Source organism: Durio zibethinus, chromosome 1 (assembly GCF_047325235.1).
Source record: "Durio zibethinus cultivar Kanyao isolate XHJ-2024 chromosome 1, ASM4732523v1, whole genome shotgun sequence".
Classification (NCBI taxonomy): Eukaryota; Viridiplantae; Streptophyta; class Magnoliopsida; order Malvales; family Malvaceae; genus Durio; species Durio zibethinus.
This window is the reverse complement of record NC_143162.1, coordinates 20,393,032-20,465,120: the sequence shown is the minus strand read 5'-3', so window position 1 is coordinate 20,465,120 and position 72,089 is coordinate 20,393,032.

The window sequence follows — 72,089 nt, the reverse complement described above, 5'->3', positions numbered from 1 at the left end:
AGCACACAGAGGGGGACCAGATCGATCCCCGGCTTGCGCATCCCGCCCCTCTGGCCGGTTGAGTGCCCGAACGCTCGTTTCGTGGGTTGACTTAGGCATACGAAGTTCATTCCCAGTCTAAGCATATTAAGTTCATTCCTAGTCGAAGATCGGACCGGACTGAGGGTTGTGGCAGCACATGCTGGGCTCGGGCGTGTGTTGGTGTCGCATTTTTTTTCACCGGGGCACCATCGCTGGAGCATCGTCGGAGAACCTGACTGACGACATTGGGGTTCCGACGATCGGGGGGGCCGGGGGGTGTGCGCACATGATGTGCGATGGGTGCTAGGACTTGGCCCTTATATTGGCCCCCTATCCCTCACAAACCTCGAGAACTCTCACCCCCTTAAAGAGCATTTGAGATTTTACAGGTTTGCTGCCAGTAGCCATTAAAGTGTCTGAAATGGGGACACTTTTTTCAAATGGTCACAAAATCTTGTACACTTCGAGTTTTTTGCTAAATTTTTTTGTGCATGCCAACAAAAATACAAGGATCACGTCTATCAAGTTTTGGGCCAAAACTTATTTCAAAAATATTTAAAAAATGTTTCAAAAATTGTGAAAAATAGAAAACGAGTCATCTTGCCATGAAACTTTACGTGAAGGCTTAAGGGACCATTGTATGAATTTACAAGCCATAAAAATGGCATTGGCATGCAGAAATATGAAGATGTGCCTTAACCCACCTACCACACTATCGATCCACGGCTTGCGCATCCCATCTCTCTGATCGGTGTAGTGCCCGCACGCTTGTTTCGTGGGTTGACTTAGGCATACAGAGTTCATTCCCAGTCTAAGCATACGGAGTTCATTCCCAGTCTAAGATCAGATCAGACCCAGGGTTGTGGCAGCACATGCTGGGCTCAGGCATGTGCTGGTGCTGTATTTTACTTCATCGGGGCACCATCGTCGGAGCATCACTGGAGAACCTGACCGGTGGCATTGGGGTTCCGACGACCGGGGGGCAGTGGGGGGTGGGCGCTCATGATGTGCGATGGGTGCTGGTAATTGGCCCTTATATTGGCCCCCTATCCCTCATCAAACCTTGAGAACTCACACCCCCTTAAAGAGCATTTGAGATTTTATAGGTTTACTGCCAGTAGCAATTAAAGTGTCTGAAATGGGGACACTTTTTTCAAATGGTCACAAAATCTCGTACACTTCAAGTTTTTAGCTGAATTTTTTTGTGCATGCCAAGTAATATCGATCCCCAGCTTGCACATCCCGCCCCTCTGGCCGGCGGAGCCCCCGCACGCTCATTTCATGGATTGACTTAGGCATACGGAGTTCATTCCCAGTCTAAGCATACGGAGTTCATTCCCAGTCTAAGATCGGACCAGACCGAGGGTTGCGGCAGCACATGCTGGGCTCGGGCATGTGCTGGTGCCACATTTTTCTTCGTCGAGGCACCATCGTCGGAGCATTGCTGGAGAACCTGACCGGCGGCATTGGGGTTCCGGCGATCGGGGGGCCGGGGGGACTGCGCACATGATGTGCAATGGGTGCTGGTACTTGGCCCTTATATTGGCCCCTTATCCCTCATCAAACCTCGAGAACTCACACCCCCTTAAAGAGCATTTGAGATTTTACAGGTTTGCTTCCAGTAGCCATTAAAGTGTCTGAAATGGGGACACTTTATTCAGATGGTCACAAAATCTTGTACACTTTGAGTTTTTAGCTGATTTTTTTTGTGCATGCCAAAAAAAATACAAGGATCACGTCTACCAAGTTTGGGGCCAAAAATCTTTCAAAAAAAATTTGAAAAAATCCCAAACCGTAAAAATTTCAAAAATTGTGAAAAATAGAAAACAAGTCATCTTGCCATGAAACTTCACGTGAAGGCTTAAAGGACCATTGTATGAATTTACAAGCCATAAAAATGGCATTGGCATGCAGAAATATGAAGATGTGCCTAGACCCACCTACCACCCTATCGATCCACGGCTTGCACATCCCGTTTCTCTGACCGACGTAGTGCCCTCCCGCCAACCCGCCCGCTCGTTTCATCGGTTGGCTTAGGCATACGGAGTTCATTCCCAGTCTAAGATCAGACCGGACCGAGGGTTGCGATAGCACATGCTGGGCTCGGGCATGTGCTGGTGCTGCATTTTTCTTCACCGGGGCACCATTGTCGGAGCATCGTCGGAGAACCTGACCGGCGGCATTTATGGTTCCGAGGATCGGGGTGGCCGGGGGGGGCATGCGCGCTTGATGTGCGATGGGTGCTGGTACCTGGCCCTTATATTGGCCCCCTATCCCCCATCAAACCTTGAGAACTCACACCCCCTTAAAGAGCATACGAGATTTTACAGGTTTACTGCCAGTAGCCATTAAAGTGTCTGAAATGGGGACACTTTATTCAGATGGTCACAAAATCTTGTACACTTCGAGTTTTTAGCTGATTTGTTTTGTGCATGCCAAAAAAAATACAAGGATCACGTCTACCAAGTTTGGGGCCAAAACTCCTTCAAAAAAAATTTGAAAAAATCCCAAACCGCAAAAAGTTTCAAAATTTGTGAAAAATGGAAAATGAGTCGTCTTGCCATGAAACTTCACGTGAAGGCTTAAGGGACCATTTTATGAATTTACAAGCCGTAAAAAATGGCATTGGTATGCAAAAATATGAAGATGTGCCTAGACCCACCTACCACCCTATCGATCCACGGCTTGCTTATCCCGTCTCTCTGGCCGGCGTAGTGCCCTCCCACCAGCCCGCCCGCTCGTTTCGTCGGTTGGCTTAGGCATACGGAGTTCATTCCCAGTCTAAGATTGGACCAGACCGAGGGTTATGGCAGCACATGCTCGACTCAGGCTTCTGCTGGTGTCACATTTTACTTCATCGGGGCACCATCGTCGAAGAACCTGTACGACGGCATTGAGGTTCTGGCGATGGGTGCTGGTACTTGGCCCTTATATTGGCCCCCTATCCCTCATCAAACCTCCAGAACTCACACCCCCTTAAAGAGCATTTGAGATTTTATAGGTTTGCTGCCAGTAGCCATTAAAGTGTCTGAAATGGGGACACTTTTTTCAAATGGTCACAAAATCTTGTACACTTCGAGTTTTTAGCTGAATCTTTTTGTGCATGCCAACAAAAATACAAGAATCATGTCTACAAGTTCGGGGCCAAAACTCCTTCCAAAAAAATTTTAAAAAATCCAGAACAGTAAAAAGTTTTAAAAATCGTGAAAAATAGAAAACGAGTCATCTTGCCATGAAACTTCACGTGAAGGCTTAAGGGACCATTGTATGAATTTACAAGCCATAAAAATGGCATTGGTATGCAGAAATATGAAGATGTGCCTAAACCCACCTACCACCCTATCGATCCACGGCTTGCGCATCCCATCTCTCTGGCCGTCATAGTGCCCGCCCGCCCGCTCGTTTCATCGGTTGGCTTAGGCATACGAAGTTCATTACCAGACTAAGATTGGATCGGATCGAGGGTTGCGGCAACAGGATCGACAGCACGTAGAGGGGGACCCGATCGATCCCCGACTTGCACATCCCGCCCCTATGGCCGGCTAAGCGCCCACACGCTCGTTTCGTGGGTTGACTCAGGCATACGGAGGTCATTCCTAGTCTAAGCATACGGAGTTAATTCCCAATCTAAGGTCGAATCGGACTGAGGGTTGCGACAGCACATGCTGGGCTCGGGCATGTCCTGGTGTCACATTTTTCTTTATCGGGGCACCATCGCCGGAGCATCGCTGGAGAACCTGACCAACGGCATTAGGGTTCCGACGATCGGGGGGGCCTGGGGGGGTGTGCGCGCATGATGTGCGATGGGTGCTGGTACTTGGCCCTTATATTGGCCCCCTATCCCTCATCAAACCTCAAGAACTCACACCCCCTTAAAGAGCATTTGAGATTTTACAGGTTTACGGCCAGTAGCCATTAAAGTGTCTGAAATGGGGACACTTTTTTCAAATGGTCACAAAATCTTGTACACTTCGAGTTTTTAGCTGACTTTTTTTGTGCATGCCAACAAAAATACAAGGATCACGTCTACCAAGTTTGGGGTCAAAAATCCTTTCGAAAAAATTTTAAAAAATCTCGAATCGCAAAAAGTTTCGAAAATCATGAAAATAGAAAACGAGTCGTCTTGCCATGAAAGTTCACGTGAAGGCTTAAGGGACCATTGCATGAATTTACAAGCCATAAAAATGGCATTGGCATGCAGAAATATGAAGATATGCCTAAATCCACCTACCACCCTTTCGATCCACGACTTTCGCATCCCGTCTCTCTGGCCGACGTAGTGCCCGCCCGTCCAACCGTCCGCTCATTTCGTCGGTTGGCTTAGGCATACGGAGTTCATTCCCAGTCTAAGATCAGACCAGACTGAGGGTTGCAGTAGCAGGATCAGCAGCACGCAGATGGGGACCCGATCGATCCCCGGCTTGCGCATCCCGCCCCTCTGGCCGGCTAAGCGCTCGTACGCTCGTTTCGTGGGTTGACTCAGGCATGCGGAGTTCATTCCCAGTCTGAGATCGATCTGGACCAAGGGTTCCGATAGCACATGCTGGGCTCGGACATGTCCTGGTGCCACATTTTTCTTCACGTGGGCACCATCGCCGGAGCATCGCTGGAGAACTTGACCGACGGCATTAGGGTTCTGACGATCAGGAGGGCTTGGGGGGTGTGGCACATGATGTGCGATGGGTGCTGGTAGTTGGCCCTTATATTGGCCCCCTGTCCCTCATTAAACCTCAAGAACTCACACCCCCTTAAAGAGCATTTGAGATTTTACAGGTTTGTGGCCAGTAGCCATTAAAGTGTCTGAAATGAGGACACTTTTTTCAAATGGTCACAAAATCTTGTACACTTCGAGTTTTTAGCTGACTTTTTTTGTGCATGCCTACAAAAATACAAGGATCATGTCTACCAAGTTTGGGGTCAAAAATCCTTTCAAAAAAATTTTAAAAAATCTCGAACCGCAAAAAGTTTTGAAAATCATGAAAAATAGAAAATGAGTCGTCTTGCCATGAAAGTTCACGTGAAGGCTTAAGGGACCATTGTATGAATTTACGAGCCATAACAATGGCATTGGCACGTAGAAATATGAAGATATGCCTAAATCCACCTACCACCCTATCGATCCATGGCTTGTGCATCCCGTCTCTCTGGCCGGCGTAGTGCCCGCCAATTTCGTCGGTTGGCTAAGGCATACGGAGTTCAATCCCAGTCTAAGATTAGACCGAATTGAGAGTTGTGGTAGGAGGATCAGCAGCACACAGAGGGGGACCCGTTCGATCCCCGGCATTCGTATCCCGCCCCTCTGGCTAGCTGAGGGCCCGCACGTTCGTTTCGTGGGTTGACTTAGGCATACGAAGCTCATTCCCAGTCTAAGCATACGGAGTTCATTCCCAATCTAAGATCGGATCGGACCAAGGGTTGCGGCAGCACATGCTGGGCTCGGGCATGTGCTGGTGCTATATTTTTCTTCGTCGGGTCATCATCATTGGAGAACCTGATCAATGACATTGGGGTTTCGGCGATCAGGGGGGTCGGGGGGGGTTTGCGGACATGATGTGCGATGGGTGCTGGTACTTGGCATTTATTATGGCCCCCTATCACTCATCAAACCTCGAGAACTCACACCCCCTTCAAGAGCATTTGAGATTTTATAGGTTTGCTGCCAGTAGCCATTAAAGAGTCTGAAATGGGGACACTTTTTTCAAATGGTCACAAAATCTTGTACGCTTCGAGTTTTTAGCTGAATTTTTTTGTGCTTGCCAAAAAAATACAGGTATCACATCAACCAAGTTTGGTTCCAAAACTCCTTTCGAAAAAATTTAAAAAAATCCTGAATTGCAAAAAGTTTCAAAAATCGTTGAAAATAGAAAATGAGTCGTCTTGCCATGAAACTTAATGTGAAGGCTTAAGGGACCATTGTATGAATTTACAAGCCATAAAAATGGCATTGGCATGCAGAAATATGAAGATGTGCCTAAACCCACCTACCACCCTATCGATCCACGGCTTGCGCATCCCGTCTCTCTGGCCGGTGTAGTGCCCGCCTGCCCACTCGTTTTGTCGGTTGGCTTAGGCATACGGAGTTCATTCCCAGTCTAAGATCAGACTGGACCAAGGGTTGCAACAGCAGGATCGGCAGCACGCAGTGGGGGACCCGGTCGATCCCCGGCTTGCGCATCCTGCCCCTCTGGCCGACTGAGCGCCCACACGTTCGTTTCATGGGTTGACTTAGGCATACGGAGCTCATTCCCAGTCTAAGCATATGGAGTTCATTCCCAGTCTAAGATCAGATCGGACCAAGGGTTGCGGCAGCACATGCTGGGCTCAGGCATGTGCTGGTGCCGCATTTCTCTTCGCTGGGTCATCATCGTTGGAGAACCTGACCCGCAGTATTGGGGTTCCGATGATCGGGGGGTCGGGGGGTGTCTGCGCACATGATGTGCGATGGGTGCTGGTACTTGTCCCTTATATTGGCCCCCTATCGCTCATCAAACCTCGAGAACTCACACCCCCTTAAAGAGCATTTGAGATTTTACAGGTTTGCTGCCAGTAGCCATTAATGTGTCTAAAATGGGGATACTTTTTTCAAACGGTCACAAAATCTTGTACACATTGGGTTTTTAGCTGAATTGTTTTGGGCATGCTAACAAAAATACAAGGATCACGTCTACCAAGTTTGGGGCCAGAACTCCTTTCGAAAAAATTTCAAAAAATCCCTAACAACAAAAAGTTTCAAAAATCGTGAAAAATAGAAAATGAGTCGTCTTGCCATGAAACTTCACGTGAAGGCTTAAGGGACCATTGTATGAATTTACAAGCCATAAAAATGGCGTTGCATGCAGAAATATGAAGTTGTTCTTAAACCCACCTACCACCCTATCGATCGACAGCTTACGCATCCCGTCTCTCTGACCGGTATAGTGCCAGCCCGTTCGTTTCGTCGGTTGGCTTAGGCATACATAATTCACTCCCAGTCTAAGATCAGACCAGATCGAGGGTTACAGTAGTAGGATCGATAGCACGCAGCGAGGGACCCAGTCGATCCCCGGCTTGCGCATCCCGCCACTCTGGCCGGCTGAGTGCCCGCACACTCGTTTCGTGGGTTGACTTAGGCATATAGAATTCATTCCCAATCTAAGCATACGGAGTTCATTCCCAGTCTAAGATCAAAAAGGACTGAGGGTTGCAATAGCACAAGCTGTGCTCGGGCATGTGCTTGTGCCGTATTTTTCTTCAGCGGGGCACCATCGCCGGAGCATCGTCGGAGAACTTGATCGATGGCATTGGGGTTCCAGTGATCGGAGCGGCCGGGGGGGTGTGCGCACATGATGTGCGATGGGTGCTGGTTCTTGGCCTTTATATTGGCCCCCTATCCCTCATCAAACCTCGAGAATTCACACACCCTTAAAGAGCATTTGAGATTTTATAGGTTTGCCGCCAGTAGCCATTAAAGTGTCTGAAATGGGGACACTTTTTTCAAATGGTCAAAAAATCTTGTACACTTCGAGTTTTTAGCTTAATTTTTTTGTGCATGCCAACAAAAATACAAGGATCACGTCTACCAAGTTTGGGGAACAAAACTCCTTCCCAAAAAATTTTAAAAAATCCTGAACCTAAAAAGTTTTGAAAATCATGAAAAATAGAAAACGGGTCGTCTTGCCATGAAACTTCACATGAAGGCTTAAGGGACCATTGTATGAATTTACAAGCCATAAAAATGGCATCGGCACACAGAAATATGAAGATGTGCCTAAACCCACCTACCACCCTATCGATCCACGGCTTGCGCATCCTGTCTCTCTGGCCGACGTAGTGCCCGCCCGCCAGCCCGTCTGTTCATTTCGTCGGTTGGCTTAGGCATACGGAGTTCATTCTCAGTCTAAGAAAGAACCGGACTGAGGGTTGCGATAGCAGGATCGGTAGCACGCAGAAGGGGACCCGATCGATCCCCGGCATGCGTATCTCACCACTCTGGCCGACTGAGCGCCCGGATGCTCATTTCGTGGGTTAACTTAGGCATACAGAGTTCATTCCCAATCCATGCAAATGGAGTTCATTCCCAGTCTAAGATCGGACCGGACCGAGGGTTGCGACAGCACATGCTGGGCTCGGGCATGTGTTGGTGCCGTATTTTTCTTCATCGGGCACCATCGTCGGAGAATCGTCGGAGAACCTGACTGGCGGCATTGGGGTTTCGACGATCGGGGGGGCCGGGGGGTGTGCATATATGATGTGCGATGGGTGCTGGTACTTGGCCCTTATATAGGCACCCTATCCCTCATCAGACCTCGAGAACTGACACCGCCTTAAAGAGCATTTGAGATTTTACAGGTTTGTTGCCAGTATCAATTAAAGTGTCTGAAATTGGGACACTTTTTTCAAATGGTCACAAAATCTTGTACACTTCGAGTTTTTAGCTGAATGTTTTTGTGCATGCCAACAAAAATACAAGGATCACGTCTACCAAGTTTGGGGCCAAAACTCTTTCCAAAAAAATTTTAAAAAATCCCGAACCGTAAAAAGTTTTGAAAATCATGAAAAATAGAAAACGAGTCGTCTTGCCATGAAACTTCACGTGAAGGCTTAAGGGACCATTGTATGAATTTACAAGCCATAAAAATGGCATTGGCACACAGAAATATGAAGATGTGCTTAAACCCACCTACCACCCTATTGATCCACGGCTTGCGCATCCCGTCTCTCTGGCTGGTGTAGTGCCCGTCCGCTCGCTTGTTTCGTTGGTTGGCTTAGGTATATGGAGTTCATTCCCAGTCTAAGATCAGACCAGATTGAGGGTTGTGGCAGCAGGATCGCCAGCATGCAGAGGGGGACCCGACCGATCCGCAGCTTGCGCATCCCGCCCCTCTGGCCGGCTGAGCGCCCGCACGCTCATTTCGTGGGTTGACTTAGGCATACGGAGTTCATTCCCAGTCTAAGCATACGGAGTTCGTTGCCAGTCTAAGATCGGACCAGACCAAGGGTTGTGGCAGCACAGGCTAGGCTCAGCCATGTGCTGGTGACGCATTTTCTTCGTCGGGGCACCATCGCCGGAGCATCACCGGAGAACCTGACCGATGGCATCGGGGTTCCGGCGATCGGGGGGGCCGAGGGGGTGTGCGCACATGATGTGCGATGGGTGCTGGTACTTGGCCCTTATAATGGCCCCCTATCCCACATCAAATCTTGAGAACTCACCCCCCCTTAAAGAGCATTTGAGATTTTACAGGTTTGCTGTCAGTAGCAATTAAAGTGTCTGAAATTGGGACACTTTTTTTAAATGGTCACAAAATCTTGTACACTTCGAGTTTTTAGCTGAATTTTTTTGTGTATGCCAAAAAAAATACACGGATCACATCGACCAAGTTTGGGGATAAAACTCCTTCTGAAAAAAATTTAAAAAATCCCGAACCGTAAAAAGTTTCAAAAATCATGAAAAATAGAAATTGAGTCGTCTTGCCATGAAACTTCACGTGAAGGTGTAAGGGACCATTGTATGAATTTACAAGCCATAAAAATGGCATTAGCACGCAGAAATATAAGGATGTGCCTAAACCCACCTACCACCCTATTGATCCACGGCTTGCGCATCCCGTCTCTCTGGCCGACGTAGTGCCCGCCCGCCCGCCCGCCTGCTCGTTTCGTCGATTGGCTTAGGCATACGGAGTTCATTCCTAGTCTAAGATCAGATCAAACCAAGGGTTACGGCGACAGGATCGATAGCATGCAGAAGGGGACCCGGTCGATCCCCGACTTGCGCATCCCGCCCCTTTGGCCGAGTGAGCACCCGCACACTCATTTCGTGGGTTGACTTAGGCATACGGAGTTCATTGCCAGTCTAAGCATACAGAGTTCATTCCCAGTCTAAGATCATACCGGACCGAGGGTTACGGAGCATCGTCGGAGAACCTGACCGGCGACATTGGGTTTCCGGGGAGTGGGGGGGCCGAGGGGGGGTATGCGCACATGATGTACGATGGGTACTGGTACTTGGCCATTATATTGGGCCCCTATCCCTCATAAAAAATTAGGAACTCACACCCCCTTAAAGAACATTTTAGATTTTACAGGTTTGCTTCCGGTAGCCATTAAAGTTTTTGAAATGGGGACACTTTTTTCAAAAGGTCACAAAATCTTGTACACTCTAAGTTTTTAGCTGAATTTTTTTTCCATGCCAAAAAAAATACAAGGATCACGTCTACCAAGTTTGGGGCAAAACACCTTCCGAAAAAATTTTAAAAAATCCTGAATCGTAAAAAGTTTCAAAAATCATGAAAAATAGAAATTGAGTCGTCTTGCCATGAAACTTCATGTGAAGGCTTAAGGGACCATTGTATGAATTTACAAGCCATAAAAATGGCATTAGCACATAGAAATATGAAGATGTGCCTAAACCCACCTACCACCCTATTGATCCACGGCTTGCGCATCCCGCTCTCTGGCCGACGTAGTGCCCGCCCGCCCGCCCGCTCGCCCACTAACTCGCTTCGTCGGTTGGCTTACGCATACGGAGTTCATTCCCAGTCTAAGATCGGATCAGACCAAGGGTTACGGTGGCAGGATCGACAGCAAGCAGAAGGGGACCCGACCGATCCCCGACTTGCGCATCCCGCCCCTCTGGCCGACTGAGCGCCTGCACACTCGTTTCGTGGGTTAACTTAGGCATACGGAGTTCATTCCTAGGCTAATCATATAGAGTTCATTCCCAGTCTAAAATCAGACCGGACCAAGGGTTGTGGTTGCACATGCTGGGCTCGGGCATCTGCTGGTGCCATATTTTTCTTCGCCGGGGCACCATCACCGGAGCATCACCGGAGATCCTAATAGGCGACATTGGGGTTCCGACGATCGGGGGGGCCGAGGGGGGTGTGCGCACATGATGTTCGATGGGTGCTGGTACTTGGCCCTTATATTGGCCCCCTATCCCTCATCAAACCTCGAGAACTCACACCCCCTTAAAAAGCATTTGAGATTACTGGTTTGTTGCCAGTAGCCACTAAAGTGTCTAAAATGGGGACACTTTTTTCAAATGGTCACAAAATTTGGTACACTTCAAGTTTTTAGCTGAATTTTTTTGTGCATGCCAACAAAAATACAAGCATCCCGTCTACCAAGTTTGGGGAAAAACTCCTTCCAAAAAAATTTTAAAAAATCCTGAACCGTATAAAGTTTTGAAAATCATGAAAAATAGAAAACGAGTCGTCTTGCCATGAAACTTCACGTGATGGCTTAAAGACCATTGTATGAATTTACAAGCCATAAAAGTGGCATTGGCACATAGAAATATGAAGATGTGCCTAAACCCACCTACCACCCTATCGATCCACGGCTTGTGCATCCCATTTTTCTGGCCAGCATAGTGCCCGCCCGCCCACCCGCTCGTTTCATCGGTTGGCTTAGGCATACGGAGTTCATTCCCAGTCTAAGATCAGGCCGGACCAAGGGTTGCGGCAGCAGGATTGGCAACATGCAGAGGGGGACCCGACCGATCCCTGGCATGCGTACCTCGCCCCTCTAGCTGGCTGAGCGCCTGCACGCTCATTTCGTGGGTTGACTTAGGCATACAGAGTTCATTCCCAGTCTAAGCATACAGAGTTCATTCCAAGTCTAAGATCGGACCGGACCGAGGGTTACGGCAGCACAAGCTAGGCTCGGGCATGTGCTGGTGACACATTTTTCTTCACCGGGGCACCATCGCCAGAGCATCACAGGAGAACCTGACCGGCGGCATTGGGGTTCCGACGATCGGGGGGGCCGGGGGGTGTGCGCATATGATGTGCGATGGGTGCTGGTACTTGGCCCTTATATTGGCCCCCTATCCCGCATCAAACCTTAAGAACTCACACCCCCTTAAAGAGCATTTGAGATTTTACAGGTTTGCTGCCAGTAGCCATTAAAGTGTATGAAATAGGGACACTTTTTTCAAATGGTCACAAAATCTTGTACACTTTGAGTTTTTTGCTGAATTTTTTTGTGCATGCGAACAAAAATACAAGGATCACGTCTACCAAGTTTGGGGCCACAACAACTTTCGAAAAAATTTTAAAAAATCTTGAACCGTAAAAAGTTTCAAAAATCATGAAAAATAGAAAACGAGTCATCTTGCCATGAAACATCACGTGAAGGCTTAAGGGACCATTGTATGAATTTACAAGCCATAAAAATGGCAGTAGCACGCAGAAATATGAAGATGTGCCTAAACCCACCTACCACCCTATCAATCCACGGCTTGCGCATCCCGTCTCTCTGGCAAACGTAGTGCCCGTCCGCCCGCTCGCCCTCTCATTTCATCGGTTGGCTTACGGATACGGAGTTCATTCCCAGTCTAAGATCAGACTGGACCAAGGGTTACGATGGCAGGATCGACAGTACGCAGAAAGGGACCTGATCGATCCCCGGCTTGTGCATCTCGCCCCTCTGGCCTACTGAGCGCCCGTACACTCGTTTCGTGGGTTGACTTAGGCATACGGAGTTCATTCCCAATCTAAGCATACGGAGTTCATTCCTAGTCTAAGATCAGATCGTACCGAGGGTTGCAACAGCATATGCTGGGCTCGGGCATGTGCTGGTGCCGCATTTTTCTTCGTCGGGGCACCATCACCGGAGCATCGCTGGAGATCCTGACCGGTGACATTGGGGTTCCGGCGATCGGGGGGGTCGAGGGTGGGTGTGCGCACTTGATGTGCAATGGGTACTGGTACTTGGCCATTATATTGGCCCCCTATCCCTCATCAAAAATTGAGAACTCACACCCCCTTAAAGAGCATTTGAGATTTTACAGGTTTGCTTCCAGTAGCCATTAAAGTTTCTGAAATGGGGACACTTTTTTTAGGTGGCCACAGAATCTTGTACACTTCGAGTTTTTAGCTGAATTTTTTTGTCCATGCCAACAAAAATACAAGGATCACGTCTACCAAGTTTAGGAACAAAACTACTTCTGAAAAAATTTTAAAAAATCCTGAATCGCAAAAAGTTTCAAAAATCATGAAAAATAGAAAACGAGTCGTCTTACCATGAAACATCACGTGAAGGCTTAAGGGACCATTGTATGAATTTACAAGCCATAAAAATGGCATTGGCACTCAAAAATATGAAGATGTCCTAAACCCACCTACCACCCTATCGATCCACGGCTTGCGCATCCCGTCTCTTTGGCCGACGCAGTGCCCAACCGCCCGCCCGCTCATTTCGTCGGTTGGCTTAGGCATACGGAGTTCATTCCCAATCTAGGATCGGACCGAACTAAGGGTTACGGTAGTAGGATCGACAGCATGTAGAGAGGGACACGATCGATCCCTGGCTTGCGCATCCCGCCCCTCTGGTCGACTAAACGCCCGCATGCTTGTTTCGTTTGTTGACTTAGGCATACGGAGTTCATTCACAGTATAAGATCAGACCGGATCGAGGGTTGCGGCAGCACATACTAGGCTCGGGCATGTGCTGGTGCTGCATTTTTCTTCGTCGGGGCACCATCGTCGGAGAACCTGACCGGTGGCATTGGCGTTCCGGTGATCGGGGGGGTGTGTGCACATGATGTGTGATGGGTGCTGGTACTTGGCCCTTATATTGGCCCCCTATCCCTCATCAAACCTCGAGAACTCACACCCCCTGAAAGAGCATTTGAGATTTTACAGGTTTGCTACCAGTAGCCATTAAAGTGTCTGAAATGGGGACACTTTTTTCAAATGGTCACAAAATCTTGAACACTTTGAGTCTTTAGCTGAATTTTTTTTTGCATGCCAACAATAATACAAGGATCCCATCTACCAAGTTTGGGACCAAAACTCCTTCCGAAAAAATTTTAAAATATCCTGAACCGTAAAAAGTTTTGAAAATCGTGAAAAATAGAAAACGAGTAGTCTTACCATGAAACTTCACGTGAAGGCTTGAGGGACCATTGTTTGAATATACAAGCCATAAAAATGGCATTGGCACGCAGAAATATGAAGATGTGCCTAAACCCACCTACCACCCTATCGATCCACGGCTTGCGCATCCCGTCTCTCTGGCCGGCGTAGTGCCCGCCCGCTCGTTTCGTCGGTTGGCTTAGGCATACGGAGTTCATTCCCAGTCTAAGATCGCACCGGACTGAGGGTTGCGGCAGTAGGATCGACAGCACACAGAGGGAGACCCAACTGATCCCTAGCTTACGCATCCCTCCCCTCTGGCCGGCTGAGCACCCGCATGCTTGTTTTGTGGGTTGACTTAGGGATACGGAGTTCATTCCCAGTGTAGGCATATGGAGTTCATTCCCAGTCTAAGATCGGACCGGATCGAGGGTTGCGGTAGCACATGCTGGGCAGTCTAAGATCAGACCAGACCAAGGGTTGTGGCAGCACATGCTGGGCTCAGGCAAGTGCTGGTGCCACATTTTTCTTCGTCGGGGCACCATCGTCGGAGAACCTGACCTGCGGCACTCGGGTTCTGCGTGATCGGGGGTGCCGGGGGGGTGCGCACACATGATGTGTGATGGTTGCTGGTACTTGGCCCTTATATTGGCCCTCTATCCCTCATCAAACCTCGAGAACTCACACCCCCTTAAAGAGCATTTCAGATTTTATAGGTTTGCTGCCAGTAGCCATTAAAGTGTCTGAAATGGGGACACTTTTTTCAAATGGTAACAAAATCTTGTACACTGTGAGTTTTTAGCTGAATTTTTTTGTGCATGCCAACAAAAATACAAGGATCACATCAGCTAAGTTTGGGGCCAAAACTCCTTCCGAAAAAATTTTAAAAAATCTCAAACCGCAAAAAGTTTCAAAAATTGTGGAAAATAGAAAATGAGTCGTCTTGCCATCAAACTTCACGTGAAGGCTTAAGGGACCATTGTATTAATTTAGAAGCCATAAAAATGGCATTGGCACGTAGAAATATGATGATGTGCCTAAACCCACCTACCACCCTATCGATCCACGGCTTGCGCATCCTATCTCTCTGGCCGGTGAAGTACCCACCCGTCCGTCCGCCCGCTCATTTCGTCGGTTGGCTTAGGCTTACGAAATTCATTCCCAGTCTAAGATCAGACCGAACTGAGGGTTGCGACAGTAGGATTGGCAGCATGCAGAGGGGAACCCGTCTAACACATGCCAAAAAAAATCTTGTACACTTTGAGTTTTTAGCTGAATTTTTTTGTGCATGCCAAAAAAAATACAAGGATCCCGTCTAACAAGTTTGGGGCCAAAAATATTTCTGAAAAAATTTTAAAAAATCCCTAACCGTAAAAAGTTTTGAAAATCATGAAAAATAGAAAACGAGTCGTCTTGCCATGAAACTTCACGTCAAGGCTTAAGGGACCATTGTTTGAATTTACAAGCCATAAAAATGGCATTGCATGCAGAATTATGAAGATGTGCCTAAACCCACCTACCACCCTATCGATCCACGGCTTGCGCATCCCGTCTCTCTGGCCGGCGTAGTGCCCGCCCGCCTGCCCACCCGTTCATTTCGTCGGTTGGCTTCGGCATACGGAGTTCATTCCCAGTATAAGATCGTACTGGACCAAGGGTTGTAGTAGCAGGATCGGCAGCACACAGAGGGGGACTCGGCCGATCCCCATCTTACGCATCCCGCCCCTCTATCGGCTGAGTGCCCGCACGCTCGTTTTGTGGGTTGACTTAGGCACACGGAGTTCATTCCCAGTCTAAGGATATGGAGTTCATTCCCAGTCTAAGATCAAACCAGACCGAGGGTTCCGGTAGCACATGCTGGGCTCGGGCATGTGCTGGTGCTGCATTTCTCTTCGTCGGGGCACCATCACGAGAGAACCTAACCGACGGCTTTGGGGTTTCGGCTATCAGGGGTACCGGGGGGTGTCCGCACATGATGTGCGATGGGTGCTGGTACTTGGTGCTTATATTGGGCCCCTATCCCTCATCAAACCTTGAGAACTCACACCCCCTTAAAGAGCATTTCAGATTTTACAGGTTTACTGCCAGTAGCCATTAAAGTGTCTAAAATGGGGACACTTTTTTCAAATGGTCACAAAATCTTGTACACTGTGAATTTTTAGCTGAATTTTTTTGTACATGCCAAAAAAAATACAAGGATCACGTCAACCATGTTTGGGGCCAAAAATCCTTCCAAAAATTTTTTTAAAAATCTCGAACCGCAAAAAGTTTCAAAAATCATGGAAAATAAAAAACGAGTCGTCTTGCCATGAAATTTCACGTGAAGGCTTAAGAGACCATTGTATGAATTTAGAAGCCATAAAAATGGCATTGGCACATAGAAATATGATGATGTGCCTAAACCCACCTACCACCCTATCGATCCACGGCTTGCGCATCCCATCTCTCTGGTCGGCGTAGTGCCCGTCGGCCCGCTCATTTGGTCGGTTGGCTTAGGCATACAGAGTTCATTCCTAGTTTAAGATCGGATCAGACCGAGGGTTACGATAGCAGTATCAACAGCATGTAGAGGGGGACCCAGCCGATCCCCGGTGTCATGAGCCACCCTTGTATAGGGCCATGACCGGGACTTAGGTTGCCATGAGCCACCCATGTATAGGGCCATGGCCGGGTAGATCCCTTGTGCTAGGAAAAGTGTCCCCATTTCAAACATTGTAACGGTTACTGGTAGCATAGCTCTAAAAGTTCTAAGGCTCTTTATGGGGGGTGAGCCGACAGCGTAGTGTTGGGCTGTCTCACGGGGTGCTATGCGAGCTTAGGCCACCCACCAAGGGCTGCCCCCCTGGCCCTGGTGATGGTGGGAGGTCCCGATGTATGATTCCCATTTATAATAAAATTCACCCCGATTGAATGCCCAATTGTTGCCTCGATGTGTTTCTTTCTTTCTCGATGTGAATGTGCCTTGTTGTTTGTGTATGCTTGAGATTGACCTCGATATATTGTGCCTTATTGTGAATGCTTGAGACTAACCATGGTTTATGGTTATTTGTTCAGATATCGATCTATTGAAGGCTGACTTGGGTGGAAGTGTCCATTCAAGTGCCACACGGGCTAGTACTTGTTGAGAGAAAGCTTAGTCCGTGACACGTGGTATTAGAGCACGGTTGAGAAGTGCTAGAAAAATGGATGAGATGGCCACAAGTGGTGGATCGGATTATCAATAGAGAATTGAAGAACTTGAGGCCGCGGTGGCCGTAATGAAAACTCATATGGTGACGAAAGACCGAGTGAGGGAGATCGAGACAACCCAGCGGGAGTTGTCCGATACTCTCCACAATGTGAGCGAAGAGGCTAGAGATGCCTTGAACATTCTCTAAAAGGAGTTTGAGGAGCTCAGGGCCCAGGTGAGCATCCTACAATGGTTGTGGCCAGATCGGGTTCGAGCTCGATGGACAGGGGATAAAGGCCCAAGGTGTCGGAGCCTCGATGCTATGAGAGGGCAAGGGATGCTAAGGAACTTGAAAATTTCTTGTTTGACATGGAACAATACTTTCGAGCTGTACGCACAAGTTCAGAGGAAGACAAGGTGACAATGGCATCGATGTACCTCATATGGGATGCCAAGCTGTGGTGGCGCTCCAAGTTTGTCGATGATGAGTGCCTGATTAAGACTTGGACGAATCTGAAGCGAAAACTGAAAAACCAACTTTTTTTGGAGAATGTGGAGTATATGGCTTGAAGGAGACTTCGAGAGTTGGTGCAAACCGAAATGGTGCGAGAGTTCATAAGGAACTTTTTTACCTTGATGCTGGATATTCGGGACATGTCCAAAAAGGACAATATGTTCTACTTTCTTGAGGGCCTCAAGCCTTGGGCGAGGACAGAACTACAAAGGTAGAAAGTGCAAGATGTGGCCACGGCCATGGCTGCAGCGGAACGTCTTCATGATTACAATGATGGCTTCTTAAAATGGAAAAATCCTCCATCAACGGGCAGTAGCTTTAACTTTAGGAGTGGGGGAAAGATGACTAGGTTGGACCGACCCTTCGGTGGGGGATCAGACAGGAGGTCCTTGGGTCGAGATAGCACCCAACCCAAGACAAACAACATAGGGATTTTCAAGCCTAGGCAACCGCTAGCTTGCTTTCTTTGCAAGGGGCCGTATCGAGTGGCTGAATGCCCGCATCGAGGAGCCCTTAATGCCTCAAGGACCTCATCTCAAGAGTCCAAAAAAGTGCTAGAGAGCGTTGAAGAAGTTGAAGAGGAGCCAGCCAGGATGGGCTCAATAAGGTTCCTCAGTGCCCTCCGCACCCAATTGAACACTATAAAGAAAGAGCAAAGTAGAGGCTTGATGTATGTGAACTTGATGATCAATGGGAAAGCCACCAAGGCCATGGTGGATACGGGTGCAACCGACAGTTTCATCACACCGGAAGAAGCAAAAAGGTGTGGTCTACAGATTAGTAAAGACTACCGATGAATGAAGGCGGTCAATTCGCTAGCCTTTGCGATCAGTGGAAGCTCCAAAAGTGTGACAACCCGATTGGGGCCATGGGAAGGGAAGGTAGACTTCACAGTCTCCCCTATGGATGACTTTGATGTCATTATCAGATTGGACTTCACGACGTTGGCTCAGGTGATCCCTATCCCCGCTGCTAGCTGCTTGTTGTTTTTAGGGGAACACCCATGTGTGGTGCCAGCCAATATCTTGCCAAAGAGTGAGAAGAAAATGATTTCGGCTTTGCAATTCAAGAAAGGGGTAAAGAGAGGGGAACCCTCTTTTGTGGCCATGCCGATCTATAAAGAAGGGTCGAAAGTAGAACCAATACCCGATGGCATGAAAAGAATGTTGGAAGAATTCGAAGATGTGATGCCAGAGATGTTGCCCAAGGTTCTACCCCCTTGACGAATAGTGGACCACAAAATTGAGCTCCTCCCAGGAGCAAAACCCCCTGCTAGAGCTCCCTATCGCATGGCCCCACCAGAGTTGGTCGAGCTGAGAAAACAGTTAGATGAGCTTCTATAAGCCAAGTTCATCCGACCATTAAAGGCTCCTTTCGGAGCGCCAGTATTATTCCAGAAGAAGCATGATGGGAGTTTGCGCTTATGTGTTGACTACAGGGCCCTGAACAAAGTCATCGTAAGAAACAAATATCCTATCCCGCTTATAGCAGACTTATTTGATCAATTGAGCCGGGCCAAGTACTTCTCCAAACTGGACCTGAGATTTGGATACCATCAGGTCAGAATCGTTGAGGGAGATGAGCCAAAAACCACTTGTGTAACACGGTATGGCGCATTTGAATTTCTTGTTATGCCCTTTGGACTAACCAATGCTCCTGCTACATTTTGTACATTGATGAATCAGGTGTTCCATGATTACTTGACAAATTTGTAGTCATTTATTTAGACGATATAGTAGTGTACAGCTCCACCTTGGAAGAACATCAAGAACACCTACGCCGGGTATTTAAAAGGCTACAGAACCACCGGTTATATGTAAAAAGGGAGAAATGTGCATTTGCTCAGACCCAAATCCACTTCTTCGATCACATTGTCGAACGTGGCCACATTCGAATGGACATGGAAAAGGTTAGGGCCATCAAGGAGTGGACAACACCAAAGAATGTTAGTGAACTCCACTCATTTTTGGGACTAGCCAACTATTATAGAAGGTTTGTAGAAGGGTACTCTCACAAGACCATGACCCTCACGGAGTTATTAAAGAAGGAGCATTAATGGTGTTGGACCAACGAGTGCCAAGAGGCCTTTGAGAGATTGAAAGATGCTATTATGAAAGATCCCATCTTAGCTCTCCCCAATATTAAAAAGCTTTTTGAAGTTCAGATGGATGCATCATATTTTGCTATTGGAGGTGTGCTTTTACAACAACATCACCCGATAGCATTTGAAAGTAAAATGCTAAGCGAAGTGGAGAGAAAATATATGGCCAAGGAAAAAGAGCTCCTGGCGGTGGTTCATTGCTTGAGGGCTTGGCGACATTACTTGTTGGGTTCACACTTTGTCGTAAAGACGGACAATGCAGCCGTTAGCCACTTTCTCACCCAACCAAGGCTTACGACGAAACAAGCTAGGTGGCAGGAATTTTTAGCGGAGTTCGACTTTCACCTTGAGCATACCGCTGGAAAAACCAATCAAGTGGCAGATGCATTGAGCAGGCGACCAGAGTTAGTGGCCCTCAGAAGAATAGCCCCAATGGCAACTGGTAGAGCCACTACGGACATTCATAAGTTGATTGGAGATCATCTAAGGAAAGACCCATAAGCCTGTGCCATCTTGAAGCTAGTGGAAGAAGGGAAGTCCAAATACTTCTGGCAAGAAAATGGTGTCTTTTGGACCAAGGGGCCTCGAGTGTTTGTGTCGAGAGCAGGAGGACTGAGACAGATGCTGATGAGGGAATGCCATGACACCCCATGGGCAGGACACCTAGGTTGGCAATGCACTTTAGCGTTACTGAAACAAGGATACTATTGGCCCCACATGCGACAAGATGTGATGGACTACACGAAGACTTACCTCATTTACCAACAAGACAAAGTCGAAAAGAGAAAACCTGCGGGCATGCTGGAACCATTACCGGTACCCACCAAACCGTGGGAAAGCATTTCCCTCGATTTCATTTCAAGCCTACCCAAGGTTGGGGATCTTGGAACTATCTTGGTGGTAATTGACCGGTTCTCCAAGTATGCCACATTCATCCCCGCTCATAAGTATTGTATAGCAGAAGACACAGCTCGACTATTGTTCAAACATGGGGTCAAATATTGAGGCCTCTCTCAAAACATCGTCAGTGATAGAGATCCGAGATTCACAAGGTCCTTTTGGAGGGAACTTTTCAAGATTTTGGGGTCCCAACTCAACATCTCTTTGAGCTACCATCCTCAGACAGATGGCCAAATGGAACGTTTCAATGGGTTGTTGGAGGAATATTTGAGGCACTTTGTCCAAGCCAACCAAAAGGACTGGCCTTCATTGTTGGACGTTGCTCAACTCTACTTTAATTCCAACAAGAGCTCTTCCACTAACAAGAGCCCATTTGAGGTGGTCACCAGACAACTACCAAGGCTACCTCATACTTCCTTGGAACAATATGGAGGAAAGAATCTGAGAGCTTTCAACTTCAGCAAGGAGTGGAAACAAAACACAGAGATTGCACAAGCTTACCTGGAGAAGGCATCAAAACGGATGAAAAAATGGGCAGACAAGAATCGCAGAGCTCAGCAATTCCAAGTTGGTGATTTGGTTCTGGTTTGACTAGTTCTAAAACAAACCAGGTTCTTAAGAAAGAGAGATCGTAGACTGGTGCACAAATATAAAGGTCTAGTAAGGGTCATTTCCAAGGTGGGGAACGCTTCTTACAAAATCGACCCACCGAAGTGGATAAAGGTGCACCCAGTATTTCATGTAAGCAACCTGAAGCCTTTTCATACAGATCCTATAGATATTAGTCGAAGGGAGCCAACCAGAGCTACCATCACCATGAAGCCACCCTCAGAGCGTCGAGTCGAAGAGATCTTAGCTGACAGGGAAACCAAGATATCTCGAAGACTAGTTCAAGAATACTTAGTGAAGTGGGAGGGCTTAGGACTAGAAGAAACCAGCTGGGAGAGAGAACATGACCTCCAGAGATTTCAAAAGAAGATTAAAGAATTTCAAGCCAGCAAGACGACGAGGACATCGATAGAATAGGTAGGGGAGGATGTCAAGAGCCACCCTTGTATAGGGCCATGACCGAGACTTAGGTTGCCATGAGCCACCCATGTATAGGGCCATGGCCGGGTAGATCCCTTGTGCTAGGAAAAGTGTCCCCATTTTAAACATTGTAACGGTTACTGGTAGCATAGCTCTAAAAGTTCTAAGGCTCTTTAGGGGGGTGAGCCGGCAGCATAGTGTTGGGCTGTCTCACCGGGTGCTATGCGAGCTTAGGCCACCCACCAAGGGCTGCCTCCTGGCCTTGGTGATGGTGGGAGGTCCCGATGTATGATTCTCGTTTATAATAAAATTCACCCTGATTGAATGCCCGATTGTTGCCTCAATGCATTTTTTTTTCTCGATGTGAATGTGCCTTGTTGTTTGTGTATGCTTGAGATTGACCTCGATATATTGTGCCTTATTGTGAATGCTTGAGACTAACCACGGTTTATGGTTATTTGTTCAAATATTGATCTATTGAAGGCTGACTTGGGTGGAAGTGTCCATTCAAGTGCCACACGGGCTAGTGCTTGTTGAGAGAAAGCTTAGTCCATGAAACCCGGCTTGCGCATCCCGCCCCTTTGGCCGACTGAGCGCCTGCACGCTCATTTCGTGGGTTGACTTAAGCATATGGAGTTCATTCCCAGTCTAAGCATACGGAGTTCATTCCCAGTCTAAGATCAAACTGGACCGAGGGTTGCGACAGCACATGCTGGGGTCGTGCATGTGCTGGTGCTGCATTTTTCTTCACCGGGGCACCATCGTCGGAGCATTGCCGGAGATCCTGACCGGCGACATTGGGGTTCTGGTGATCGAGGGGGCCGGGGGGTGTGCGCACATGATGTGCGATGGCTGCTAGTACTTGGCTCTTATATTGGCCCCCTATCCCTCATCAAACCTCGAGAACTCACACCCCCTTAAAGAGCATTTGAGATTTTACAGGTTTGCTGCCAGTAGCAATTAAAGTGTCTGAAATGGGGATACTTTTTTCAAATGGTCACAAAATCTTGTACAGTTCAAGTTTTTAGCTGAATTTTTTTATGCATGCCAACAAAAATACAAGGATCATGTCTACCAAGTTTGGGGCCAAAACTCCTTTCGAAAAAATTTTAAAAAATCTTCAACCGTAAAAATTTTTGAAAATCATGAAAAATAAAAAACGAGTCGTCTTGCCATGAAACTTCACGCGAAGGCTTAAGGGACCATTGTATGAATTTACAAGCCAAAAAATGGCATTGGCATGTAGAAATATGAAGATGTGCCTAAACCCACCTACCACCCTACCGATCCACGGCGTGCGCATCCCGTCTCCCTGGCTGGCATAGTGCACAGAGGGGGACCCAGTCGATCCCTGGCTTGCGCATCCCGCCCCTCTGGCCGGCTGAGCGCCCGTACGCTCGTTTCGTGTGTTGACTTAGGCATACGGAGTTTATTCCCAGTCTAAGCATACGGAGTTCATTCCCAGTGTAAGATTAGACCTGATCGAGGGTTGTGACAGCACATGCTGGGTTCAGGCATGTGCTGGTGCCATATTTTTCTTCGTCAAGGCACCATCACCGGAGCAACGTCGGGGAACCTAATCGGTGGAATTGGGGTTTCGACGATCGGGGGGGCCGGGGGGTGTGCGCACATGATGTGCGATGGGTGCTGGTACTTGGCCGTTATATTGGCCCCCTATCCCTCATCAAACCTCGAGAACTCACACCCCCTTAAAGAGCATTTTAGATTTTATAGGTTTGCTGCCAGTAGCCATAAACTCGTTTCGTGGGTAGACTTAGGCATACAGAGTTCATTCCCAGTTTAAGCATACGGAGTTCATTCTCAGTCTAAAATTAGACTGGACCGAGGGTTACGGCAGCACATGCTGGGCTTAGGCATACGGAGTTCCTTCCCAGTCTAAGATTGGACCGGACCGAGGGTTGCGGCAGTAGGATCGGCAGCACACAGAAGGGGACCCGGCCAATCATTGCCTTACGCATCCTGCCCCTCTAGCCGGCTGAGCACCCGCACGCTCGTTTCGTGGGTTGACTTAGCCATACGGAGTTCATTCTGAATTTAAGCATACGGAGTTCATTCCCAGTCTATGATTAAACCAGACCGACGCTTGCGATAGCGCATGCTGGGCTCGAGCATTTCCTGGTGCCGTATTTTTCTTCACCGGGGCACCATCGTTGGGGCATTGTCTGAGAACTTGACCGATGGCATTAGGTTTTCGACGATCGGGGGGGCGGGAGGCGCTGTGTGCGCACATGATGTGCGATGGGTGCTGGTACTTGGCCCTTATATTGGCCCCCTATCCCTCATCAAACCTCAAGAACTCACACCCCCTTAAAGAGCATTTGAGATTTTACAGGTTTGCTGCCAGTAGCCATTAAAGTCTCTGACTTGGGCACACTTTTTTCAAATGGTCAACAAATCTTGTACACTTCGAGATTTTAGCTGACTTTTTTTGTGCATGCCAACAAAATTACAAGGATCACGTCTACCAAGTTTGGGGCCAAAACTCTTTCCGAAAAAATTTTCCAAAATCTCGATCCGTAAAAAGTTTGGAAAATCATGAAAAATAGAAAACGAGTCGTCTTGCCACGAAACTTCACGTGAAAGCTTAAGGGACCATTGTACGAATTGACAAGCCATAAAAATGGCATTGGCAAGTAGAACTATGAAGATGTGCCTAAACCCACCTCCAACCCTATCGATCCACGGCTTGCGCATCCCGTCTCTCTGGCTGGCGTAGTGACCGCCCGCCCGCCAGCCTGCTCGTTTCGTCAGTTGGCATGGGCATACGGAGTTCATTCCCAGTCTAAGATCAGACCGCACCAAGGGTTGTGACAGGAGGATCGGCAGCATGCAGAGGGGGTCTCGACCGATCCCCAGCTTGCGCATCCCGCCCCTCTGGCCGGCCGAGCGCCCGCACGCTTGTTTCGTGGGTTGACTTAGGCATACGGAGTTCATTCCCAATCTAAGCACACGAAGTTCATTCCCAGTCTAAGATCAGACTGGACCGAGGGTTGCGGCAGCACATGCTAGGCTCGGGCATTTGTTGGTGGTGCATTTTTCTTCATCAGGGCACCATCGCCAGAGCATCATCGGAGAACCTGACTGGCGGCATTGGGGTTCCAGCGATCGGGGGGGCCGGGGGGTGTGCGCACATGATGTGCGATGGGTGCTAGTACTTGGCCCTTATATTTGCCCCCTATACCTCATCAAACCTCGAGAACTCACACCCCCTTAAAGAGCATTTGAGATGTTACAGGTTTGCTGTCAGTAGCCATTAAAGTGTCTGAAATGGGGACACTTTTTCAAATGGTCACAAAATCTTGTACACTTCGAGTTTTTAGCTGAATTTTTTTGTACATGCCAAAAAAATATATAAGGATCACGTCTACCAAGTTTGGGGCTAAAAATCCTTCCGAAAAAATTTTAAAAAATCCCAAACCACAAAAAGTTTTGAAAATCATGAAAAATAGAAAATGAGTTGTCTTGCCATGAAACTTCACGGGAAGGCTTAAGGGACCATTGTATGAATTTACAAGCCATAAAAATGGCATTGGCATGTAGAAATATGCACATGTGCCTAAACCCACCTACCACCCTATCGATCCACGACTTATGCATCCCTTCTCTCTGGCCGACGTAGTGCCCACCCACTCGTTTCGTCAGTTGGCTTAGGCATACGGAGTTCATTCTCAGTCTAAGATTAGATTAGACCAAGGGTGGCGACAGCAAGATCACCAGCACAAAGAGTGGGACCCGACCGAACCCCGGCTTGCGTATCCCACCCTACTGGCCGGTTGAGCGCCTGCACGCTCGTTTCATAGGTTGACTTAGGCATACGGAGTTCATTCCCAATCTAAGCATATGGAGTTCATTCCCAGTCTAAGATCAGACCAGACCAAGGGTTGTGGCAGCACATGCTTGGCTCGGGCATGTGCTGGTGCCGCATTTTTCTTCACTGGGGCACCATCGTTAGAGAACCTGACCAACGGCATTGGGGTTCCGATGATCGGGGGGCGGGGGGGAGGGTGTGCGCACATGATGTGCGATGGGTGCTGATACGTGGCCCTTATATTGGCCCCCTATCCCTCATCAAACCTCGAGAGCTCATACCCCCTTAAAGAGCATTTGAGATTTTACAGGTTTGTTGCCAGTAGCTATTAAAGTGTCTGAAATGGGGACACTTTTTTCAAATGGTCACAAAATCTTGTACACTCCGAATTTTTAGCTGAATTTTTTTTTTTGCATGCCAACAAAAATACAGGGATGACGTCTACCAAGTTTGGGGACAAAACTACTTCCAAAAAAATTTAAAAAAATCCCGAACCGTAAAAAGTTTCAAAAATCTTGAAAAATAGAAAATGAGTTGTCTTGCCATGAAACTTCACGTGAAGGCTTAAGGGACCATTGTATGAATTTACAAGCCATAAAAATGGCATTGGCACGTAGAAATATGAAGATGTGCCTAAACCCACCTACCACCCTATCGATCCACGGCTTGCGCATCCTATTTCTCTGGCCGACGTAGTGCCCACCCGTTCGTTTTGTCGGTTGGCTTAGGCATACGAAGTTCATTCCTAGTCTAAGATTGGACTGGACTGAGGGTTGTGGTAGCAGGATCAGCAGCATGCAGAGGGGGACCCGGTCGATCCCCGGCTTGTGCATCCCGCCCCTCTGGTCGGCTGAGCGCCCGCACGCTTGTTTCGTGGGTTGACTTAGGCATACGGAGTTCATTCCTAGTCTAAGCATACCGAGTTCATTCCCAGTCTAAGATCGGATCGGACCAAGGGCAGCACATGCTGGGCTCGGGCATGTGCTGGTGCCGCATTTTTCTTCACCGGATCATAATCGAAGAACCTGATCGACGGCATTGAGGTTCCGGCGATCGGGGGGCCGGGGGTGGTGTACGCACATGATGTGCGATGGGTGCTGGTACTTGGCCCTTATATTGGCCCCCTATCCCTCATCAAACCTCGAGAACTCACACCCCCTTAAAAAGCATTTGAGATTTTACAGGTTTGCTGCCAGTAGCCATTAAAGTGTCTAAAATGGGGACACTTTTTTCAAATGGTCACAAAATCTTGTACACTTCGAGTTTTTAGCTGAATTTTTTTGTGCAAGCCAAAAAAAATACAAGGATCATGTCTAGCAAGTTTGGGGCCAAAACTCTTTCCGAAAAAATTTAAAAAAATCCCGAACCGTAAAAAGTTTGAAAAATCATGAAAAATAGAAAACGAGTCATCTTGCCATGAAACTTCACGTGAAGGCTTAAGGGACCATTGTATGAATTTACAAGCCATAAAAATGGCATTGGCACACAGAAATATGAAGATGTGCCTAAACCCACCTACCACCCTATCGATCCACGGCTTACGCATTCCGTCTCTCTGGTCGGCGTAGTGCCCACCCGCTCGCCCGCCCGTTCGTTTCGTCGGTTGGCTTAGGCATATGGAGTTCATTCCCAGTCGAGGATCAGACAGGGCTGAGGATTGCGGTAGTAGGATCGACAGCACGTAGAGACGGACCCGACCCATCCCCGGCTCGTGCATCCCGCCCCTTTGGCCGGCTGAGTGCCTACACGCTCGTTTTGTGTGTTGACTTAGGCATACGGAGTTCATTCCCAATCTAAGCATACAGAGTTCATTCCCAGTCTAAGATCAGATCGGACCGAGGCTTGCGACAGCACAAGTTGGGCTCGAGCATGTGCTGGTACCGTATTTTTCTTCATCGGGGCACCATCGCCGGAGAACCTGACCGGTGGTATTGGGGTTCCGGTGATCGGGGGCCCTGGGGGGGTGCGCGCAGATGATGTGTGATTGGTGCTGGTACTTGGCCTTTATATTGGCCCCCTATCCCAATGAAACCTCAAGAACTCACACCCTCTTAAAGAGCATTTGAGATTTTATAGGTTTGCTGCCAAGTAGCCATTAAAGTGTCTGAAAATGGGGACACTTTTTTTGAAATGGTCGTAAAATCTTGTAGACTTCGAGATTTTAGCTGAATGTTTTTTTGCATGGCATCAAAAATACAAGGATCACGTCTACCATGTCTGGGACCAAAACTCTTTCCGAAAAAATTTTAAAAAATCCCAAACCACAAAAAGTTTTGAAAATCATGAAAAATAGAAAATGAGTCGTCTTGCCATGAAACTTCACGTGAAGGCTTAAGGGACCATTGGATGAATTTACAAGCCATAAAAATGGCATTGGCACGCAGAAATATGATGATGTGCCTAAACCAACCTACCACCCTATCGATCAACGGCTTGCGCATCTCGTCTCTCTGGCCTGCGTAGTGCCCGCCCACCCGCCCGCCCGCTCGTTTCGTCGGTTGGCTTTGGCATATGGAGTTCATTCCCAGTCGAGGATCAGACCGGGCTGAGGGTTGTGGTAGTAGGATCGACAGCACGTAGAGACGGACCCGGCCGATCCCCGGCTCGCGCATCCCGCCCTCTGGCCGGCTGAGCGCCCGCACGCTCGTTTCGTTTGTTGACTTAGGCATACGGAGTTCATTCCCAATCTAAGCATACGGAGTTCATTCCTAGTCTAAGATCGGACCAGACCGAGGTTGCGACAGCACATGCTGTTGTCGGGCATGTGCTGGTGCAGCATTTTTCTTCGTCGGGGCACCATCACCGGAGGATCGTCGGAGAACCTGACCGACAGCATTGGGGTTCCGACGATCGGGGGGGTCGGGGGGGTGTGCGCACATGATGTGCCATGGGTGCTGGTACTTGGCCCTTATATTGGCCCCCTATCCCTCATCAAACCTCGAGAACTCACACCCCCTTAAAGAGCATTTAAGATGTTATAGGTTTGCTGCCAGTAGCTATTAAAGTGTCTGAAATGGGGATACTTTTTTCAAATGGTCACAAAATCTTGTACACTTCAGGTTTTTAGCCAATTTTTTTTGTGCATGCCAACAAAAATACAAGGATCACTTCTACCAAGTTTGGGGCCAAAACTCCTTCCAAAAAAATTTTAAAAAATCTCGAACCTTAAAAACTTTCAAAAATCGTGAAAAATAGAAACGAGTCATCTTGCCATGAAACTTCATGTGAAGGCTTAAGGGACCATTGTATGAATTTACAAGCCATAAAAATGGCATTGGTACGTAAAAATATGAAGATGTGCCTAAACCGACCTACCACTCTATCGATCCACGGCTTGCGTATCCCGTCTCTTTGGCCGACTTATTGCCCACCCGCCCGCTCGTTTCATCGGATTGCTTAGGCATATGAAGTTCATTCCCAGTCTAAGATCGGACCGGACTGAGGGTTGTGGCATCAGGATCGACAGCACGCAAAGGGGGACCTGGCCGATCCTCGGCTTGCGCATCCCGCCCCTCTGGCCTACTAAGCGCCCGCACGCTCGTTACATGGGTTGACTTAGGCATACAGAGTTCATTCCCAGTCTAAGATTGGATTGGGCCGAGGGTTGCTACAGCACATGCTTGGTTAAGGCATGTGCTGGTGCCGCATTTTTCTTCGTCGGGTTACCATTGTCAGAGAACCTGACTGTGGCATTGGGGTTCCGACGATCGAGGGGGCCAGGGGGTGTGCGCAAATGATGTGAGATGGGTGCTATATTGGCCCCCCATGCCTCATCAAACCTCGAGAACTCACACCCCCGTAAAGAGCATTTGAAATTTTACAGGTTTGCTGCCAGTAGACATTAAAGTGTCTGAAATGAGACACTTTTTTCAAATGGTCACAAAATCTTGTACACTTGGAGTTTTTAGCTGAATGTTTTTGTGCATGCCAACCAAAATACAAGGATCACATATACCAAGTTTGGGACCAAAAATCCTTCCGAAAAGATTTTAAAAAATCCCAAACCGCAAAAAGTTTCAAAAATCATGAAAAATAGAAAACGAGTCATCTTGCCATGAAACTTCACGTGAAGGCTTAAGGGAACATTGTATGAATTTACAAGCCATGAAAATGGCATTGGCATGTAGAAATATGAAGATGTGCCTAAACCCAACTACCCCCAATTGATCCACAGCTTGCGCATCCCGTCTCTCAGGCCGATGTAGTGCCCACCCGCCAGCCCGTTCGTTTCGTCGGTTGGCTTAGGCATACGGAGTTCATTCCCAGTCTTAGATTGGACTGGACCGAGGGTTATGGCAGTAGGATTGGCAGCACGCAGAGGGGGACCCCGCCGATCCCCAGCTTGTGCATCCAGCCCCTCTGGCCGGCTGAACGCCCGCACGCTCATTTCGTGAGTTGACTTTGGCATACGGGGTTCATTCCCAGTCTAAGCATACGAAGTTCATTCCCAGTCTAAGATCGGATGAGATCTAGGGTTGCGGCAGCACATGCTGGGCTCGGGCATGTGCTGGTGCTGCATTTTTCATCGTCGGGGCACCATCGTCGGAGCATCACCAGAGAACCTGACCGGTTGCATTGGGTTTCGGCGATCGGGGGGCCGAGGGGCGTGTGCACACATGATGTGCGATGGGTGCTGGTACTTGGCCCTTATATTGGCCCCCTACCTCTTATCCAACCTCGAGAACTCACACCCCCTTAAAGAGCATTTGAGATTTTACAGGTCTGCTGCCAGTAGCCATTAAAGTGTCTGAAATGGGGACACTTTTTTCAAATGGTCACAAAATCTTGTACACTTCGGGTTTTTAGCTGAATTTTTTTACGCATGCCAACAAAAATACAAGGATCACGTCTACCAAGTTTGGGGCCAAAACACCTTCTGAAAAAATTTTAAAAAATCCTGAACTGCATAAAGTTTTCAAAATCTGAAAAATAAAAACGGGTCGTCTTGCCATGAAACTTCACGAAGGCTTAAGGGACCATTGTATGAATTTACAAGCCATAAAAATGGCATTGGCACGTAGAAATATGAAGATGTGCCTAAACCCACCTACCACCCTATCGATCCACGGCTAGCACATCCCGTCTCTCTGGCCGGCGTAGTGCCCGCTCGCCTACCCGCTTGTTTCACCGATTGGCTTAGGCATACGGAGTTCATTCCCAGTCTAAGATCAAGCCGGACTAAGGGTTGTGGCAGCAGGATCAGCAACACGTAGAGGGGGACCCAACCAATCCCCGGCTTGCGTATCCCGCCCCTCTGGCCGGCTGAGCGCCTGCATGCTTGTTTAATGGGTTGACTTAGGCATACGGAGTTCATTCCCAGTCTTAGCATACGAAGTTCATTCCTAGTCTAAGATCGGACCGAATCGAGGGTTACGGCAGCACATGCTAGACTCGAGCATGTGCTGGTGTCGAGGCACCATCACAGGAGCATCGTCGGAGAACCTGAACGATGGCATTGGCGTTCCAACGATCGTGGGGGTCGGGGGGTGTGCGCACATGATTTGCGATGGGTGCTGGTACTTGGCCCTTATATTGGCCCCCTATCCCTCATAATGGCCCCCTATCCCTCATAAAACCTTGAGAACTCACAACCCCTTAAAGAGCATTTGAGATTTTTCTGGTTTGCTGCTAGTAGCCGTTAAATTGTTTGAAATGGGGACACTTTTTTCAAATGGTCACAAAATCTTGTACACTTTGAGTTGTTAGGTGAATTTTTTATGCATACCAACAAAAGTAGAAGGATCATGTCTTCCAAGTTTGGGGCCAATACTCCTTCTGAAAAAGTTTTAAAAAATCTCAAACCCATAAAGTTTCAAAAATCATGAAAAATAGAAAACGAGTCATCTTGCCATGATAGAAAAAAAAATGGCATTGGCACGCAAAAATATGAAACATCACCAGAGTATCGCTGGAGAACCTAACCGGCGGCATTGGGGTTCTGGCGATCGGGGGGGGGCCAGAGGGGTGTGTGCTCATGATGTGCGATGGGTACTGGTACTTGGGCCTTATATTGGCCCACTATCCCGCATCAAACCTCGAGAACTCACACCCCCCTTAAAGAGCATTTGAGATTTTAGAGGTTTGCTGCCAGTAGCCATTAAAGTGTCTGAAATAGGGACACTTTTTTCGAATGGTCACAAAATCTTGTACACTTCAAGTTTTTAGCTGAATTTTTTTGTGCATGCCAAAAAAAATACAGGGATCACGTCTACCAAGTTTGGGGCCAAACTCTTTCTGAAAAAATTTTAAAAAATCCCGAACCGCAAAAGGTTTCAAAAATTGTGAAAAATAGAAAACAAGTCGTCTTGCCTTGAAACTTCATGTGAAGGCTTAAGGGACCATTGTATGAATTTACAAGCCATAAAAATGGCATTGGCACGCAGAAATATGAAGATATGCCTAAACCCACCTACCACCCTATCGATCCACGGCCTGCACATCCCGTCTCTCTAGCCTGCGTAGTGCCCGCTCTCCCGCTTGCCTGCTCGTTTCGTCGGTTGGCTTAGGCTTACGGAGTTCATTCCCAGTCTAATATCAAACCGGACTGAGGGTTGCAGCAGCATGCAGAAGGGGACCCGGCCGATCCCCGGCTTGTGCATCCCGCCCCTCTGGCCGGCTGAGCGCTCTCACGCTCATTTTGTGGGTTGACTTAGGCATACGGAGTTCATTCCCAGTCTAAGCATACAGAGTTCATTCCAACTCTAAGATCAGACCAGACCGAGGGTTGCGGCAGCGCATGTTGGGCTCGGGCATGTGCTGGTGCCGCATTTTTCTTCGCCCGGGGCACTATCGTCAGAGGATCATCGGAGAACCTGACCGACGGCATTAGGGTTCCGGTGATCAGAGGGGTGCGCACATGATGTGCGATGGGTGCTGGTACTTGGCCGTTATATTGGCCCCCTATCCCTCATCAAACCTCCAGAACTCACACCCCCTTAAAGAGCATTTGAGATTTTGTAGGTTTGCTCCCAATGGCCATTAAAGTGTCTGAAATGGGGACACTTTTTCAAATGGTCACAAAATCTTGTACACTTCGAGTTTTTAGTTTTTTATGCATGCCAAAAAAAATACATGGATCATGCCTACCAAGTTTGGAGCCAAAACTCCTTCCAAAAAAATTTTAAAAAATCCCAAACCGTAAAAAGTTTTGAAAATCGTGAAAAATAGAAAACGAGTCGTCTTGCCATGAAACTTCACGTGAAGGCTTAAGGGACCATTGTATGAATTTACAAGCCATAAAAATGGCATTGGCAGGTAGAAATAAGAAGATGTGCCTAAACCCACCTACCACCCTATCGATCCACGGCCTGCGCCTCCCGTCTCTCTGGCCTGCGTAGTGCCCGCCCACCCGCTCATTTCGTCGGTTGGCTTAGGCTTACGGAGTTCATTCCCAGTCTAAGATCTGATCGGATTGAGGGTTGTAGCAGCATGCAGAGGGGGACCCGGTCGATCCCCGGCTTGTGCATCCCGCCCCTCTGGGCAGCTGAGCGCCCGCACGCTCATTTCATGGGTTGACTTAGGCATACGGAGTTCATTCCCAGTCTAAGCATACAGAGTTCATTCCAAGTCTAAGATCGGATCGGACCGAGGGTTACGGCAGCACATGTTGGGCTCGGGCATGTGCTGGTGTCGCATTTTTCTTCGCCCGGGGCACCATCATCGGAGCATCATCGGAGAATCTGACCGACGTCATTAGGGTTCTGGTGATCGGGGGGGCCGGGGGGTGCGCACATGATGTGCGATGGGTGCTGGTACTTGGCCGTTATATTGGCCCCCTATCCGTCATCAAACCTCCAGAACTCACACCCCCTTAAAGAGTATTTGAGATTTTGTAGGTTTGCTCCCAATGGCCATTAAAGTGTCTGAAATGGGGACACTTTTTTCAAATGGTCAGAAAATCTTGTACACTTCAAGTTTTTAGCTGAAATTTTTTGTGCAAGCCAAAAAAAATACAAGGATCACGTCTACCAAGTTTGGGACCAAAAATCATTCTGAAAAAAGTTTAAAAAATCTCAAACCGCAAAAAGTTTCGAAAATCATGAAAAATAGAAAACGAGTTGTCCTGCCATGAAACTTCACGTGAAGGCTTAAGGGACCATTGTATGAATTTATAAGCCATTAAAAATGGCATTGGCATGCGGAAATATGAAGATGTGCCTAAACCCACCTACCACCCTATCGATCCACGGCTTGCGCAACTTGCCTCTCTGGCCGGCGTAGTGCCCGCCCGTCCGCTCGTTTTATCGGTTGGCTTACGTATACGAAGCTCATTCCTAGACTAAGATCAGACCAAACCGAGAGTTGCAGCAGTAGGATCGGTAGCATGCAGAGGGGGACCCGACCGATCCTCGACTTGCGCGTCCCGCCCCTCTGGCCTGCTGAACGCCCGCACGCTCGGTTCGTGGGTTGACTTAGGCATACGGTGTTCATTCCCAATCTAAGATTGGACCAAACTGAGGGTTGCAGCAGCACATGCTGGGCTGGGGCATGTGCTGGTGCCAAATTTTTCTTCGTCGGGGCACCATCGCTGAAGCATTGTCGGAGAACCTGACCGGCGGCATTGGGGTTCCGACGATCGGAGGGGCCGAGGGGGGGTGTGCGCACATGATGTGCGATGGGTGCTGGTACTTGGCCCTTATATTGGCCCCCTATTCCTCATCAAACCTCGAGAACTCACACCCCCTTAAAGAGCATTTGAGATTTTACAGGTTTGCTGCCAGTAGCCATTAAAGTGTCTGAAATGGGGACACTTTTTTCAAATGGTCACAAAATATTGTACATTTCGAGTTTTAGCTGAATTTTTTTATGCATGCCAACAAAAATACAAGGATCACGTCTACCATGTTTGGGCCCAAAACTCCTTCCAAAAAAATTTTAAAAAATCCCCAACCATAAAAAGTTTAAAAAATCATGAAAAATAGAAAACGAGTCGTCTTGCCAAGAAACTTAACGTGAAGGCTTAAGGGACAAATGTTCGAATTTAGAAGCCATAAAAATGGCATTGGCACGTAGAAATATGAAGATGTGCCTAAACCCACCTACCACACTATCAATCCAAGGCTTGCGCATCCCGTCTCTTTGGCCGACGTAGTGCCCGCCTGCCCGCTCGTTTCGTCGATTGGCTTAGGCATACAGAGTTCATTCCCAGTCTAAGATTAGACCAGATCGAGGGTTGGGGCAGCAGGATCGACAGCACGTAGAGGGGGACCCGATCGATCCCCAGCTTGAGCATCTCGCCCCTCGGGCCGACTAAGTGCCCGCACGCTCGTTTCGTGGGTTGACGTAGGCATACAGAGTTCATTCCCAGTCTAAGCATACAGAGTTCATTCCTAGTCTAGGACCGGACCGGACCTAGGGTTGCGGTAGCACATGCTGGGCTCGGGCATGTGCTGGTGCCGCATTTTTTTTCGCCTGGGCACCATCGCCAGAGCATCATCGGAGAACTTGACCGGTGGCATTGGGGTTCCGGGGATCGAGGGGGTCGAGGGGTGTGTGCGTACATGATGTGCGATGGGTGCTGGTACTTGGCCCTTATATTGGCCCCCTCGATCATGAAAAATAAAAAAGGAGTCATCTTGCCATGAAACTTCACGTGAAGGCTTAAGGGACCATTGTATCAATTTACAAGCCATAAAAATGGCATTGGCACGTAAAAATATGAAGATGTGCCTAAACCCACCTACCACCCTATCGATCCACGGCCTGCGCATCCCGTCTCTCTGGCCGACGTAGTGCACGCCCTCCCGCCCGCCCGCTCGTTTTGTCAGTTGGCTTAGGAATACGGAGTTCATTCCCAGTCTAAGATCGAACCAGACCGAGGGTTGCAGTAGCTGGATCGGTAGCACGCAGAGGGGGACCCGACCGATCCCCGGCTTGTGCATCCTGCCCCTCTGGCCGGTTGGGTGCCCGCACACTCGTTTCGTGGGTTGACTTAGGCATATGGAGTTCATTCACAGTCAAGCGTACAGGGTTCATTCCGAGTCTAAGATCAAACCGGACTGAGGGTTGCGGTAGCGCATGTTGGGCTCGGGCATGTGCTAGTGCCGTATTTTTCTTCGTCGGGGCACCATCATCGGAGAACCTGACCGACGGTATTGGGGTTTCGGGGATCGAGAGGGCCGGGGGGGTGTGCTCACATGATGTGCGATGAGTGCTGCTACTTGGCCCTTATATTGGCCCCCTATCCCTCATTAAACCTTGAGAACTCACACCCCCTTAAAGAGCATTTGAGATTTTACAGGTTTGTTGCCTGTAGCCATTAAAGTGTCTGAAATGGGGACACTCTTTTTAAATGGTCACAAAATCTTGTACACTTCGAGTTTTTAGCTGAATTTTTTTGTGCATGCCAACAAAAATACATGCATCACGTCTACCAACTTTGGCACCAAAAATCGTTCCAAAAAAATTTTAAAAAAATCTCGTACCGCAAAAAGTTTCAAAAGTCATGAAAAATAGAAAACGAGTCGTTTTGCCATGAAACTTCACGTGAAGGCTTAAGGGACCATTGTATGATTTTACAAGCCATAAAAATGGCATTGGCACATAGAAATATAAAGATGTGCCTAAACGCACCTACCACCCTATCGATCCACGGCTTGCCCATCCCGTCTCTCTGGCCGGCGTAGTGCCCGCCCACCAGTCTGCCCGCTCGTCTCGTCGGTTTGCTTAGGCATACGGAGTTCATTCCCAGTCTAAGATCGGATCAGATCGAGGGTTGTGGCAGCAGGATCGGCAGCACTTAGAGGGGGACCCGATCGATCCCCAGCTTGCGCATCCCGCCCCTCTGGCCAGCTGAGCGCCTACACGCTCGTTCCGTGGGTTGACTTAGGCATACAGAGTTCATTCCTAGTCTAAGCATACAGAGTTCATTCCCAGTCTAGGATCGGACCGAACCGAGGGTTATGACAGCACATGCTAGGCTCGGGCATGTGCTGGTGCTGCATTTTTCTTCGTCGGGGCACCATCGTCCGAGCATCGTCAGAGAACCTGACCGGTGGCATTGGGGTTCCGGGGATCGAGGGGGCCGGGGGGGTGTGCACACTTGATGTGCGATGGGTGCTGGTACTTGGCCCTTATATTGGCCCCCTATCCCTCATCAAACTTCGAGAACTCACACCCCCTTAAAGAGCATTTGAGATTTTACAGGTTTGCTGCCAGTAGCCATTAAAGTGTCTGAAATGGGGACACTTTTTTCAAATGGTCACAAAATCATATACACTTCGAGTTTTTACCTAATTTTTTTTATGCATGCCAACAAAAATACAAGGATCACGTCTACCAAGTTTGGGGCCAAAACTCCTTCCAAAAAAATTTTAAAAAATCTCGAACCGTAAAAAGTTTTGAAAATCATGAAAAAGAGAAAACGAGTCGTCTTGCCATGGAACTTCACGTGAAGCCTTAAGGGACCATTGTATGAATTTACAAGCCATAAAAATGGCATTGGCATGCAGAAATATGAAGATGTGCCTAAACCCACCTACCACCCTATCAATCCACGGCTTGTGCATCCCATCTCTCTAGCCGACGTAGTGCCCATCGCCCGTCCGCCCGCTCGTTTCATCGGTTGGCTTAGGCATACAGAGTTCATTCCCAGTCTAAGATCAGACCAAATCGAGGGTTGCGGCAACAACATCGGTAGCACGCAGAGAAAGACCCAGCTGATCCCTAGCTTGTGCATCCTGCCCCTTTGGCCGACTGAGCGCTCGTACGCTCGTTTCGTGGGTTGACTTAGGCATACGGAGTTCATTCCCAGTCTAAGCATAGAGAGTTCATTCTGAGTCTAAGATCGGATCAGACCGAAGGTTGCAGCAGCACATGCTGGGCTCGGTCATGTGCTGGTGTTGCATTTTTCTTCGTCGGGGCACCATCGCCGGAGCATCGTCGGAGAACCTGACTTGCGGGATTGGGATTTTGACGATCGAGGGGGCCGGTGGGGGGTGTGCGCCCATGATGTGTGAAGGGTGCTGGTACTTGGCCCTTATATTGGCCCCCTATCCCTCATCAAACCTCGAGAACTCACACCCCCTTAAAGAGCATTTGAGATTTTATAGGTTTGCTGGCAGTAGCCATTAAAGTGTTTGAAATGGGCACACTTTTTTCAAATGGTCACAAAATCATATACACTTCGAGTTTTTACCTGATTTTTTTTATGCATGCCAACAAAAATACAAGGATCACGTCTACCAAGTTTGGGGCCAAAACTCCTTCCTTAAAAATTTTAAAAAAAATCTTGAACCGCAAAAAGATTCAAAAATCATGAAAAATAGAAAACAAGTCGTCTTGCCATGAAACTTCATGTGAAGGCTTAAGGGACCATTGTATGAATTTACATGGCATAAAAATGGCATTGGCACGTAAAAATATGAAGATGTGCCTAAACCCACCTACCTCCCTATCGATCCATGGTTGCGCATCCCATCTCTCTGGCCGACGTAGTGCCCGGCTAGCTCATCCCGCCCCTCTGGCCGGCTGAGCGCCCACACGCTTGTTTAGTGGGTTGAATTAGGCATACGGAGTTCATTCCCAGTCTAGGCATTCAGAGTTCATTCCCAGTCTAAGATTGAACCAGACCGAGGGTTGTGGTACTACACGCTAGGCTCGAACATGTGCTGGTGCCGCATTTTTCTTCGTTGGGGCACCATCGTCGGAGCAATGTCGGAGAACCTAACCGGCGGCATTGGGGTTCCAGCGATCGGGGGGACCGGGGTGGGGTGTACGCACATGATGTGCGATGGGTGCTGGTACTTGGCCCTTATATTGGCCCCCTATCCCTCATCAAACCTCGAGAACTCACACCCCCTTAAAGAGCATTTGAGATTTTATAGGTTTGCTGCCAGTAGCCATTAAAGTGTCTGAAATGGGGACACTTTTTTCAAATGGTCACAAAATCTTGTACACTTAGAGTTTTTAGCTGAATGTTTTTGTGCATGCCAACAAAAATACAAGGATCACGTCTACCAAGTTTGGGGCCAAAACTCCATCCGAAAAAATGCTAAAAAATCCCGAACCGTAAAAAGTTTTAAAAATCGTGAAAAATAGAAAACGAGTCGTCCTACCATGAAACTTCACGTGAAGGCTTAAGGGACCATTGTATGAATTTACAAGCCATAAAAATGGCATTGGCATGCAGAAATATGAAGATGTGCCTAAACCCACCTGCCACCCTATCGATCCACGGCTTGCGCATCCCGTCTCTATGCCCGGTGTAGTGCCCGCCCGCCCGCTCGCTCGCTCGTTTCGTCGGTTGGCTTAGGCATATAAAGTTCATTCCCAGTATAAGATCAGACCAGACTGAGGGTTACGGCAGCAAGATCCGTAACACGCAGAGAAGGACCCAGCCGATCGCTGACTTGTGCATCCCACCCCTCTGGCCGGCTGAGCGCTCGTACGCTCGTTTCATGGGTTGACTTAGGCATATGGAGTTCATTTCCAGTCGAAGCATACAGAGTTCATTCCCAATCTAAGATCGAACTGGACCGAGGGTTGCAGCAGCACATGCTGGGGTCGGGCATGTGCTGGTGCCGTATTTTTCTTCGCCGGGGCACCATCGTCGGAGCGTCGTCGGAGAACCTGACCGACGGCATTGGTGTTCCGACGATGGTGTGCGCACATGATGTGCGATGGTTGCTGGTACTTGGCCCTTATATTGGCCTCCTATCCCTCATCAAACCTCGAGAACTCACACCCCCTTAAAGAGCATTTGAGATTTTACAGGTTTGCTGCCAGTAGCCATTAAAGTGTCTTAAATGAGGACACTTTTTTCAAATGGTCACAAAATCTTGTACACTTCGAATTTTTAGCTGATTTTTTTGTGCAAGCCAACAAAAATACAAGGATCACATCTACCAAGTTTGGGGCCAAAACTCCTTCCAAAAAAATTGTAAAAAATCTCGAACCGCAAAAAGTTTTGAAAATCTTGAAAAGGAGAAAATGAGTCGTCTTGCCGTGAAACTTCACGTGAAGGCTTAAGGGACGATTGTATGAATTTACAAGCCATAAAAATGGCATTGGCACGCAGAAATAAGAAGATGTGCCTAAACCCACCTACCAACCTATCGATCCACGGCTTGCGCATCCTGTCTCTCTGGCCTGCGTAGTGCCTTCCTGCCCGTTCGTTTCGTTGGTTGGCTTAGGCATATGGAGTTCATTCCCAGTCTCAGATCAGACCAGACCGAGGGTTGGGGCAGCAGGATTGGCAGCACACAGAGGGGGACTCGGCCGATCCCCGGCTTGCGCATCCTGCCCCTCTGGCCGGCTAAACGCCCACACGGTCGTTTCGCTAGTTGACTTAGGCATACGGAGTTCATTCCCAATCTAAGATCAGATCGGACCGAGGGTTTCGGCAGCACATGCTGGGCTCGGGCATGTGCTGGTGCCGCATTTTTCTTCGTCGGGGCACCATCGCCGGAGCATCTCCGGAGAACCTAATCGGCGGCATTATGGTTCCGGCGATCGGGGGGGCCGAGGGGGGTGTGCACACATGATGTGTGATGGGTGCTGGTACTTGGCCCTTATATTTGCCACCTATCCCTCACCAAACCTCGAGAACTCACACCCCCTTAAAGAGCATTTGAGATTTTACAGGTTCGCTGCCAGTAGCCATTAAAGTGTCTGAAATGGGGACACTTTTTTCAAATGGTAACAAAATCTTGTACACTTCGAGTTTCTAGCTGAATTTTTTTGCGCATGCCAACTAAAATACAAGGATCACGTCTACCAGGTTTGGGGCCAAAAATCCTTTCGAAAAATTTTAAAAAATCTCGAACCGTAAAAAGTTTCAAAAATTGTCAAAAATAGAAAACGAGTCGTCTTGCCATGAAACTTCACGTGAAGGCTTAAGGGACCATTGTATGAATTTACAAGCCATAAAAATGGCATTGGCACACAGAAATATGAAGATGTGCCCAAACCCACCTACCAACCTATCGATCCACGGCTTGTGCATCCCGTCTCTCTGGCCGACATAGTGCCCACCCGCTCATTTCGTCGGTGGGCCTAGGCATACGGAGTTTATTCGCAGTCTTAGATTAGATCAGACTGAGGGTTGTGGTATTAGGATCGACAGCATGCAGAGGGGGACCCGGCCAATCCCATGCTTGCGCATCCCGCCCCTTTGGTCGGTTGAGCGCCCACCGTTCATTCCGTGGGTTGACATAGGCATATGGAGTTCATTCCTAGTCTAATCATATGGAGTTCACTCCCAGTCAAAGATCCGATCGGACCGAGGGTTGTGGCAGCACATGCTGGGCTCGGGCATGTGCTGGTGCCATAGTTTTCTTCACCGGGGCACCATCGCCAGAGAACCTGACCGGCGGCATTGGGGTTCCGACGATCGAGGGGGCCGGGGGGGTTTGCGTACTTGATGTGCGATGGGTGCTGGTACTTGGCCCTTATATTGGCCCCCTATCTCTTGTCAAACCTCGAGAACTCAGACCCCCTTAAAGAGCATTTGAGATTTTACAGGTTTGCTGCCAGTTGCAATTAAAGTGTCTGAAATGGAAACACTTTTTTCAAATGGTCACAAAATCTTGTATACTTCGAGTTTTTAGCTGAATTTTTTTGTGCAAGCCAAAAAAAATACAAGGATTACGTCTACCAAGTTTGGAGTCAAAACTCCTTTGGAAAAAAATTTAAAAAATCCTGAACCCTAAAAAGTTTTGAAAATCATGAAAAATAGAAAACGAGTCGTCTTGCCATGAAACTTCACGTGAAGGCTTAAGGGACCATTGTATGAATTTACAAGCCATAAAAATGTCATTGGCACGTAGAAATATGAAGATGTGCCTAAACCCCCTACCACCCTATCGATCCATGGCTTGCGCATCCTATCTCTCTGGCCGACGTAGTGCCCGCCCACCCGCTCGTTTCGTCGATTGGCTTAGGCATACGGAATTCATTCCCAGTCTAAGATCAGACTGGACCAAGGGTTGTGGCAGCAGGATTGGCAGCACATAGAGAGGGACCCGGCCGATCCCCGGCTTGCGCATCCCACCCCTCTAGCTGGCTGAGCGCCCGCACGGTCGTTTTGTGGGTACACTTAGGCATACGAAGTTCATTCCCAATCTAAGCATACGGAGTTCATTCCCAGTCTAAGATTGGACCGGACCGAGGGTTGCAGCAGCACATGCTGGGCTTGGGCATGTGCTGGTGCCGCATTTTTCTTCGTTCGGGCACCATCGTCGGAGCATCGTCGGAGAACCTGACCGACGGCATTGGGGTTCCGACGATCGGGGGTGCCGGGGGTTGTGCGCACATGATATGCGATGGGTGGTGGTACTTGGCCCTTATATTGGCCTCCTATCCCTCATCAAAGTTCAAGAACTCACACCCCCTTAAAGAGCATTTGAGATTTTACAGGTTTGCTGCCAGTAGCCATTAAAGTGTCTGAAATGGGGACACTTTTTTCAAATGGTCACAAAATCTTGTACACTTCGAGTTTTTAGCTGAATTTTTTTTTGCATGCCAACAAAAATACAAGGATCACGTCTACCAAGTTTGGGGCCAAAACTCCTTCCGAAAAAAGTTTAAGAAATCCCAAACTGCAAAAAGTTTCCAAAATCATGAAAAATAGAAAACGAGTCGTCTTGCCATGAAACTTCACGTGAAGGCTTAAGGGACCATTGTATGAATTTACAAGCCATAAAAATGGCATTGGCACACAGAAATATGAAGATGTACCCAAACCCACCTACTAACCTATCGATCCACGGCTTGCACATCCCGTCTCCCTGGTCGGCGTAGTGCCCGCCCGCCCGCCCGCCCACTCATTTCGTCAGTGGGCTTAGGAATACGAAGTTCATTCCCAGTCTAAGATCTGACCAGACTGAGGGTTGCGACACCATCGCTAGAGCATCACCGGGGCACCATCGTCGAAACTTCACGTGAAGGCTTAAGGGACCCTTGTATGAATTTACAGGACATAAAAATGGCATTGGCACACAAACATATGAATATGTGACCAAACCCACCTACCAACCTATCGATCCACAGCTTGCGCATCCCGTCTAAGATCAGATCGGAGCGAGGGTTGCGACAGCACATGCTAGGCTCGGGCATGTGCTGGTGCCGTATTTTTCTTCGCCGGGGCACCATAATCGGAGCATCGCTGGAGAACCTGACCGACGACATTGGGGTTCTAGCGATCGAGGGGGCCGAGGGGTGAGCGCACATGATGTGCGATGGGTGCTGGTACTTGGCCCTTATATTGGCCCCCTATCCCTCATCAAACCTCGAGAACTCACACCCCCTTAAAGAGCATTTGAGATTTTACAGGTTTGCTGCCAGTAGCCATTAAAGTGTCTGAAATTGGAACACTTTTTTCAAATGGTCAAAAAATCTTGTACACTTCGAGTTTTTAGTTGAATTTTTTTTTTGAATACCAAAAAAAATACAAGGATCACGTCTACCAAGTTTGGGGCCAAAAATCCTTCCGAAAAAATTTTAAAAAATCCTGAGCCGTAAAAAGTTTTAAAAAGCATGAAAAATAGAAAACGAGTCGTCTTGCCATGAAACTTCACGTGAAGGCTTAAGGGACCATTGTATGAATTTACAAGCCATAAAAATGGCATTGGCACGTAGAAATATGAAGATGTGCCGAAAGCCACCTACCACCCTATCGATCCACGGCTTGCGCATCACATTTCTCTGGCCGGCATAGTGCCTGCCCGGCCACCTGCCCGATCGTTTCATCGGTTGGCTTAGGTATACGGAGTTCATTCCCAGTCTAATATCAGACCAGACCAAGGGTTGCGATAGTAGGATTGGCAGCACGTAGAGGGGGACCCGATCGATCCCCGACTTGCGCATCCCACCCCTCTGGCCGGTTGAGCACCCGCACCCTTGTTTTGTGGGTTAACTTAGGCATACGGAGTTCATTCCCAGTCTAAGATCAAACCGGATCAAGGGTTGCAGCCACACGCTAGGCTCGGGCATGTGTTGGTGCCGTATTTTTCTTCGTCGGGGCTCCATCGTCGCAGAACCTGACCGGCAGCATTGAGGTTCCAGCGATCAGGCGGACCAGGGGAGGTGTGCGCACAAGATGTGCGATGGCTGCTGGTACTTGGCCCTTATATTGGCCCGCTATCCCTCATCAAACCTCGAGAACTCACACCCCCTTAAAGAGCATTTGAGATTTTACAGGTTTGCTGCCAGTAGCCATTAAAGTATCTGAATTGGGGACATTTCTTTCAAATGGTCACAAAATCTTGTGCACTTCAAGTTTTTAGCAGAATTTTTTTGTGCATGCCAAAAAAATACAAGGATCATGTCTACCAAGTTTGGGGCCAAAATTCCTTCCGAAAAAATTTTCAAAAATTTCGAACCGTAAAAAGTTTCAAAAATCATGAAAAATAGAAAAGGAGTCGTCTTGCCATGAAACTTCACGCATAGGCGTAAGGGATCATTGTATGAATTTACAAACCATAAAAATGGCATTGGCATGTAGAAATATGAAGATGTGCCTAAACCCACCTACCACCCTATCGATCCACGGCTTGCACATCCCGTCTCTCTGGCTGACGTAGTGCCCGCCCGCACGCTCGCCCGCTTGTTTTGTCGGTTGGCTTAGGCATATGAAGTTCATTCCCTATCTAAGATCGGACCAGACCGAGGGTTACGATAGCAGGATCGATAGCACGTAGAGGAGGACCCAGTTGATCCCCGGCTTGCGCATCCCGCCCTTCTTGCCAGTTGAGCACCCGCACGCTCGTTTCATGGGTTGACTTAGGCATACGGAGTTCATTCACAGTCTAAGCAGATGGAGTTCATTCCCAGTCGAAGATCGGACTGGACCGAGGGTTGCGACAGCACATGCTGGGCTCGGGCTTATGCTGGTGCCACATATTTCTTCGTCGGGTCACCATCGTTGGGGCATCACTGGAGAACCTGACCGGCGGCATTGGGGTTCCGGCGATCGAAGGGCCGGGGGGTGTGTGCACATGATGTGTGATGGGTGTTGGTACTTGACCCTTATATTCACCCCCTATCCCTCATCAAACCTGGAGAACTCACACCCTCCTAAACAGCATTTGAGATTTTACAGGTTGCTGCCAGTAGCCATTAAAGTGTCTGAAATGGGGACACTTTTTTCAAAAGGTTACAAAATCTTGTACACTTCGAGTTTTTAGCTGAATTTTTTTTTGCATGCCAACAAAAATACAAGGATCACGTCTACCAAGTTTGGAGCCAAAACTCCTTCCGAAAAATTTTAAAAACTCCTGAACCACAAAAAGTTTCAAAAATCATGAAAAATAGAAAATCAGTCGTCTTGCCATGAAACTTCACGTGACGGCTTAAGGGACCATTGTATGAATTTACAAGCCATAAAAATGGCATTTGCACGTAGAAATATGAAGATGTGCCTAAGCCCACCTACCACCCTATCGATCCACGGCTTTCACATCCTGTCTCTCTGGTCGACGTAGTGTCCGCCTGCCCGCCCGTCCGCTCGTTCGTCGGTTGGCTTAGGCATACGGAGTTCATTCCCAGTCTAACATTAGACCAGACCAAGGGTTACGACAGTACGATTGGCAGCACACAGAGGGGGACTCGACTGATCCTCGGCTTAGGTATCCCACCCCTTTGGCCGGTTGAGTGCCCGCACGCTCGTTTCATGGGTTGACTTAGGCATACGGAGTTCATTCCCAGTGTAAGCATACAGAGTTCATTCCCAGTCGAAGATCAGACCGGACCGAAGGTTGCGGCCACACATGCTGGGCTCAGGCATGTGTTGGTGCCGCATTTTTCTTCGTCGGGGCACCATCACCGAAGTATCGCCAGAGAACCTGACCGGCAGCATTGGGGTTCCAGCGATCGGGGGGGCCGGGGGATGTGCGCACATGATGTGCGATGGGTGCTGGTACTTGGCCCTTATATTGGCCCTCTATCCCTCATCAAACCTCAAGAACTCATACCCCCTTAAAGAGCATTTGAGATTTTATAGGTTTGCTACCAGTAGCCATTAAAGTGTCTGAAATAGGGACACTTTTTTTAAATGGTCATAAAATCTTGTACACTTCGAGTTTTGAGCTGAATTTTTTTTTTGCATGCCAACAAAAATACAAGGATCACGTCTACCAAGTTTGGGGCCAAAACTGCTTTCGAAAAATTTTAAAAAATCCTGAACCGCAAAAAGTTTCAAAAATTGTGAAAAATAGAAAATGAGTCGTCTTGCCATGAAACTTCACGTGAAGGCTTAAGGGACCATTGTATGAATTTGCAAGCCATAAAAATGGCACTGGAATGCAGAAATATGAAGATGTGCCTAAACCCACCTACCACCCTATCGATCCAAGGCTTGCGCATCCCGTCTCTCTGGCCGGTGTAATGCCCGCCCGCTCATTTCGTCAGATACCTTAGGTATACGGAGTTCATTCCCAGTATAAGATTGGATCGGACTGAGGGTTGTAGTAGCAAGATCGGCAGCACGCAGAGGGGGACCAGGCCGATCCCCGGCTTATGCATCCCGCCCCTCTGGCGGGCTGAGCGCCCGCATGCTCGTTTCGTGGGTTGAGTTAGGCATACGGAGTTCATTCCAAGTCTAAGCATACGGAGTTCATTCCCAGTCTAAGATCAGACTAGACCGAGGGTTACGACAGCACATGCTGGGCTCGGGCATGTGCTGGTGCCACATTTTTCTTCGTCGGGGTGCCATCGCCGGAGCATCGTTGGAGAACCTGACCGACGGCATTGGGGGTCCGGCGATCGAGGGGGCCGGGGGGTGTGCGCACATGATGTGCAATGGGTGCTGGTACTTGGCCCTTATATTGGCCCTTATCCCTAATCAAACCTCGAGAACTCACACCCCCTTAAAGAGCATTTGAGATTTTACAGGTTTGCTGCCAGTAGCCATTAAAGTGTCTGAAATGGGGACACTTTTTTCAAATGGTCACAAAGTCTTGTACACTTTGAGTTTTTAGCTGAATTTTTTTATGCATGGCAACAAAAATACAAGGATCACATCTACCAAGTTTGGGTTCAAAACTCCTTCTGAAAAAATTTTAAAAAATCCCGAACCGCAAAAAGTTTCGAAAATCTTGAAAAATAGAAAACGAGTCGTCTTGCCTTGAAACTTAATGTGAAGGCTTAAGGGACCATTGTATGAATTTACAAGCCATAAAAATGGCATTGGCATGCAGAAATATGAAGATGTGCCTAAACCCACCAACAACCCTACCTATCCATGACGTGCGCATCCCGTCTCTCTGGCCGACGAAGTGTTCGCCCGCCCGCCCGCCCGCTCGTTTCATCGGTTGGCTTAGGCATACGGAGTTCATTCCCAGTCTAAGATTGGACCGGACCAAGGGTTGTGGCAGCAGGATCGGCAGCACGTAGAGGGGGACTCGGCCGATCCTTGGCTTGCGCATCCTGCCCCTCTGGCCGGCTGAGCGCCTGCACGCTCATTTTGTGGGTTGACTTAGGCATACGGAGTTCATCCCCAGTCTAAGCATACGGAGTTCATTCTCAGTCTAAGATCGGACTGGACTAAGGGTTGCTGCAGCACATACTGGGCTCGAGCATGTGCTGGTGTCGCATTTTTCTTTGTCGGGGCACCAACGTCAGAGCATCATCGGAGAACCTGACTGACGACATTGGGGTTTCGACAATCGGAGGTGCCGAGGGGGGTGTGCGCACATGATGTGCGATGGGTGCTGGTACTTGGCCCTTATATTGGCTCCCTATCCCTCATCAAACCTTGAGAACTCACAGCCCCTTAAAGAGCATTTCAGATTTTACAGGTTTGCTGCCAGTAGCCATTAAAGTGTCTGAAATGGGGAAACCTTTTTTCAAATGGTCACAAAATCTTGTACACTTCAAGTTTTTAGCTGAATTTTTTTATGCATGCCAAAAAAAATAAATGGATCACTTCTACCAATTTTGGGACCAAAACTCCTTTCGAAAAATTTTTAAAAAATCCCGAATCGTAAAAAGTTTCAAAAATCATGAAAAATAGAAAACGAGTCATCTTGCCATGAAACTTCATGTGAAGGCTTAAGGGACCATTGTATGAATTTACAAGCCATAAAAATGGCATTAGCATGCAGAAATATGAAGATGTGCCTAAACCCACCTACCACCCTATCGATCCACGACTTGCACATCCCGTCTCTCTGGCCGACGTAGTGCCTGCCCGCCCGCTTGCCCGCTCGTTTCGTCGATTGGCTTAGGCATACGGAGTTCATTCCCAGTTGAAGATCAGACCGAACCGAGGGTTGTGGCAGCAGGATCGGTAGCATGCAGAGGCGGACCCAGCCGCTCCTCGACTTACACATCATACCCCTCTGGACGGTTGAGCGCCCGTACGCTCGTTTTGTGGTTTGACTTAGATATACGGAGTTCATTCCCAGTCTAAGCATACGAAGTTCATTCCTAGTCTAAGATCAGATCAGACTGAGGGTTGCGGTAGCACATGCTGGGTTCGGGCATGTGCTGGTGCCACAATTTTCTTTGCCGAGGCACCATGGCTGGAGCATCGTCGGACAACCTGACCGACGGCATTGGGGTTCCGACGATCGGGGGGGCCGGGGGGGTGTGCGCACATGATGTGCAATGGGTGCTGGTACTTGGCCCTTATATTGGCCCCTTGTCCCTCATCAAACCTCGAAGAACTCACACCCTCTTAAGGAGCATTTGAGATTTTACAGGTTTGCTGCCAGTAGCCATTAAAGTGTCTGAAATGGGGACACTTTTTTCAAATGGTCACAAAATCTTGTACACTTCGATTTTTTAGCTGAATTTTTTTGTGCATGCCAACAAAAGTACAAGGATCACGTCTACCAAGTTTGGTACCAAAACTCCTTCTGAAAAAATTTTAAAAAATCTCGAACCTTAAAAAGTTTCAAAAATCATGAAAAATAGAAAACGAGTCGTCTTGCCATGAAACTTCATGTGAAGGCTTAAAGGACCATTGTATGAATTTACAAGCCATAAAATTGGCATTGGCACACAGAAATATGAAGATGTGCCTAAACTCACCTACCACCCTAACGATTCACGGCTTGCGCATCCCGTCTCTTTGGCTGACGTAGTGCCTGCCCGCCCGCCCGCTCGTTTCGTCGGTTGGCTTAGGCATATGGAGTTCATTCCCAGCCTAAGATCAGACTCGACTGAGGGTTACGGTAGCACGCAGAGGGGGACATGGCCGATCCTGGCTTGCGCACCCCACACCTCTGGCTGGCTGAGCACCCGCACGTTCGTTTCGTGGGTTGACTTAGGCATACGAAGTTCATTCCCAGTCTAAGCATACGGAGTTCATTGCCAGTGTAAGATCAAACCGGACCGAGGGTCACGGCAGCACATGCTGGGCTCAGGCATGTGCTAGTGCAGCATTTTTCTTCATCGGGGCACTATCGCCGGAGCATCGTCAGAGAACCTAACTGACGGCATTCAGGTTCTGACGATCAGGGGGGCCGGGGGGTGTGCGCACATGATGTGCGATGGGTGCTGGTATTTGGCCCTTATATTGGCCCCTTATCCCTCATCAAACCTTGAGAAGTCACACCCCCTCAAAGAGCATTTAAGATTTTACAGGTTTGCTACCAGTAGCCATTAAAGTGTGTGAAATGGGGACACTTCTTTCAAATGGTCACAAAATCTTGTACACTTAGAGTTTTTAGCTTAATTTTTTTGGGTATAAAACTCCTTTCGAAAAAATTTTAAAAAATTTCGAACCGTAAAAAGTTTCGAAAAGCGTGAAAAATAGAAAACGAGTCGTCTTGCCATGAAACTTCACGTGAAGGCTTAAGGGACCATTGTATGAATTTACAAGCCATAAAAATGGCATTGGCACACAGAAAATATGAAGATGTGCCTAAACCCACCTACCACCCTATCGATTCACGGCTTGCGCATCCCGTCTCTTTGGCCGACGTAGAGCCCGCCAGCTCATTTTATCGGTTGGCTTAGGCATACGGAGTTCATTCCAAGTCTAAGATCGGGCTGAACCGATGGTTGTAGCAGTACATGCTGGGCTCGGGCATGTGCTGGTGCCGCATTTTTCTTCACGGGGGCACCATCGCTGGAGAACCTGACCGACGGCATTGGGTTTTCGGCGATCGGGGACGCCGGGGGGGTCTGCTCACAATATGTGCAATGGCTGCTAGTACTGGGCCCTTATATTGGCCCCCTATCCCTGATCAAAGCTCAAGCACTCACACCCCCTTAAAGAGCATTTGAGATTTTACAGGTTTGCTGCCAGTAGCCTTTAAAGTGTCTAAAATGGGGCACTTTTTTCAAATGGTCACAAAATCTTGTACACTTCGAGTTTCTAGCTGAATTTTTTTGTGCATGCCAAAAAAAATACAAGGATCACGTCTACCAAGTTTGGGGCAAAACTCCTTCCGAAAAAATTTTAAAAAATCTCGAACCGCAAAAAGTTTTGAAAATTATGAACAATAGAAAATGAGTCGTCTTGCCATGAAACTTCACGTGAAGGCTTAAGGGACCATTGTATGAATTTACAAGCCATAAAAATGGCATTGGCACACAGAAATATGAAGATGTTCCTAAACCCACCTACCACCTTATCGATCCACAGCTTGCGCATCCCGTCTCTCTAGCCGACGTAGTGCCCGCCCGCCCACCCGCCCGCTCATTTCGTCGGTTGGCTTAGGTATACGGAGTTCATTCCCAGTCTAAGATTGGACCAGACCGAGGTTGCGGCATCAAGATCGGCAGCACGTGAAAGGGACCCGATCAATCCCCGACTTGCGCATCCCACCCCTCTGGCCGACTGAGTGCCCGCACGCTCATTTCGTGTGTTGACTTAGGCATATGGAGTTCATTCCCAGTTTAAGCATACGGAGTTCATTCCCAATCTAAGATCGGACCGGACTGAGGGTTGCAGCAGCACATGCTGGGCTCGGGCATGTGCTGGTGTCGCATTTTTCTTCGTTGAGGCACCATCGCCAGAGCATCGTCGGAGAACCTGACCGACGGCATTGGGGTTTCGACGATCGTGGGGGCCGGGGGGGTGTGCACACATGATGTGTGATGGGTGCTGGTACTTGTCCCATATATTGGCCCCCTATCCCTTATCAAACCTTGAGAACTCACACCCCCTTAAAAAGCATTTGAGATTTTATATGTTTGCTGCCAGTAGACAGTAAAGTGTCTGAAATGAGGACACTTTTTTCAAATGGTCACAAAATCTTGTACGCTTCGAGTTTTTAGCTGAATTGTTTTATACATGCCAACAAAAATACAAGGATCACGTCTACCAAGTTGGGGCCAAAAATCCTTCCGAAAAAATTTTAAAAAATCCTGAATTGAAAAAAGTTTCAAAAATCGTGAAAAATAAAAAACGAGTCGTCTTGCCATGAAACTTCACGTGAAGGCTTAAGGGACCATTGTATGAATTTACAAGCCATAAAAATGGCATTGGCACACAGAAATATGAAGATGTGCCTAAACCCACCTACCATCCTATCGATCCACGGCTTACGCATCCCGTCTCTCTGGCCGGCGTAGTGCCTACCTGCCCGTTTATTTCATCGGTTGGGTTAGGCATATGGAGTTCATTCCTAGTCTAAGATTTGATCGGACCAAGGGTTGTGGCAGTAAGATTGGCAGCACGAAGAGGGGGACCTGGTCGATCCCTGACTTACGCTCATTTCCTAGTAAAGTGTCTGAAATGGGGACACTTTTTTCAAATGGTCACAAAATCTTGTACACTTCGAGTTTTTAGCTGAATTTTTTTGTGCATGCCAACAAAAATACAAGGATCACGTCCACCAAGTTTGGGGCCAAAAATCCTTCCGAAAAAAGTTTGAAAAATCCCAAACTGTAAAAAGTTTCAAAAATCATAAAAAATAGAAAACGAGTCGTCTTGCCATGAAACTTCACGAGAAGGCTTAAGGGACCAGTGTATGAATTTACAAGCCATAAAAATGGCATTGGCATGAAGAAATATGAAGATGTTCCTAAACCCACCTACCACCCTATCGATCCACGGCTTGCGTATCCCGTCTCTCTGGCCGACGTAGTGCCTGCCTGCCCGCTTATTTCGTCAGTTGGGTTAGGCATACGGAGTTCATTCCTAGTCTAAGATTTGACCGGACCGAGGGTTGTGGCAGTAAGATCGACAGCACGAAGAGGAGGACCCGGCCGATCCCCGACTTACGCACCCCAACCCTCTGGCCGGCCGAAGGCCCGTACGCTCATTTCGTGGGTTGACTTAGGCATACGGAGTTTATTCGCCGTCTAATCATACGGAGTTCATTCGCAATCTAAGATCGGATCGGACCAAGGGTTGCGGCAGCACATGCTGGGCTCGGCCATGTGCTGGTGCCACAGTTTTCTTTGCCGGGGCACCATCGTCGGAGCATCATCGGAGAACCTGACCGACGGCATTGGGGTTCCGGCGATCGGGGGGGTCGAGGGGTGTGCACACATGATGTGGGATGGGTGCTGGTACTTGGCCCATATATTGGCCCCCTATCCCTCATCAAACCTCGAGAACTCACACCCCCTTAAAGAGCATTTGAGATTTTATAGGTTTGCTGCCAGTTGCCATTAAAGTGTCTAAAATGGGGACACTTTTTTCAAATGGTCACAAAATTTTGTACACTTCGAGTTTTTAGCTGAATTGTTTTTTGCATACCAACAGAAATACAAGGATCACATCTACCAAGTTTGGGACCAAAACTACTTTCGAAAAAATTTTCAAAAATCCTGCACGCCCGCCTTCCCACTCGTTTCATCGGTTGGCTTAGGCATACGGAGTTCATTCCCAGTCTAAGATTAGACCAGACCAAGGGTTATGGCAGCAGGATTGGCAGCACGTAGAGGGGGACCCGTCCGATCCCTGGCGTGCCCATCCCGCCTCTCTGGCCGGTTGAGCGCCCGCACGCTCGTTTCGTGGGTTGACCTAAGCATACAGAGTTCATTCCCAGTCTAAGCATACGGAGTTCATTCCCATTCTAAGATCAGAGCAGACCGAGGGTTGCGGTTGCACATGCTAGGCTCGGGCATGTGCTGGTGCTGTATTTTTCTTCATCGGGGCACCATCGTCAGAGCATCACAGGAGAACCTGACCGGCGACATTGGGGTTCCGATGGTCGGGGGGGCCGAGGGGGGTGTGCACACATGATGTGCGAAGGGTGCTGGTACTTCACCCTTATATTGGCCCCCTTTCCCTCATCAAACCTTGAGAACTCACACCCCCTTAAAGAGAATTTGAGATTTTATAGGTTTGCTGCCAGTAGCCATTAAAGTGTCTGAAATGGGGACACTTTTTTCAAATGGTCACAAAATCTTGTACACTTCAAGTTTTTAGCTGAATTTTTTTGTGCACACCAAAAAAAATACGAGTCTACCATGTTTGGGGTCAAAACTCTTTCCGAAAAAATTTTAAAAAATCCCAAACCGCAAAAAGTTTCAAAAATCTTGAAAAATAGAAAACGAGTCATCTTGCCATGAAACTTCACTTGAAGGCTAAGGGGACCATTATATGAATTTACAAGCCATAAAAATGGCATTGGCATGTAGAAATATAAGGATGTACCTAAACCCACCTACCACCCTATCGATCCACGGCTCGCGCATCCCGTCTCTCTGGCCGACGTAGTGCCCGCCCGCTCACACGCTTGTTTTATCGGTTGGCTTAGGTATACGGAGTTCATTCCCAGTCTAAGATCAGACCAGACCGAAGGTTGTGACAGCAAGATCGGCAGCACACAGAGGGGGACCCGATCGATCCCTGGCTTATGCATCCCACCCCTCTGGCTGGCTGAGCGCCCGCACGCTCGTTTCATGGGTTGACTTAGGCATACGGAGTTCATGCCCTATCTAAGCATACGGAGTTCATTCCAGTCTAAGATCGGATCAGACTGAGGGTTACAACAGCACATGCTGGGCTCGAGCATGTGCTAGTGCTGCATTTTTCTTCGTCGGGGCACCATCGCCGGAGAACCTGACCGGCAGCATTGGAGTTCTGGCGATCGAGGGGGCCGGGGGGGTGTGCACTCAAGATGTGTGATGGGTACTGGTACTTGGCCCTTATATTGGCCCCCTATCCCTCATCAAACCTCAAAAACTCACACCCCCTTAAAGAACATTTGAGATTTTACAAGTTTGCTGCCAGTGGCCATTAAAATGTCTGAAATAGGGACACTTGTTTCAAATGGTCACAAAATCTTGTACACTTCGAGTTTTTAGCTGATTGTTTTGTGCATGCCAACAAAAATACAAGGATCACGTTTAACAAGTTTGGGGCCAAAACTCCTTTCGACAAAATTGTAAAAAATCCCGATCCCCAAAAAGTTTCCAAAATTGTTAAAATTAAAAAACGAGTGGTCTTGCCATGGAACTTCATGTGAAGGCTTAAGGGACCATTGTATGAATTTACAAGCCATAGAAATGGCATTGGCATGCAGAAATTTGAAGCGTAAACCCACCTACCACCCTATCGATCCACGGCTTGCGCATCCCATCTCTCTGGCCGTCGTAGTGCCCTCCCGCCCGCCTGCCCTCTCATTTCGTCGATTGGCTTAAGCATACGGAGTTCATTCCCAGTCTAAGATCAGACTGGATCGAAGTTTGCAACAGCAGGATCGACAGCAAGCAGGGGGGACCCGACCGATCCCCGACTTTCGCATCCCACCCCTCTGGCCGGCTGAGCGCCTGCACGCTCGTTTTATGGGTTGACTTAGGCATATGGAGTTCATTCCCAGTCTAAGCATACGGAGTTCATTCCTAGTCTAAGATTGGATCGGATCGAGGGTTGGGCAGCACATGCTGGGCTCGGGCATGTGCTGGTGCCGCATTTTTCTTTGTCGGGGCACCATCGTTGGAGCATCACAGGAGAACCTGATCGACGACATTAGGGTTTCGACGATCAGGGGGGCCGGGGGTGTGACAGCAAGATCGGCAGCACACAGAGTGGGACCCGATCGATCCCCGGCTTATGCATCCCACCCCTCTGGCTGGCTGAGCGCCCGCATGCTCGTTTCATGGGTTAACTTAGGCATACGGAGTTCATGCCCTATCTAAGCATACGGAGTTCATTCCAGTCTAAGATCGGATCAGACTGAGGGTTACAACAGCACATGCTGGGCTCGGGCATGTGCTAGTGCTGCATTTTTCTTCGTCGAGGCACCATCGCCGGAGAACCTGACCGGCGGTATTGGAGTTCTGGCGATCGAGGGGGCCGGGGGGGTGTGCACTCAAGATGTGCGATGGGTACTGGTACTTGGCCCTTATATTTACCCCCTATCCCTCATCAAACCTTGAGAACTCACACCCCTTTAAAGAGCATTTGAGACTTTACAGGTTTGCTGCCAGTAGCCATTAAAGTGTTCGAAATAGGGACACTTTTTTCAAATGGTCAAAAAATCTTGTACACTTCGAGCTTTTAGCTGAATTCTTTTTGTGCATGCCAACAAAAATACAAGGATCATGTCTACCATGTTCAGGGCAGAAACTTCTTCCGAAAAAATTTTAAAAAATCTCGAACCGCAAAAAGTTTCAAAAATCATGAAAAATAGAAAACGAGTCGTCTTGCCATGAAACTTCATGTGAAGGCTTAAGGGACCATGTGCTTAAACCCACCTACCACCCTATCGATCCACAACTTGCGCATCCCGTCTCTCTGGCCGGCATAGTGCCTGCCCTCTCGCTTGCCTGCTCATTTCGTCGGTTGGCTTAGGCATACGAAGTTCATTCCCAGTCTAAGATCGAACCGAACCGAGGGTTACGACAGCAAAATCGGCAGCACACAGAGGGGGACCCGGTCGATCCCCGACTTGCGCATCCCACCCCTCTGGTCGACTGAGCGCCTGCACAATCGTTTCTTGGGTTGACTTAGGCATTCGGAGTTCATTCCTAGTCTAAGCGTACGGAGTTCATTCATAGCCTAAGATCGGACCGGACCGAGGGTTGCGACAGCACATGCTGGGCTCGGGCATGTGCTGTTGCCGCATTTTTCTTCACTGCGGCCCATCACCGGAGAACCTGACCGATGGCATTGGGGTTCCGACGATCGGGGGGGCCGGGGGGTGCACACATGATGTGCGATGGGTGCTGGTACCTGGCCCTTATATTGGCCCCTTATCCCTTATCAAACCTCGAGAACTCACACCCCCTTAAAGAGCATTTGAGATTTTACAGGTTTGCTGCCAGTAGCCATTAAAGTGTCAGAAATGGGGACACTTTTTTCAAATGATCACAAAATCTTGTACACTTCGAGTTTTTAGCTGAATTGTTTTGTGCATGCCAAAAAAAATACAAGGATCACGTCTACCAAGTTTGGGGCCAAAACTCCTTTCGAAAAAATTTTAAAAAATCTCGAACCGTAAAAAGTTTCAAAAATTATGAAAAATAGAAAACGAGTCGTCTTGCCATGAAACTTCACATGAAGGCTTAAGGGACCATGTGCTTAAACCCACCTACCACCCTATCGACCCACAGCTTGTGCATCCCATCTCTGTAGCCGGCATAGTGCCCGCCCAGCCGCCCGCTAGCTCGTTTCATCGGTTGGCTTAGGCATACGGAGTTCGTTCCTAGTCTAAGATCGAACCGAACTAGGGGTTGCAGGAGCAAGATCGGCAGCACGCAGAGGGGGACCCGACCGATCCCCGGCTTGAGCATCCCGCCCCTCTGGCCGGCTGAGCGCCTGCATGCTCGTTTCATGGGTTGAGTTAGGCATACGGAGTTCATTCCCAGTCTAAGATCAGATCAGACCGAGGGTTGCAGCAGCAGATGCTAGGCTCGGGCATGTGCTGGTGCCACAGTTTTCCTCACTGGGGCACCATCGTCAGAGCATCGTCAGAGAACTTGACTGGCGGCATTAGGGTTTCGGCGATCGGGGGGTCGGGGGTGTGCCCACATGATGTGCGATGGGTGCTGGTACTTGGCCCTTATACTGGCCCCCTATCCCTTATCAAACCTCAAGAACTCACACCTCCTGAAAGAGCATTTGAGATTTTACAGGTTTGCTGCCAATAGCAGTTAAAGTGTCTGAAATGGGGACACTTTTTTCAAATGGTCACAAAATCTTGTACACTTAGAGTTTTTAGCTTAATTTTTTTGTCCTTGCCAAAAAAAATACAAGGATCATGTCTACCAAGTTTGGGGCCGAAACTACTTCCAAAAAAATTTTTAAACATCCCGAACCGCAAAAAGTTTCAAAAATCATGAAAAATAGAAAATGAGTCGTCTTGCCATGAAACTTCACGTGAAGGCTTAAGGGACCATTGTAAGAATTTACAAGCCATAAAAATGGCATTGGCATGAAGAAATATGAAGATGTGCCTAAACCCACCTACCACCCTATCGATCCACAGCTTGCGCATCCCGCGTCTCTGGCCGACGTAGTGCCCGCCCGCCCGCTCGTTTCGTCAGTTGGCTTAGGCATACGGAGTTCATTCCCAGTCTAAGATCAGATCAGACCAAGGGTTGCGGCAGCAAGATCGATAGCACACAGAAGGGGACCCAGCTGATCCCCGGCTTGCGCATCCCGCCCCTCTGGCCGGCTGAGTGCCCGCTTGCTTGTTTTGTGGGTTGACTTAGGCATACGGGGTTCATTCCCAGTCTAAGCATATGGAGTTCATTCCCAGTCTAAGATCGGACAGGACTGAGGGTTGTGGCAGCACATGCCGGGCTCGGGTACGTGCTGGTGCCACATTTTTCTTCGTCGGGGCACCATCGCTCGAGCATCGTCGAAGAACCTGACCGACGGCATTGTGGTTCCGGTGATCGGGGGGGCCGGGGGGTGTGCGTACATGATGTGCGATGGGTGCTGGTACTTGGCCCTTATATTGGCCCCTTATCCCTCATCAAACCTCAAGAACTCACACCCCCTTAAAGAGCATTTGAGATTTTACAGGTTTGCTGTCAGTAGCCATTAAAGTGTCTGAAATGGGGACACTTTTTTCAAATGGTCACAAAATCTTGTACACTTCGAGTTTTTAGCTGAATTTTTTTGTGCATGCCAAAAAAAATGCAAGGATCACATCTAATAAGTTTGGGGCCAAAACTCCTTCCAAAAAATTTTTAAAAAATCTTGAACCGTAAAAAGTTTTGAAAATCGTGAAAAATAAAAAAGGAGTCGTCTTGCCATGAAACTTCACGTGAAGTCTTAAGGGACCATTGTATGAATTTACAAGCCATATAAATGGCATTGGCATGTAGAAATATGAAGATGTGCCTAAACCCACCTACCACCCTATCGATCCACGGCTTGCGCATCTCGTCTCTCTGGCCGACGTAGAGCCCACCCGCCCCTTCGTTTCGTCGGTTGGCTTAGGCATACGGAGTTTATTCCCAATCTAAAATTAGACCGAACCAAGGGTTGCGGTAGCAGGATCAGAAGCATGCCAAGGGGAACCCGACCGATCCTCGGCTTGCACATCTCGCCCCTCTGGCCGGCTGAACGCCCGCACGCTCGTTTCGTGGGTTGGCTTAGGCATACGGAGTTCATTCCCAGTCTAAGATCAGACCGGGTAGAGGGTTGCGGCAGCACATGCTGGGCTCGAGCATGTGCTGGTGCCGTATTTATCCTCACTGGGGCACCATCGTCGGAGAACTTGATCGACGGCATTGGGGTTCCGACGATCGGGGGGTGTGTGCACATGATGTGCAATGGGTGCTGGTACTTGGCCCTTATATTGGCCCCTTGTCCCTCATCAAACCTCAAGAACTCACACTCCCTTAAAGAGCATTTGAGATTTTACAGGTTTGCTGCCAGTTGCCATTAAAGTGTCTGAAATGGGGACACTGTTTTCAAATGGTCACAAAATCTTGTTCACATCGAGTTTTTAGCTGAATTGTTTTTTGCATGCCAACAAAAATAAAAGGATCATGTCTACCAAGTCTAGGTCCAAAAATTCTTCTAAAAAAATTTTAAAAAATCCCGAACCGTAAAAAGATTCGAAAATCGTGAAAAATAAAAAATGAGTCGTCGTGCCATGAAACTTCACGTGAAGGCTTAAGGGACCATTGTATGAATTTACAAGCCATAAAAATGGCATTGGCATGCAGAAATATGAAGATGTGCCTAAACCCACCTACCACCCTGTCGATCCACGGCTTGCACATCCCGTCTCTCTGGCCGGCGTCGTGCCCGCCCGCCCGCCCCCCCGCCCGCTCATTTCATCGGTTGGCTTAGGCATACGGAGTTCATTAATAGTCTAAGATCGGATCAGATCGAAGGTTGCAGTAGCAGGATCGACAGCATGCAGAGGGGGACCTGGTTGATCCCCGGCTTACGCATCTGCCCCTTTGGCCGGCTAAGCGCCCGCACGCTCGTTTCATGATTTGACTTAGGCATACGAAGTTCATTCCCAGTCTAAGCATACGGAGTTCATTCCCAGTCTAAGATCAGATCAGATCGACGGTTACGGTAGCACATGCTGGGCTCGGGCATGTGCTAGAGCCGTATTTTTCTTCTTCGGGGCACCATCGCCTGAGCATCGCCAGAGAACCTGACCGGCGGCATTAGGGTTCTGACGATCGGGGGGGCTGGGGGGTGTGCGCACATGATGTACGATGGGTGCTGGTGCTTGGCCCTTATATTGGCCCCCTACGCCTCATCAAACCTTGAGAACTCACACCCCCTTAAAGAACATTTGAGATTTTACAGGTTTGCTGCCAGTAGCAATTAAAGTGTCTGAAATGAGGACACTTTTTTCAAATTATCACAAAATCTTGTACACTTTGAGTTTTTAGCTGAATTGTTTTGTGCATGCCAACAAAAATACAAGGATCACGTCTACCAAGTTTGGGGCCAAAACTCCTTCCGAAAAAAGTTTAAAAAATCTCAAATCGTAAAAAGTTTTGAAAATCGTGAAAAATAGAAAACGAGTCGTCTTCCGTGAAACTTCTCGTGAAGGTTTAAAGGACCATTGTATGAATTTACAAGCCATAAAAATGGCATTGGCACACAGAAATATGAAGATGTGCCTAAGCCCACCTACCACCGTATCGATCCATGGCTTGCGCATCCCGTCTCTTTGACCGGCGTAGTGCCCACCCTCCGCCCGCCCGCTCGTTTCGTCAGTTGGCTTAGGCATACGGAGTGCATTACCTGTCTAAGATCGGATCGGACCGAGGGTTGCAGCAGCAGGATCGGCAGCATGTAGAGGGGGACCCGATCGATCCCCGGCTTGCGCATCCTGCCCCTCTAGCCGGCTGAGTGCCCGCACGCTCGTTTCATGGGTTGACTTAGGCATACGGAGTTCATTCCCAGTCTAAGCATACAGAGTTCATTCCCAGTCTAAGATCAGACTAGATCGAGGGTTGCGGTAGCACATGCTGGGCTCGGGCATGTGCTGGTGCCTCATTTTTCTTTGTCGAGGCACCATCATCAGAGCATCGCTGAAAGACCGGACCGACGGCATTGGGGTTCCGATGATCGGGGGAGACGACGGGGTGTGCGTACATGATGTGAGATGAGTGCTGGTACTTCGCCCTTATACTGGCCTCCTATGCCTCATCAAACCTCAACAACTCACACCCCTTAAAGACCATTTGAGATTTTACAAGTTTGCTGCCAGTAGCTATTAAAGTGTCTGAAATGGGGACACTCTTTTCAAATGGTTACAAAATCGTGTACACTTCGAGTTTTTAGCTAAATTTTTTTGTGCATGCCAAAAAAAATACAAGGATCACATCTACCAAGTTTGGGGCAAAAAATCCTTCCAAAAAAATTTTAAAAAAATCTCGAACCGCAAAAAGTTTCAAAAATCATGAAAAATAGAAAATGAGTCGTCTTGCCATGAAACTTCACGTGAAGGCTTAAGGGACCATTGTATGAATTTACAAGGCATACAGAACTATGAAGATGTGCCTAAACCCACCTACCACCCTATCGATCCACGGCTTGCGCATCCCGTCTCTCTGGCAGGCGTAGTGCCCGCCTGCCTGCTCGTTTCATCGGTCGGCTTATACATACGGAGTTCATTCATCAGTCTAAGATTGGATCAGACCGAGGGTTACGGCAGCAGGATCGATAGCAGGCAGAAGGGGACCTGACTTCCGCATCCCGCCCCTCTGGCCGGCTGAGTGCTCGTACGCTCGTTTCGTGGGTTGACTTAGGCATACGGAGTTCATTCCCAGTCTAAAATTAGATCAGATCGAGGGTTGCGAAAACACATGCTGGGCTCAGGCATGTGCTGGTGCCACATTTTTCTTCGTCAAGGCACCATCACCGGAGCATCGCCAGAGAACCTGACCGGCGGCATTGTGGTTCCGGCGATCGGGGTGGCTGGGGGGGGGTGTGTGCACATGATGTGCGATGGGTGCTGGTACTTGGCCCTTATATTGGCCCCCTATCCCTCATCAAACCTCGAGAACTCACACCCCCTTAAAGAGCATTTGAGATTTTACAGGTTTGCTGCAGTAGCCATCAAAATGTTTGAAATGGGGACACTTTTTTCAAATGGTCACAAAATCTTGTACACTTCGACTTTTTAGCTGAATTTTTTTGTGCATGCCAACAAAAATACAAGGATCACGTCCAAAAAGTTTGGGGCTAAAAATCCTTCCGAAAAAATTTTAAAAAATCCCGAACCGTAAAAAGTTTCAAAAATCGTGAAAAATAGAAAACGAGTCATCTTGCCATGAAACTTCACGTGAATGGTCAAGGGACCATTGTATGAATTTACAAGCCATAAAAATGGCATTGGCATGCAGAAATATGAAGATGTGCCTAAACCCACCTACCACCCTATCGATCCATGGCTTGTGCGTCCCATCTCTTTGGCCAGCGTAGTGCCCGCCCGCTAATTTCGTCGGTTGGCTTAGGCATATAGAGTTCATTCCATTCTAAGATTAGACCGAGCCGAGGGTTGGGGTAGCAGGATCGACAGCACGTAGAGGGGGACCCGTCGAGCCACGACTTGCGCATCCCACCCTTCTGGCCGGTTGAGCGCCCATACGCTCGTTTCATCGGTTGACTTAGGCATACGGAGTTCATTCCCAGTCTAAGATCAGACCAGACCGAGGGTGGCAGCAGCACATGCTGGGCTCGGGCAAGTGCTGGTGCCACATTTCTCTTCGTCGGGGCACCATCACCGGAGCATCGTTGGAGAACCTGACCGACGACATTTGGGTTCCGACGATCGGGGGGGCCGGGGGGTGTGCTAACAGGATGTGCGATGGGTGCTGGTACTTGGCCCTTATATTGGCCCCTATCCCTCATCAAACCTCGAGAACTCACACCCTCTTAAAGAGCATTTGAGATTTTATAGGTTTGCTGCCAGTAGCCATTAAAGTGTCTGAAATGGGGACACTATTTTCAAATGGTCACAAAATCTTGTACACTTTGAGTTTTTAGCTGAATTGTTTTGTACATGGCAACAAAAATACAAGGATCACGCTTACCAAGTTTCGGCCTGAAACTTATTCCGAAAAAATTTTGAAAAATCTTGAACCGCAAAAAGTTTTGAAAATCGTGAAAAATAGAAAAGGAGTCATCTTGCCATGAAACTTCACGTGAAGGCTTAAGGGACCATTGTATGAATTTACAAGCCATAAAAATGGAATTGGCATGTAGAAATATGAAGATGTGCCTAAACCCACCTACCACCCTATCGATCCATGGCTTGTGCATCCCATCTCTCTGGCCCGCGTGGTGCCCGCCCGCCCGACCCCCCGCCTGCTCGTTTCGTCGGTTGGCTTAGGCATACGGAGTTCATTCTCAGTCTAAGATTGGACCGACCGAAGGTTGGGGCAGCATGATCGGCAGCACATAGAAAGGGACCCGGTTGATCCATGAATTACGCATCCCACCCTTCTGGCCGGCTGAGCACCCGCACGCTCGTTTCGTGGGTTGACTCAGGCATACGGAGTTCATTTCCAATCTAACCATACGAAGTTCATTCCCAGTCTAAGATCGAACCAGACTGAGGGTTGCGGCAGCACATGCTGGGCTCAGACAAGTGCTGGTGCCGCATTTTTCTTCGCCGGGGCACCATCACCGAAGCATCGTCGGAGAACTTGACTGGCAGCATTAGGGTTCTGACAATCGGGGGTGCCGGGGGGTGTGCGCACATGATGTGTGATGGGTGCTAGTACTTGGCCCTTATATTGGCCCCCTATCCCTCATCAAACCTCGAGAACTCACACCCCCTTAAAGAGAATTTGAGATTTTACAGGTTTGCTGCCAGTAGCCATTAAAGTGTCTAAAATGGGGACACTTTTTTCAAACGGTCACAAAATCTTGTACACTTTGAGTTTTTAGCTGAATTTTTTGGTGCATGCCAAAAAAAATACAAAGATCATGTCTACCAAGTTTGGGGACAAAATACCATCCAAAAAAATTTTAAAAAATCCCGAATTGCAGAGGGGGACCCAGCCGATCCCTGGCTTGCGCATCCAGCCCCTCTAGCAGGTTGAGCGCCTGCACTCTCGTTTCGTGGGTTGACTTAGGCATACGGAGTTCATTCCCAGTCTAAGCGTACGAAGTTCATTCCCAATCTAAGATCGGATCGGACCGAGGGTCGCAGTAGCACATGTTGGGCTCGGGCATGTGCTGGTGCCACATTTTTCTTCGTCGGGGCACCATCGTTGGAGCACCACCTGAGAACCTAACCGGCGGCATTGGGGTTCCGACAATCGGGGGGGCCAGGTGGGGTGTGCGCACATGATGTGCGATGGGTGCTGGTACTTGGCGCTTATATTGGCCCCCTATCCCTCGTCAAACCTCGAGAACTCACACCCCTTTAAAGAGCATTTGAGATTTTATAGGTTTGCTGCCAGTAGCCATTAAAGTGTCTGAAATGGGGACACCTTTTTCAAATGGCCACAAAATCTTGTACACTTTGAGTTTTTAGCTGAATGTTTTTGTGCATGCCAAAAAAAATACAAGGATCACGTCTACCAAGTTTGGGGCCAAAGCTCCTTTCGAAAAAATTTTAAAAAATCTCGAACCGTAAAAAGTTTCAAAAATCATAAAAAATAGAAAACAGGTCGTCTTGCCATGAAACTTCAGTGAAGGCTTAAGGGACCATTGTATGAATTTACAAACCATAAAAATGGCATTGGCACACAGAAATATGAAGATGTGCCTAAACCCACCTACCACCCTATCGATCCATAGCTTGCGCATCCCGTCTCTCTGGCCAGCGTAGTGCCCACCCGCCCGCCCACTCGTTTTGTCGGTTGGCTTAGGCATACGGAGTTCATTCCCAGTCTAAGATCAGACCGGACTGAGGGTTATGGCAGCAGGATCGGCAGCACGTAGAGGGGGACCCGGTCGATCATCGACTTGCGCATCTCGCCCCTCTGGTCGACTGAGCGCCCGCACATCGTGTCGTGGGTTGACTGAGGCATACGGAGTTCATTCCCAGTCTAAGCATACGGAGTTCGTTCCCAGTCTAAGCATACGAAGTTCATTCCCAGCCTAAGATTAGACCGGACCGATGGTTGTTGCAGCACATGTTGGGATCGGGCATGTGCTGGTGTCACATTTTTCTTCGTCAGGGTACCATCGTCGGAGCATCACCGGAGAACCTGACCGACGGCATTGGGGTTCTAACGATCGGGGGGGTCAGGGGGGGTGTGCGCACATGATGTGCGATGTGTGCTGGTACTTGGCCCTTATATTGGCCTCCTATCCTTCATCAAACCTTGAGAACTCACACCCCCTTAAAGGGCATTTGAGATTTTACAAGTTTGCTGCCAGTAGCCATTAAAGTGTTTGAAATGGGGACACTTTTTTCAAATCGTCACAAAATCTTGTACACTTCGAGTTTTTAGCTGAATTTTTTTATGCATGCCAACCAAAATAAAAGGATCACGTCTACCAAGTTTGGGGCCAAAACTCCTTCCGAAAAAATTTTAGAAAATCTCGAACCGCAAAAACTTTCAAAAATCATGAAAAATAGAAAAAAAAGTCGTCTTGCCATGAAACTTCATGTGAAGGCTTAGGGGACCATTGTATGAGTTTACAAGCCATAAAAATGGTATTGGCATGAAGAAATATGAAGATGTGCCTAAACCCACCTACCACCCTATCGATCCACAGCTTGCGCATCCCGTCTCTCTGGCCGGCGTAGTGGTCGCCCGCCCGCCCGCCCGTTTCTTTCGTCGGTTGGCTTAGGCATATGGAGTTCATTCCCAGTGTAAGATCAGACCGGATTGAGGGTTGCGGCAACAGGATTGGCACCACGTAGAGGGGGAGCCGGCCGATCCCCGGCTTATGCATCCCGCCCCTCTGGCCGGCTCAGCGCCCGCACGCTCGTTTCATGGGTTGACTGAGGCATACGGAGTTCATTCCCAGTCTAAGCATACGGAGTTCATTCTCAGTCTAAGATCGGACAGGATCGACGGTTGCGGCAGCACATGCTGGGCTCGAGCATGTGCTGGTGCCACATTTTTCTTCGTCGGGGCGCCAACGTCAGAGCATCGTCGGAGAACCTGACCGGTGTCATTGGGGTTCCGACGATCGGGGGGGCCGGGGGGGTGTGCGCACATGATGTGTGATGGGTGCTTGTACTTGGCCCTTATATTGGCCCCCTATCCCTCATCAAACCTCGAAAACTCACACCCCTTAAAGAGCAGTTGAGATTTTACAGGTTTGCTGCCAGTAGCCTTTAAAGTGTCTGAAATGGGGACACTTTTTTCAAATGGTCCCAAAATCTTGTACACTTCGAGCTTTTAGCTGAATTTTTTTGTGCATTCCAACATAAATACAAGGATCACGTCTACCAAGTTTGGGGCCAAAAATCTTTCCAAAAAAATTTTAAAAAATCTCGATCCGTAAAAAGTTTCAAAAATCATCAAAAATAGAAAACGAGTCATCTTGCCATGAAACTTCACGTGAAGGCTTAAGGGACCATTGTATGAATTTACAAGCCATAAAAATGGCATTGGCATGTAGAAATATGAAGATGTGCCTAAACCCACCTACCACCCTATCGATCCACAGCTTACGCATCCCTTCTCTCTGGCCAGCGTAGTGCCCGCCCGCCTGCCCGCCCGCTCGTTTCTTCAGTTGGGTTAGGCATACGGAGTTCATTCCTAGTCTAAGATTGGACCGGACAGAGGGTTGCAGCAGCTGGATCGGCAGCACGCAAAGGGTGACCCGACCGATCCTCTGGCCGAATGAGCGCCCGCACGCTCGTTTCACGGGTTGACTTAGGCATACGGAGTTCATTCTCAGTCTAAGATTGGACCGGATTGAGGGTTGCGAGAGCACATGCTGGGCAAGTGCATGTGCCGGTGCCGCTTTTTTCTTCATTGGGGCACCATCGCCAGAGCATCGTCGGAGAACCTGACCGACGGATTAGAGTTCTGACGATCGGGGGGGCCAGGGGGGTGTGCGCACATGATGTGCGGTGGGTGCTGGTAGTTGGCCCTTATATTGGCCCCCTATCCGTCATCAAACCTCGAGAACTCACACCCCCTCAAAGAGCATGTGAGATTTTACAGGTTTGCTGCTAGTAGCCATTAAAGTGTCTGAAATGGGGACACTTTTTTCAAATGGTCCCAAAATCTTGTACACTTCGAGTTTTTAGCTGAATTTTTGTGAGCATACCAAAAAAAATACAAGGATCACGACCACCAAGTTTGGGGCCAAAACTCCTTCCAAAATATTTTAAAAAATCTTGAACCGTAAAAAGTTTCAAAAATCATGAAAAATAAAATATGAGTCGTCTTGCAATGAAACTTCACATGAAGGCTTAAGGGACCATTGTATGAATTTACAAGCCATAAAAATGGCATTGGCATGCAAAAATAAGAAGATGTGCCAAAACCCACCTACCACCCTATCGATCCACGGCTTGTACATCCCGTCTCTCTGGCCGACGTAGTGCCCGCCCGCCCGTCTGCCCGCTCGTTTCATCAGTTGGCTTAGGCATACAGAGTTCATTCCCAGTCTAAGATCGGACCGGACTGAGGGTTGTGGCAGTAGGATCGGTAGCCTGCAGAGGGGGACCCGATCGATCCCCGGCTTGTGCATGCTGCCCCTCTGGCCGACTGAGCGCCCGTACGCTCGTTTCGTGGGTTGACTTAAGCATACGAAGTTCATTCCCAGTCTAAGATCAGACCAAACCGAGGGTTACGGCAGCACATGCTGGGCAAGTGCATTTGCTGGTGCCGTATTTTTCTTCATCAGGGCACCATCGCCGGAGCATCGCCGGATTGGGGTTCCGGCGATCGGGGGGGCCAGGGGGTGTGCACACATGATGTGTCATGGGTGGTGGTACTTGGCCCTTATATTGGCCCCCTATCCCTCATCAAACCTCGAGAACTCACACCCCCTTAAAGAGCATTTGAGATTTTACAGGTTTGCTGCCAGTAGCCATTAAAGTGTCTAAAATGGGGACACTTTTTTCAAATGGTCACAAAATCTTGTATACTTCGAGTTTTTAGGTGAATTTTTTTGTGCACGCCAACAAAAATACAAGGATCATGTCTACCAAGTTTGGGGCCAAAACTCCTTCCAAAAAAATTTAAAAAATCCCAAACCGCAAAAAGTTTTGAAAATCTTGAAAAATAAAAAACGAGTAGTCTTGGCATGAAACTTCACGTGAAGGCTTGTGGGACCGTTGTATGAATTTACAAACCATAAAAATGGCATTGGCATGCAGAAATATTAAGATGTGCCTAAACCCACCTACCACCCTATCGATCCACGACTTGCACATCCCATCTCTCTGGCCGGCGCAGTGCCCGCCCGCCCGCCCGCCCGCTCATTTCGTCGGTTGGCTTAGGCATACGGAGTTTATTCCGAGTCTAAGATTGGATCAGACCGAGGGTTGCAGTAGCAGGATCAGCAGCACGCAGAGGGGGACTAGGTCGATCCCCGGCTTGCGCATCCCGCCCCTCTGGTCAACTCAGTGCCCGCACGCTCGTTTCCTGGGTTGACTTAGGCATACAGAGTTCATTCCTAGTCTAAGCATACGGAGTTTATTCCCAGTCTAAGATTGAACCGGATCGAGGGTTACGGTAGCACATGCTGGGCTCGGGCATGTGTGATGGGTGCTGGTACTTGGCCCTTATATTGGCCCTTATATTGGCCCCCTATCCCTCATCAAACCTCGAGAACTCACACATCTTTAAAGATCATTTGGGATTTTACAGGTTTGCTGCCAGTAGCCATTAAAGTATCTGAAATGGGGACACCTTTTTCAAATGGTCACAAAATCTTGTACACCTCGAGTTTTTAGCTGAATTGATTTGTGCATGCCAACAAAAATTCAAGGATAATGTATACAAAGTTTGGGGCACAAACTCCTTCCGAAAAAATTTTAAAAAATCTCGAACCATAAAAAGTTTCAAAAATCGTGAAAAATAGAAAACAAGTTGTCTTGCCATGAAACTTCACGTGAAGGCTTAAGGGATCATTGCATGAATTTACAAGCCATAAAAATGGCATTGGCATGCAGAAATATGAAGATGTGCCTAAACCCACCTACCACCCTATTGATCCTTGGCTTGCGCATCTCGTCTCTCTGGCCGGCGTAGTGCCCGCCCGCCCGCCCGCCTGCTCGTTTCGTCGGTTGGTGTAGGTATACGGAGTTCATTCCCAGTCTAAGATTAGATCAGACCGAGGGTTGTAGTAGTAGGATCAGTAGCACGCAGAGGGGGACCCAGCCGATCCTCGGCTGGCGCATCCTGCCCCTTTGGCCGGTTGAGCGCCCGTACGCCGTACGCTCATTTCGTGGGTTAACTTAGGCATACGGAGTTCATTCCCAATCTAAGCATGTGGAGTTCATTCCTGGTCAAAGATCAGAATGGACCGAGGGTTGCGGCAGCACATGTTGGGCTCGGGCATGTGCTGGTGCCGCATTTCTCTTCACCGAGGCACCATTGCCGGAGAACCTGACCGACGGCATTGGGGTTCCTGTGATCGAGGGGGCCAGGGGGTGTGGCACATCATGTGCGATGGGTGCTGGTACTTGGCCCTTATATTGGCCCCCTATCCCTCATCAAACCTCGAGAACTCACACCTCCTTAAAGAGCATTTGAGATTTTACAGGTTTGCTGCTAGTAGCCATTAAAGTGTCTGGAATGGGGACACTTTTTTCAAATGGTCAAAAAATCTTCTACAATTTGAGTTTTTAACTGAATTTTTGTGTGCATGCCAACAAAAATACAATGATCACGTCTACCAAGTTTGGGGCCAAAAATCCTTCCGAAAAAATTTTAAAAAATCCCGAACGGCAAAAACTTTCAAAAATCCTAAAAAATAGAGAACGAGTCGTCTTGCCATGAAACTTCACATGAAGGCTTAAGGGACCATTGTATGAATTTACAAGTCATAAAAATGGCATTGGCACACAGAAATATGAAGATGTGCCTAAACCCACCCACCACCCTATCGATCCACGGCTTGCGCATCTCGTCTCTATGGCCGACGTAGTGCCCACCCGCCCACCCGCTCGTTCCGTCGGTTGGCTTAGGCATACAGAGTTCATTCCCAGTCTAAGATCAGACCGGACCAAGGATTGCGGCAGCACAATCGGCAACATGCAGAGGGGGACCCGATCGATCCCCGGCTTGCGCATCCCGGCCCTCTAGGCGGCTGAGCGCCCGCACAATCATTTCATGGGTTGACTTAGGCGTACGGAGTTCATTCCCAGTCTAAGCGTACGGAGTTCATTCCCAGTCTAAGATCAGACCGGACCGAGGGTTGCGGCTGCAAATGTTGGGCTCGGGTTTGTGCTGGTGCCAAAATTTTCTTCGCAAGGGCACCATCGCCGGAGCATCGCCGGAGAACCTGACCGGCGATATTGGGGTTCCGACGACCGGGGGCCCGGGGGGGTGTGCGCCCATGATGTGTGATGGGTGCTGGTACTTGGCCCTTATATTGGCCCCCTATCCCTCATCAAACCTCGAGAACTCACACCTCCTTAAAGAGCATTTGAGATTTTACAGGTTTGCTGCTAGTAGCCATTAAAGTGTCTAGAATGGGGACACTTTTTTCAAATGGTCACAAAATCTTCTACAATTTGAGTTTTTAGCTGAATTTTTTTGTGCATGCCAACAAAAATACAATGATCACGTCTACCAAGTTTGGGGCTAAAACTCCATCCGAAAAAATTTTAAAAAATCCTGAACCGCAAAATGTTTTGAAAATCATGAAAAATAGAAAACGAGTCATGTTGCAAGGAAACTTCACGTGAAGGCTTAAGGGAGCATTGTATGAATTTACAAGCCATAAAAATGGCATTGGCACATAGATATATGAAGGTTTGCCTAAACCCACCTACCACCCTATCGATCCACGGCTTGAGCATCCCGTCTCTCTGGCCGGCGTAGTGCCCGCCCACCCACCAGCCCGCTCGTTTCGTCGGTTTGCTTCGGCATACGGAGTTCATTCCCAGTGTATGATCAGACCAGATGGAGGGTTGCGACAGCAGGATCAGCAGCACGCAGAGGGGGACTCGACCGATCCCCGGCTTGCGCATCCCGCCCCTCTGGCCAACTGAGCGCCCACACGCTCGTTTCGTGGGTTGACTTAGGCATTCCTCATCAAACCTCGAGAACTCACACCCCCTTAAAGAGCATTTGAGATTTTACAAGCTTGCTGCCAGTATTCATTAAAGTGTCTAAAATGGGGACACTTTTTTCAAATGGTCACAAAATCTTGTACACTTCGAGCTTTTAGCTGAATTTTTTTGTCCATGACAACAAAAATACAAGGATCATGTCTACCAAGTTTGGGGCCAAAACATCTTCCAAAAAAATTTTAAAAAATCTCGAACCGTAAAAAGTTTTAAAAATCGTGAAAAATAGAAAATGAGTCGTCTTGCCATGAAACTTCACGTAAAGGCTTAAGGGACCATTGTATGAATTTACAAGCCATAAAAATGGCATTGGCATGCAGAAATATGAAGATGTGCCTAAACCCACCTACCACCCTATTGATCCTTGGCTTGCGCATCTCGTCTCTCTGGCCGGCGTAGTGCCCGCCCGCCCGCCCGCCTGCTCGTTTCGTCGGTTGGTGTAGGTATACGGAGTTCATTCCCAGTCTAAGATTAGATCAGACCGAGGGTTGTAGTAGTAGGATCAGTAGCACGCAGAGGGGGACCCAGCCGATCCTCGGCTGGCGCATCCTGCCCCTTTGGCCGGTTGAGCGCCCGTACGCCGTACGCTCGTTTCGTGGGTTGACTTAGGCATACGGAGTTCATTCCCAATCTAAGCATGTGGAGTTCATTCCTAGTCAAAGATCAGAATGGACCGAGGGTTGCGGCAGCACATGTTGGGCTCGGGCATGTGCTGGTGCTGCATTTCTCTTCGCCGAGGCACCATTGCCGGAGCATCGCCGGAGAACCTGACCGACGGCATTGGGGTTCCTGTGATCGAGGGGGCCAGGGGGTGTGGCACATCATGTGTGATGGGTGCTGGTACTTGGCCCTTATATTGGCCCCCTATCCCTTATCAAACCTCGAGAACTCACACCTCCTTAAAGAGCATTTGAGATTTCACAGGTTTGCTGCTAGTAGCCATTAAAGTGTCTGGAATGGGGACACTTTTTTCAAATGGTCACAAAATCTTCTACAATTTGAGTTTTTAGCTGAATTTTTTTATGCATAACAACAAAAATACAATGATCATGTCTACCAAGTTTGGGGCTAAAACTCCATCCGAAAAAATTTTAAAAAATCCCGAACCGCAAAATGTTTTGAAAATCATGAAAAATAGAAAACGAGTCATGTTGCCAGGAAACTTCACGTGAAAGCTTAAGGGACCATTGTATGAATTTACAAGCCATAAAAATGGCATTGGCACATAGATATATGAAGGTTTGCCTAGACCCACCTACCACCCTATCGATCCACGGCTTGAGCATCGCGTCTCTCTGGCCGGCGTAGTGCCCGCCCACCCGCCCGCCCGCTCGTTTCATCGGTTCGCTTCGGCATATGGAGTTCATTCCCAGTCTATGATCAGACCAGATGGAGGGTTGCGACAGCAGGATCAACAGAACGCAGAGGGGGACCCGGCTGATCCCTGGCTTGCGCATCCCGCCCCTCTGGCCAACTGAGCGCCCGCACGCTCGTTTCGTGGGTTGACTTAGGCATTCAGAGTTCATTCCTAGTCTAAGCATACGGAGTTCATTTCCAGTCTAAGCATACGAAGTTCATTCCCAGTCTAAGATCGGACCCGACCGAGAGTTATGGCAGCACATGCTGGGCATACCCATGTGCTGGTGCCGCATTTTTCTTTGCCCGGGCACCATCATCGGAGAACCTGACCGACGGCATTGGTGTTCCGGTGATCGGGGGGCCCAGGGGGTATGCGCACATGATGTGCGATGGGTACGGGTACTTGGCCCTTATATTGGCCCCCTATCCCTCATCAAACCTCAAGAACTCACACCCACTTAAAGAGCATTTGAGATTTTACAGGTTTGCTGCCAGTATTCATTAAAGTGTCTAAAATGGGGACACTTTTTTCAGATGGTCACAAAATCTTGTACACTTCGAGCTTTTAGTTGAATTTTTTTATGCATGACAACAAAAATACAAGGATCATGTCTACCAAATTTGGGGCCAAAACGTCTTCCAAAAAAAATTTAAAAAATCACGAACCGTAAAAAGTTTTGAAAATCACCAAAAATAGAAAACAAGTCGTCTTGCGATGAAACTTCACGTGAAGGCTTAAGGGACCATTGTATGAATTTACAAGCCATAAAAATGGCATTGGCACACAGAAATATGAAGATGTGCCTAAACCCACTTACCACCCTATCGATCCACGACTTGTGCATCTCGTCTCTCTGGCCGGCGTAGTGCCCACCT